Raw genomic sequence first — 72,089 nt, forward strand, 5'->3', positions numbered from 1 at the left:
TTTATAAGAGATACAAATAATTTTCCTGGCTTCACTGGAGATGTTGCAACAGCTTGGACAGGCATAATAGATGCTCTCTTTCCTCGCGTGAATTATGACCAAACTAAAGATCATGTAAAATTTGCGTAATTTGGTTGAAGTAATTATTATTGTAGAACTGAAAAATTATGGCAATTATTGGAGGGCTTGGAGTCATAGAATTATGTGTGAAATATGTCACAATAGGCCTAAATCATTTTCTTCCCATGTCTATGTTAAGATGTCATTTGAAAAAGGAAATGTGTTTCCTTGCCACCGAGAAAGGAAAGTGCCCGAGGGAAATACAGTACACACATTTTAAGTTGTTCTTCTCGTAGTATGTCAGAACAAGTCGGAACATTTTGTATCGATAAACCTCTTTTTCCCGTTGTCGTTGATGCTGTGTCGTGGTGTATTTCCTTGCGTTGATAATTTAAATTGTAGCGAAATGAGCGATTAATAGCTAATGATAAAAGTGTGTTTATCCAAAACTATCTGACACGACCTAAAATGCTCAATACGTTTTCGAAATGTCGTTTTCCGCTACTAATAGTTTAGTGCTACAACACCTTTAAAACGGTTCCATTTTCCTTTATATGTGCGAGTAACGCATTTGAAGATGAGCGTCTCCCTGCATAATGCCCAATCACGCATCTCAAAAATGGTTCAAATGGCTCTGAGCACTATGGGACTTAACATCTTAGGTCATCAGTCCCCTAGAACTTAGAACTACTTAAACCTAACTAACCTAAGGACATCACACACATCCATGCCCGAGGCAGAATTCGAACCTGCGCGGTTCCGGACTGCAGCGCCTAGAACCGCACGGCCACCGCGGCCGGCCCCAATCACGCATCTACACACATCAAAAAAAGTTTTGTATCACCCTAGTTCCCAGAACTCCTGAAGATAGACGTTGATTGTAGATACTGTATCTCACACACACAGTCCCTTTGACTGTTCAGAGATGTCACTAAACCAGACCAAAAGTATAAACAACCATGCAAGAGCAACGTCTACTAGACGGAGGGGGTCCGACAGCCGATGAGTTAGTCATTCCACCAGGAAGTAGGTACACGGCTCGTGTTGTCTGTAGTTCAACCATGCCTATACGGTCTATACCGCGATTCAATCGCGACCGCATTGTTACTTTGTGCCAGGATGGGCTCTCAACAAGGGAAGTGTCCAGGAGTCTCGGAGTGAACCAAAACGATGTTGTTCCGATATGGAGGAGATACAGAGAGAGGAACTGTCGATGTCATGCCTCGGCCAGGCCGTCCAAGGGCTACTATTGCAGTGGATGACGGCTACCTATGGATTATGGCTCGGAGGAACCCTGACAGCAACGCCACCATGTTGAATAATTCTTTTCCTGCAGCCACATGCAGTAGGCTGCATGATGCTCAACGTCACTCCCGATGTCCAGGACGAGGTCCATCTTTGCAACCACGACACCATGCAGCGCGGTACTCATGGGCCCAACAACATGCCGAATGGACCGCTCAGAGTTGGCATCACGTTCTCTTCACCGATGAGTGTCACATATGCCTTCAACCAGACAATCGTTGGAGACGTGTTTGGAGGCAACCCGGTGAAGATGAACGCCTTAGACACAATGTCCAGCGACTATAGCAAGGTGGATGTTCTCTGCTGTTTTGGGGTGGCATTATGTGGCGCCGAAGCACGCCGCTGCTGGTCATGGAAGGTGCTGTAACGGCTGTACGATACGTGAATACCATCCTCCGACCGATAGTGCAACCATATCGGCAGTATATTGGCGAGGCATTCGTCTTCATGGACGATAATTCGCGCCGCCATTGTGCACATCTTGTGAATGACTTCTTTCAGGATAACGACATCGCTCGACTAGAGTGGCCAGCATGTTCTCCAGACATGAACCCTATCTAACATGCCTGGGATGGATTGAAAAGGGCTGTTTATAGACTACGCGACCCGCCCACCACTCTGAGGGATCTACGCCGAATCGCCTTTGAGGAGTGGGACAGTCTGGACCAACAGAGACTTGATGAACTTGTGGATAGTATGCCACGACGAATACAGGCATGCATCAATGCAAGAGGACGTGCTACTGGGTATTACTCTCATTATATGGTGGTACAACATGCAATATGTGGTTTTCATGATCAATAAAAAGGATGGGAAATGATATTTCTGTTGATCTCTATTCCAATTTTCCGTACAGGTGATGGAAAACTTTTTTTATGTGTGTATGTTTCTTCCGCGTCAAATATATATCACTGCATCTGTTTGGTACGATGGGCGTGAACTCGTCTGTTGGCAGCTCCGAACCGGAGACAGACAAACGTTCTCCCTCTACGTCATTCCTCATCGCGCGAGATGCCTTTAATAGGTTCCACAACGAAACATTGTCTCGAAATTTGGTAGAAAATCCGAAGAAATTCTGGTCGTATGTAAAGTACACAAGCGGCAAGACGCAGTCAATACCTTCGCTGTGCAGTGCCGATGGTACTGTTACCGACGACTGTGCCGCTAACGCGGAGTTATTGAACGCAGTTTTCCGAAATTCCTTCACCAGGGAAGATGAATTGAAACACGAACAGCTGCTAGCATGAGTTTCTTAGAAGTAGATACCTTAGGGGTTGCGAAGCAACTCAAATCGTTTGATACGGGCAAGTCTTCAGGTCCAGATTGTATACCGATTAGGTTCCTTTCAGATTACGCTGATACAATAGCTCCCTACTTAGCACTCATATACAACCGCTCGCTCACCGATAGATCTGTACCTACAGATTGGAAAATTGCGCAGGTCGCAGCAGTGTTTAAGAAGGGTAGTAGGAGTAATCCATCTAACTACAGACCTATATCATTGACGTCGGTTTGCAGTAGGGTTTTCGAGCATATACTGTATTCAAACATTATAAATCACCTCGAAGGGAACGATCTATTGATACGTAATCAGCATGGTTTCAGAAAACATCGATCTTGTGCAACGCAGCTATCTCTTTATTCGCACGAAGTAATGGCCGCTATCGACAGGCTATCTCAAGTTGATTCCGTATTTCTAGATTTCCGGAAAGCTTTTGACACCGTTCCTCACAAGCGACTTCTAATCAAGCTGCGGGCCTATGGGGTATCGTCTCAGTTGTGCGACTGGATTCGTGATTTCCTGTCAGGAAGGTCGCAGTTCGTAGTAGTAGAGGGCAAATCATCGAGTAAAACTGAAGTGATATCAGGTGTTCCCCAGGGAAGCGTCCTGGGACCTCTGCTGTTCCCGATCTATATAAATGACCTGGGTGACAATCTGAGCAGTTCTCTTAGGTTGTTCGCAGATGATGCTGTAATTTACCGACTAGTAAGGTCATCCGAAGACCTGTATCAGTTGCAAAGCGATTTAGAAAAGATTGCTGTATGGTGTGGCAGGTGGCAGTTGACGCTAAATAACGAAAAGTGTGAGGTGATCCACATGAGTTCCAAAAGAAATCCGTTGGAATTCGATTACTCGATAAATAGTACAATTCTCAAGGCTGTCAATTCAACTAAGTACCTGGGTGTTAAAATTACGAACAACTTCAGTTGGAAAGACCACGTGGATAATATTGTGGGGAAGGCGAGCCAAAGGTTGCGTTTCATTGGCAGGACACTTAGAAGATGCAACAAGTCCACTAAAGAGACAGCTTACACTACACTCGTTCGTCCTCTGTTAGAATATTGCTGCGCGGTGTGGGATCCTTACCAGGTGGGATTGACGGAGGACATCGAAAGGGTGCAAAAAAGGGCAGCTCGTTTTGTATTATCACGTAGTAGGGGAGAGAGTGTGGCAGATATGATACGCGAATTGGGATGGAAGTCATTACAGCAAAGACGTTTTTCGTCGCGGCGAGATCTATTTACGAAATTTCAGTCACCAACTTTCTCTTCCGAATGCGAAAATATTTTGTTGAGCCCAACCAACATAGGTAGGAGTGATCATCAAAATAAAATAAGAGAAATCAGAGCTCGAACAGAAAGGTTTAGGTATTCGTTTTTCCCGCGCGCTGTTCGGGAGCGGAATGGTAGAGAGATAGTATGATTGTGGTTCGACGAACCCTCTGCCAAGCACTTAAATGTGAATTGCAGAGTAGTCATGTAGATGTAGATGCAGCGACACTGGCACTCTCTCGCTCTCCCCGCTTGCACGCCCTTGAGATAAAACAGTACCTTCAAATGTTACGCAATGTAACACATACTCTTCCGTTCATAATCCAATGAAAGTGTGACCATGTAGATCTGTGATATGTGAAGTGTACTTCTAATACTTACCAGTATTGCAAGATGAAACCTTGTCGCAAAATGAAATGAGGAATCAATTTTTAAGAACGGACATTGTTGTTGTCATTGTAGTATGTGCAGTTTCGGTTAGAGACTTCTCTCAAAGGCGCAGTGTACGTACATTTTGAAGAGGGACGGGCCGTCAACTCTCCCACCAAGCAATGCTCCAGGAGTTATTCTTACGTCTGACGACTTCGTCTGGATAAGAAGACAATATTGAGATCCGTGTGTTAAAAAGTGCTTAGTACTATCACAGAGCTGTTCCGATATTCAGTGAATGTTGCAAAGCTTAGTAACGAAATTCTAAGTAAAATAAGACGAAAAAAACAGTTTCTAGCGATTATTGTACGTAATGTATGAGCTCTTCGTTTTTTTGTCCCTTACCGTATCCCTTGCGGCTTACTGTCATACCTCCATTCCAAAAGGTGGGGGCATCACTCTCAGTTGGATAAGAAATTTTCTGGAAGCGCAATGTTTTGTATTTATGAACCTGTTCAGTTTCGCTGTAGTTTGGGTTCCTTGTTCAGTGGATGGACTTAGATCAGAAGAAGTCAAGGGAATACCACTTCCACCAAGATCCTGTCTAGTGAAGCACTGTGGACTTCAAACCAACCTTCTAGATGAAGAAAGACTTAGTTTTAATGTACTCCACATTGCAAGCCGAGACAGCATTCACGTTGTGCTTCGCTCAAAACAAGAAGCGGACGTGACTACCCCATCATACTTAGAAAGTTTTCTCTTATTGCTTGAGGAAATATCCCCATCTGTCATTTATTACGTCGGCGTGGAAGCTTGACCAGCTAAGTAATTCAGTATCGGTGATTGGCGTTGACCCAATAAACCAGAATGTGACATATCTGGGCTTCATATAGTCACAATCTGTGGCAAGGCAAGGAAGGAATGCTTTCTTAAATAAAAATGACTTTATTGTAATACAACAAAAACATGCAGCAATAACAAAAGCTGGCTTCTTTATGTAAATAAATCAACAACAATTTCATAAAATTATGTTGAGTCAGTTGGTATCGTTGTCCCTGGAAGATATCGCACATCGTCAGTAGGTAAGAAGAAATGTCTGAAACCCTCTGTTATTGACCTGAAACATATTCGAGCAAATTTCAAATATTATTTCAGTACTAACGTTTATTAAATTAAGGTTTTAAGTGGCTACACATTTGTATAACAACGCAGGGTGAATATTGCTGACACGAAGTAAGCCTACTTAGAGAAACCATTACTTACAATCACTCACATAAATTTTATAATTCAGATACACTATAACTTGGTGAAGGTATTTGTCTCCATTTACAAACATTGACATATATTATCTGTGAAATGACGGGTAACACCTATCTTCTACCTCTTCATCCGTGCAATTAAAGATTCTAATTTTTATTAAAATGTAATTGCTCATGTTACTGTCTCTACTCAATCAGCTACAATGCATTTTCTAATATAGGCCTGGCAGGTACTTTTCTTGTAAAATAAATTTGAAGATCTCCTGTTTAGATACACATTTTCCTGCGTGATGCGTAAATTACTTTTGGTATTACCGGGTTAAGAATGGATTAGAAAAAAATACTTAGATTTCGGCCACCTATGGGCCACATGAGGTAGCTCCTTCATGATGTTTTTCTTCTTTCCTGATTTTTCGGTCTTTCCCGTACATCTTCAGTCTGTCACGGTTTTTTCCCTTCTTTCATTTGTCCATACAGTGATGCACTTTCTGACCTTTTCCTGAAAACCTTCGAACTTCTTAATCACGTCTTGAAAGCTTGCTTTGTCTAGAAATCTGCTTTCGTAATGTTAATTTCTGCTAAGTCCATTTTCACTTCCCTAAACCAACTGATATGCGCTTTGGGATTTTTGTCGAAACTGTCAAATATTTTTAGTGGATTTCTCCGGGTACATCCGAACCAAGTGGCCATAAAACGAAATTCTCCTTTTTCTGAGATCAGATAATTTTTACAGATTTGGTGTAGATTTTTTCTTAGTTCTTCTCATCCACGTGCTCGCAACTTTTCTGTGTCCCTTTCTATTCTGGTACTGAAATTACAAGGTGTGTTCAATAAGATTGCAACACATTTTTTTCTGAAAGTAAGTTGGTTCTATTCAGGACTCCAATAAACCATATTATTCCCCACCCTTTTAGCTACGAAATCCTGTTTTCAATATAATCTCCGTTCAATGCAAACGGCCTTCTGCCACCTTACTCGGCGGGTCTGTATGTCGGCATGGTACCGCTCGACTGGTCGACGTCGAAGCCAACGTATTGCTGTGTCAATAACACCCCCCCCCCCCCCCCCCCCAATCAACTACGTACGTACTGCTTCCCGCGGAATGCATCCTTTGTTGGGCCAAACAGAAGGGAGTCGGAAGGTGTGAGAGCTGTGCTAAAGGATGGACAAGGAAGAACAGTCCAATGAAGTTTTGTGAGCTACTCTCGGGTGCGCAGACTTGTGTGAGGCCTTGAGTTGTCACGGAGAAGTTCATTCTATCGCCTCTAATGTTAGTGGCCGCACGTTCCAACATTGGAGGAGTCACAGCTGTGTGCGGCCGGCCGGCAAGTGGGGGATCTCGACAGGTTATCGCGACCTTGTTGTTGCAATGATGACAGACGTCTCGCCCAACGTCTCACTGTGCCTTTGTTCAATGCCAGATCTCCAAAGACATTCCACAAGTGCCTATGAATATCTGCGATACTCTTGTTTTCCGTCAAAAGAAACTCAGTGCAGCTCTCTGCCTGGAACACACCTTCGTTGCAGACTCCATTTTGAAGGCCAGGTATAGCGCCGCCACCAGTGGAAATTCATGAAACTACAGGGACTGAAGCAGGAACATTCCACTATGTCCAACAACAAATTTAGCATTTTTGAAGTCATTCGTATAAGATTCTGATAACGAAAGTCTGGGTCACCAAAGCGGAACTTCATGTAATTTCCAAGTTTGTTCTGTTACTGAAATTCTAAGAAAAGCAATAAATAACCCTCCATATCCACATTTAAGACATTGTTGGTTTATTTATTCACATTTTCGGCTTCGAGATATCCAATCTCATTATCAAACGATTTATGGGTAATCCTGTCGGATGGAGACGAAACTAAGAGTAACTTTAGTGTCCAATTTACAGAACACATCGACATTTTCCGATACAACAAAACCTGACGGATCAGCAGTAGCAACAGATATCAAAGACACACGACATGGTCGGCCGCTGTGATCGAACCGTTCCAGGCGCATCAGTCCGGAACCGCGCTGCTGCTACGGTCGCAGGTTCGAATCCTGCCTCGGGCATGGATGTGTGTGATTTCCTTAGGTTCGTTAGGGTTAAGTAGTTCTAAGTCTAGGGGACTGATGATCTCAGATGTTAAGTCCCCTAGTGAGCGCCATTCAGCAGTCAGTGTTAAGGCCAAACGTTTCAATTAATTTGAAAAGTGTGTTAAAGTAAAGCATTTTTGAACACACGACATGAATTTGAAAGCTTGAACAACAATCTAAAAATAGCGCATAAATTATAGAGAGGCTATAAGATAGAGCCGTATAAAGAAGTTGAGGTTTTCTTATACAACCAGCAGATCGCACAACTACTACTGAATCAAAAAGCCGAACACAAATCAATTTCTTTAAAACATTTTCGAATATGTTTATGTTATACCAGCAAAATGTAAACAACAGTTACGTAAACTACCTCTACTTTTAATTTTTACTTCATAATGTTTGTAAATACATTGAGGTGACATAATTTTAATGGCTCCAAGCACTATGGGACTTAACATCTGAGGTCATAAGTCCCCTAGACTTAGTACTGCTTAAAGCTAACTAACCATAGGGAAATCATACACATCCATGCCCGAGGCAGGATTCGAACCTGCGACCGTAGCAGCAGCGCGGTTCCGGACTGAAGCGCCTAGAACCGCTCGGCCACAACGGCCGGCCGGTGGCATAATTCGTGGCATACTTCCTAATATCGTGTCGGACATCATTTTGGCCGTTGTAGTGCAGCAAATCGACATGGCAGGGACTCCACAAGTCGTTGGAAGTCCCCTGCAGAAATATTGAGCCATGCTGCCTCTACAGCTGTCCATAACTCAGAAAGTGCTGGCGGTGCAGGATTGTATGCACGAACTGATCTCTCGTTTATGTCCCATAAATGTTCGATGGGATTCCAGTGGGGCGACCTGGGTGGCCAAATCATTCGCTCGAACTGTCCAGAATGTTTCTCAAACCGATCACGAACAACTGTGGCCCGGTGACACGATGCATTGTCATCCATAAAAATTCCATCGTTGTTTGGGAACACGAAGTCCAAGAATGTGTGCAAATGGACTCCAAGTAGCGGAACATAGCCATTTTCAGTCAATGATTGGTTCAGTAGAATCAGAGTCAATTCCATATAAACACAGTCCACACCATTTGGAGCCTCCACCAGCTGACACAGCGCCTTTTTGACAACCGGAGTCATGGCTTCGTGAGGTCTGCACCACACTCAGAACCTACGATCAGATGTTACCAACTGAAATCGGGACTCATCTGACCAGGCCACGATTTTTCAGTCGTCTAGGGGCAAACAGATATGCCAAGAGCCCAGGAGAGGCGATGCAGTCGATGTCGTGCTGGTAGCAAGTGTACTCGCGTCGATCGTTTGCCGGCATAGCCCATTAACGCCAAATTTCATCGCACTGCTCTAACGGATAAGTTCGTCGTACGTCCCACATTGATTTCTGTGGTTATTTCATGCAGTGCTGATTTCTACTGACACAGAACACTCTAAGCCAGGGCTTCACAACATACGTGCTGGCGGAGCAAGCTGTGAGCAGCAAGGTGCGAGCACGGAGCAGCGCGAGCACGCTACCCCCACTACCGGACCAGAGTGGAGAGTGGGGAAAGTCACGTGGGGCACACAACAGCTGCCGCCAGTCAATGTAAATCCGCGGCCACCTGCAGGGATATCACTCACGAATTATTACTGCGACAAATGAAACAAATAAAGGAGAATGTACACATGCCACATAATTTTATTAGCTTAGTGTATGCCTCTACATTCGCATTAATTTGTGAACTGTTACAAAATAAAAGGTGTCACTGAAGTGTGGGATTCTCGGTTATCTTGTACTTTTTGCCCTTTACAATTGCGTCTATGTTCGGAGTAATTGTTCTTGTGCATTTTAGGCGCAGCGTGCAGTTTAAATTTCGATCAGACAATGCGTTTCTCAGCGCGTCTTGTTACATTTCATTGCAGAGAACAGTTGTTCACAAACATACGTGGAACCGAACATTGATATTATTGTAGCCGCCAGTTTGTGCAAACGAGGAAATCTGTCCTGAGGGAAGTGTCTCTAGAATTCCAAAATGTTTTTCTTGTTCTGATATTTGTCTATGTATTCTCTGTCACACTGCAGGTCAATAATTTCCTGCTGCAGCTCAGGACGAATCTCTTAAATATTCGCTGAATATGGAGAGAACAGATCAAAATCACTGTCTAGTGCTGTCAGATCTTGAAAGCGCTGGTCAACTAAACTATGTGAATAACGTTCACAGTCTTTGTGAACATCTTGCATGGATGATAATTTAGGAAAATGAGCTAGGTTTCCTGTTTCCAGCTGACTCACCGAAAGTGTCAATTTCTTTTTAAAAGCTCGTATTCGATCTATGAAATGAGTAATTAGCAGATCTTTACCTTGTAGTAAAATGTTCAAAGCATTCAGATGGCTAGTTAAATCTGCTAAGAACGCGAGATCACATTCAAACGTGCGCGCGCATTTCCCCTCCCTCCCCTCCCCCCTACTCCGCGACCTTGCACCTGCTCGCGAGCAGGTGCCTGAGCAGACGCGAGTACTCGCGCTCAAAACTGGCCAGTTGTTAAGCCCTGCTCTAAGCAAACGCCGCTGCTTTCGGTCGTTAAGTGAAGGCCGTCGGCCACTGCGTTGTCCGTGGTGAGAGGTAATGGCTGAAGTTTGGGACTGCCGGCACACTTTTGATGCTTTGGATCTCAGAATATTGAATTCCTCTAACGATTTCGGAAGTGGAATGCCCCATGCGTCTAGCTCTAAATACCATTGTGCGTTCAAAGTCTGCTAATTCCCGTCGAGTGATCAAAATCACATCGGAAACCTTTGCACAAGAATCATCTCAGTACAAATGTGCGCTCCGTCAATTCACTGCCCTTTTATACCTTGTGTACACAATGCTACCACCACATGCTTAGATGCATATGGGTGTTCCGTGACTTTTGTCGCCTCAGTGTCACATTGGTTACATGATGCAATAATATAAAATTGCCGAAGTGGGTGGATCCAAATGACAGATTTCCTGTAAGTTATCGTTTTTTAAATGAAAATAATTAATTCACATTGTTGTATTACCATGTAGAGATAAGAATACATAACATAAATATATCTTCATACCTTCGAAGTAACTGTTGCCCTATGATGAGAGTCTTGATGAAAGCTAACATAGAGTCTGTGAGACTTGTAAATATTGCTAGATTGGGAAGAGTATAGTGACAGGCACATGGAGTTCGCTATGGCAGCAAAAAACAAATATATTTTATAAGGTGCTGTAAATAACTCAAACTTTTATCTACCAGTGCACGATGGCACGCGACCTGCCTACCACAGCGCTGTTTGCCAAACAACACATGTGTCTGTTACAAACAAAAATAGCAATGTAAAAGTACCCTTAGCCACATATAGATGAGGGAATGATCGTCGAAAAGCATGCTAGTGGCAAAATAAAAATAAAAGTGACTGAAGGATTGTGCCAATTATTGCTAACTATCACGTGGTTTTTCCATTCCTCGACACTGACGTTGAGGAAAGGTTTAATTACCACTGGTCCAGTCTCGCATGAAACACAGAAAAACTGTCATAATGTCTTCGTAAGACAGATTTCCCGAATCTGTACAGTATCAATCTCGAATTTCGTGCCACTACTTTTTTACTCATTTCTCCAGTAAAAATCGATACGGAGTGCCAACACAGAACCGCTATCAACTTCCCTCATTTTTATGTCAACAAATTTCCAACCGCTTGAATAAAAAGTTTTATTATAGCACGACATTTTTCTTCATTCGTTTCTACGAAGCGCTGACACCTGTTTTTTACGACAGTCGCGAACAAATAACTCGGCGTTGCAACTTCGTAGTTTGAACGAAACGGCTGCAAGAATCACGCTTTCAGATAGTTATTGACCTCAACAAAATTTCTATTCCGTAGAAATTTACCAGACACATCAATTAGGTCCTCATATTTGCTACGCTGGTGTAAGATGGATGCAGGTGCAAACCTGGATCGTAATTACAAGTGAATGCTTTGACTGCATTACGCATTTTGTAAGATTTTTAGTTTATTTTTGGTATTCAAGGAAAGAGATGTGAGCTTTATATTTTCATTACATGTGTGATGTTTCATGTTTGTACTGCATACATTTTCTATAGAAGAACACTGTGATCATTGGTTGCAAGTAGGATTGTCGTTGCGGTACGACACAAACGTACAGAAGGATGAACTGTGAACTATGATTTCGTAAAGATTAATTAGAAAAGTGAAGATAATGAGGAAAAGTCAAATTTCTTACTTGTGTGTAGTTATGATGTTTGAGTAGTGGAAGGTTTTAGGGGAATTTTTCTTTATTGGTTTGGGTTAGTCAGCTTTATTGTTCCGACGTGAGCAACTAATCAGTTTACATGGCTTCCACTTAGAGGTTATATGTTATACTACTCGTTTACCATTTTCAGAAATTAATTATTTGGGAGAGTAAAATTTGTAATAAAGGATAAATTGTGTAAAGATGATTGTAATAGTCAGACAATGAGTTTGCTTTTGCTATACAGGTTTTTAAAGGTCAGTTACTTTGAATCATTTCGCGAATTCATATTCCACCACCGTCTCCTCACGAAGGAATTTTCACATTTTCTGGTTATGTGTGTCACTGCAATGCACAGAGGGGAACACAGTTTCTTAAAAAGTGCAGCATGATTCTTCAGAACAGTTGCATGTTCTCGCATTGCACTGGGCAAGCTGTCTTACTTCTTATTTAGCTTGCTTGCTGCTGCCCTGCATATTTTATGTTCGTCACTTCGAACAGTACTGAGTTTCCATTGCTACAGTTAAGCCATAATTTGTTAGAGCCAGTTTTACAGAACAGACAGATTACGGTTGGGACCTTCATAGTTAGCTTTTTTGGTTCAGATTTCATTTCATATACAGACAGTCTTATTCTCACAGTGCAGTATTATATTTGCATGTGTACCATTGAGTGTTTTCTTCAGTCAGGGTGCGTACGTAAATTGACAGCTGATTTTAAAGAAATATTTTGTTGCTCATTCTTTCAACATTCAGTTATTAATTTTATGTAGAATTTTCATTTTCTTGACTTTTATGTTGGAATCGCAAGTCACGTATTGTGACGTCAGGGTTGTAGCACTCTTCACTCCTGCACAATACGTGGTTTCACAGGAAAGCTTATTTAGTTTACAGTTTGATTTTCTAATTACTTAAGCACAGTTACTTCAAAATACAGTTACACAGTTTCAGTTTCCGTAACTGCACAACTAGCATTGTTCGGAACACAGAGACCCGATTTTTAAAGATTGGTAGTTTCAGTTCAAGAGATTAAACACAGAAAAGCCAAAAAACTCACATCACCTTTCTTGAATACCAGAAATGAACTAGAAATCTTACACTTTATTACGGCTGTTTGCTCGAACTGTCGGCGACTGATTTAGACATCAGAGGCGATCCGCATACGCAGTGTAACCTGAGAGACACCGGTGGAGCGGGTGGTTCTGTCGGCAGAGAGCAGTCCGTAACACCTGCGTCTAACCGCTTGCTGTCTGCGACGCCTCGCACCTTCAGTGCCGAAATCCTGCGCTATCTCACTTCGGACACGAGACAGCTCTCCCTATCAGCTCCGGGCCACTCGATAGCGGCTTCGGATCAATGAGTGTGAGGCGTGCGCTTGTTGACACTCAGTATGGACGAGAGGTGTGAACGGGCTCGTGTCCCACCGGACTGGTGCTGTCGCTAAGTGCAGAGACTGCACGACACACGGCTGCATTATCGGTAGCTGAGGCGTGCTTTACCTTTCGTTTGCTGAGAAGCCGGAGTAGAATTACAATATAACACATCTTCAGAGAAATCCTTTTCCCGTATATTTTTCATTAAAGTTGGAGTAATCATGTTTACGCAGACTGCGTTCGCGGCAGCATATTGAAATGCCAAACAAACACACATTTCCTAACGAGTCATAACTATAATATTTACTATAGCAACGCTTTCCGGTTGCTCCAGTTTCACGCAGTGTTTAGATCTGCAGCAATAATGTAGGAAAAGTGACTCTGTCGAATATTTGTAAAAATGATAGAAATTGATCTCTGTAAATTCAGCTGCGTTAGGTGGTTTAACCAAAGATTACGTTATTTTTTCGAACTGATTGGAGTTTCGTAGCCTCTTCGTATATGTGGTGCGTACTTTCTTTGACAGTTAATCTTTTCAATGACGAAAGATCGTTTTCCAACATTACAATGAATTGGGAATAGGAACGAATATATCTGCTCCATTTACAGTGTTTTCCTAGGTCTAACATGAGGTATAGGGGTGGTAAATATTCATATCAATGGATGAGGAGGAAAACGATTATAAATGACAATTCACGTTTTTTGCTGGTGGTATTAGTTACCAGGGTTACTAAAAGGATTGAACTTGATACTGTCTACAAATCTGTACCAATACATTACACGTTTCTTCCGTATTGTGATTTAAACAGATTCTTACGAAAATGAGTGGAAATCGCTTTTACATTGTTTCACTAATGTATGTTTGTGTATAATTGAGGCAAGTTCTTTGATTATTTATACAATTACATCTTACAAACCATTTTAAATACTGAAGAATTCAAAATAATATAGCGATTTCAAAAGGGGTATAAGTATTTAACGCATAGCGATACGTAGATAAAAATTACGGAGAACGTAAAATAAAGTTCACAATTTCGATGGTCGCGCATGCGCAGTCAATCTGAAGCAGGCGGATATGCGATGATGCGTACGATTCCGTTTCATAAGTGGAAGTGGCGGGGTCCCGAACAGAAGGCACTGTGCCTGTTCTAACTTAACAATTGTCATTGTGTCATCAGGTGCACTGAAGATTTAATCAGCGATACAATGAAGCACCTCCAAATTACAAAGACGTTTGCAACTGGCAAGTGTAGTTTGAAGAAGCAGGATGTTTATGCAAAGGTAAAAATACAAGCAGGCCTCCTGTATCACCACAAAACGCCGAAGCAGTCCACGGAAATCGCTCGAAGATAGCGAGGAGCTACAAACCCCCCATAGTTTCCTTCAATACTAAATTGGTGCTCCCTTGACGTCTCAGAATGTGTCCTACCATCCGTCCCGGAAGCGGTCGCGTTAATACGAGGACGTAACCGAGCGGATACGATTGTTTCAGCGCAGTTGATGGACAGACTTTGTCTAATACAAGGTTTCTAAATACGCCCAGTTGAATTCCGCGAGAACAACGCCGCCTTTCTTCAAAATGTTCCCATTTAAGTTTCCTGATCACCATTATTACACCAGCGCTTCTGAATACGTTCGATGGCTGTTGTCATGCCTGTGTTACAGGGACTCGGAACGCTGGAGCAGCACTCTAGTATCGGGCACGCCACCATCCTGTGACCGATTTTCTTTAAGGATACACTACGTTTTCTAGCCAAGACAATTCAAAGTCTTCAATTTGCCTCCGCTACAAGTGAGTTCGTCACATTTCATTTGGCCTCTTAGTATTACCCCGACATATTAAAACCTGTGAGGCGCCAAACGTTTCTCGCTGATTTGTTTCTATTATGAGCATTAGCTCGCATTTATCCACATTCTATCGGAATTTCTTAAATCATTTGGGGGGGGGGGGGGGGGGGGGAGTTGGGAAGTGGCAACAAAACTAATATTCACGTTGATGTGAAGCGTGCATGAGGCTGCCGACATACGTCAGACTTTCGGAAAAATATCATCGACACAATTCCGAAACTTGCAAGAGCCGACAAGTGCGAGACTAATCCCACAAGCAGCTTAAGAGCTCATGCACCCAAGTTGCTGACAAGAAAGACAAGAGACTATAAGAGTGGAAGACCAAAAACGAAGTGCTAGGGTTAAAGAGGGTGTAAAACCGGGATCCACTCTTTCGCCCCTAGAGTTCAATGTATACATCGAAGAATCAATGAGGGGAATAAAAGAAATGTCAAGGCTGGGTTCAAAATTCAGGGTGATAGGATATCAATGATAAGATTCGGTGATGACTTTGTTACCATCAGTGAAAGTGAAGAAGAATTAGAAGATTTGTTGACAGGAGTGACCAGTCTAATGAGCACAGAACGTGGATTGAGAGGAAACTGGAAAGAGACGAAAGTGATGTGAAGTAGCAGCAATGAGATCAGCGAGAAACTTAACCTCGGCACAGGTGACCACAAAGTAGACGAAGTTAGGGAGTTGTGTTACTTTATATGCGAATATTTGAGGTGACTGTTTCATTCGAGTTCTGCTAGCATGGAAGCAAATTAATTCATTACAGAGGGAGCAAAAAAATGTTCAAATGTGTGTGAAATCTTATGGAACTCAACTGCTAAGGTCAGCAGTCCCTAAGCTTACACACTACTTAATCTAAATTATCCTAAGGACAAACAGACACATCCATGCCCGAGGGAGGGCTCGAACCCTCGCCGGGACCAGCCGCACAGTCCATGACTGCAGCGCCCAAGACCGCTCGGCTAATCCCGCGCGGCTTACAGAGGAACCGATGAGGACATAAATAGCACTAGCACTGACAGAGGGGTAGTTCCTGGCCAAAAGAAGACTACTGGTATCGAACGTAGGCCATAATTTGGGGAAGAATTTCTGAAAATGTACATTTAGGGCACAGCTTTGCATGGTAGTGAAACATGGACTGTGGGAAAACCGAAACAGAAGAGACTCGAAGCGTTTGAGATTGGTGCTACACACGAATTTTGAGCCGGCCATAGTGACCGAGCGGTTCTAGGCGCTACAGTCTGGAACCGCGCGACCGCTACGGTCGCAGGTTCGAATCCTGCCTCGGGCATGGATCTGTGTGATGTCCTTAGGTTAGTTAGGTTTTAAGTAGTTATAAGTCTAGGGGACTGATGACCTCAGATGTTAAGTCCCATAGTGCTCAGAGCCATTTGAACCATTTTTGAACGAATTTTGAAAATCAGGGTGACTGATAAGGTAAGGCATGGGGAGACCCTGCGCACAATCGGTGAGGAAAGGAATATATGGAAAACACTGACAAGAAGCAGGGGCAGGATGATATGACATCTGTTAAGACACCAGGGAATAGCTTCTATGGTAACAGAAGGAACTGTAGAGGGCGAAGACTGTAGCAAAGAGCGAGACTGCAATACATCCAGAAAATAACTGAGGATGTATGGTGGAAATGATGTTTGAGAAGACGTGGTTGGCGCAGGAGAGGAATTGGTGGCGGGACGCGTCAGGCCATTCAGAAGACTGACGACCCAGCTGGACGCAGGAGAGTCGTTGGGTCGGCGACTGGCTGGCGCCGTACCCACCGTGTCACTTGCCGTAGACCTCGACCAGGTGCTTGATGCCGTGCCCGCGCTGGGACTTGAAGCGCAGCGACACCCTGGGCATCCCGACTCCGCCCGACGTGAGGTTGACGAAGGCGCCGTGGCCGTCCTTCTTGAGGTCGATGGCGTAGACGGCGGTGATGTTGGCCGGCCTGGGGTAGGAGTGCGGCGGCGGGTACGAGAACTCGGCCGTGACGACGCCGAAGAAGCGCGAGCCCTTGTGCACCGTCTGGCGCAGCAGCAGCCGGTCCCCGTACTGGCGCCAGCCCAGCACCAGGTTGTGCGAGCTGTTGCGCAGCGACCCCAGCTGTACCGGCAGACACACAGGCAACACGGTCAACCGAGACACCACTAAACCGTAAAAGTTCACTAGAACAGCAATACCAATGGTCTACCACAGCTGTGGCTACCACTGCAACAGTATGTACAGGTGATACATAGGAGGTTACAGAATGATGTTTTAAAAATTTGGCAGAGCTCAGATCTACTTCTACATCCATACTCCGCAAGCCACCTGACGGTGTGTGGCGGAGGGTACTTTGAGTACCTCTATCGGTTCTCCCTTCTGTTCCAGTCTCGTGGAAAGAAAGATTGTCGGTATGCCTCCGTGTCGCCTCTAATCTCTCTGAGTTTATCCTCACGGTCTCTTCGCGAGATATACGTAGGAGGCAGCAATATACTGCTTGACTCCTCGGTGAAGGCATGTTTTCGAAACTTCAACAAAAGCACGTACCGAGCTACTGAGCGTCTCCCTTGCAGATTCTTCCACTGGAGTTTATTTATCATCTCCGTAACGCTTTCGCGATTACTAAATGATCCTGTAAAGAAGCGCGCTGCTCTCCGTTGGATCTTCTCTATCTCTTCTATCAACCCTATCTGGTACGGATCACATACTGGTGAGCAATATTGAATTACTGGGCGAACAAGTGTACTGTAACCTACTTACTTTGCTTTCGGATTGCATTTCCTTAGGATTCTTCCAATGAATCTCAGTCTGGCATCTGCTTTACCGACGATCAACTTTATATGATCGTTCCATTTTAAATCACTCCTAATGCCTACTCCTAGATAATTTATGGAATTAACTGCTTCCAGTTGCTGACCTGCTATATTGTAGCTAAATGATAAAGGATCTTTCTTTCTATGTATTCACAGCACATTACACTTGTCTACATTGAGATTCAATTGCCATTCCCTGCACCATGCGTCAATTCGCTGCAGATCCTCCTGCATTTCAGTACAATTTTCCATTGTTACAACCTCTCGATACACCACAGCATCATCTGCAAAAAGCCTCAGTGAACTTCCGATGTCATCCACCAGGTCATTTATGTATATTGTGAACAGCAACGGGCCTATGACACTCCCCTGCGGCACACCTGAAATCACTCTTACTTCGGAAGACTTCTCTCCATTGAGAATGACATGCTGCGTTCTGTTATCTAGGAACTCTTCAATCCAATCACACAATTGGTCTGATAGTCCATATGCACTTACTTTGTTCATTAAACGACTGTGGGGAACTGTATCGAACGCCTTGCGGAAGTCAAGAAACACGGCATCTACCTGTGAACCCGTGTCTATGGCCCTCTGAGTCTCGTGGACGAATAGCGCGAGCTGGGTTTCACACGATCGTCTTTTTCGAAACTCATGCTGATTCCTACAGAGTAGATTTCTAGTCCCCAGAAAAGTCATTATACTCGAATACGTGTTCCAAAATTCTACAACTGATTGACATTAGAGATATAGGTCTATAGTTCTGCACATCTGTTCGACGTCCCTTCTTGAAAACGGAGAAGACCTGTGCCCTTTTCCAATCCTTTGGAACGCCACGCTCTTCTAGAGACCTACGGTACACCGCTGCAAGAAGGGGGGCAAGTTCCTTCGAGTACTCTGTGTAAAATCGATCTGGTATCCCATCAGGTCCAGCGGCCTTTTCTCTTTTGAGCGATTTTAATTGTTTTTATATCCCTCTGTCACCTATTTCGATATCTACCATTCTGTCATCTGTGCGACAATCTAGAGAAGGAACTACAGTGCAGTCTTCCTCTATGAAACAGCTTTGGAAAAATAATGATGATCTTTGGTTTGTGGGGCGCTCAACTGCGTGGTTATCAGCGCCCGTATAAACTCACAATCTGTACACAGTCCAATCTCGCCACGTCCACGAATGATGATGAAATGATGAGGACAACTCAGACACCCAGTCCCCAGGCAGAGAAAATCCCCAACCCGGCCGGGAAGCAAACCTGGGACCCCGTGATCCAGAGGCAGCAACGTTAGCCACTCGTCCAGAAGCTGCAGACGCAGAGTTCGGAGGATGAGACTGAAAACATTTTGCAATAAGGAACCTACGGCCGGAAATATGAAATAAAGTTTCTGCAGCACTAAGTTCTTTGTCTGCATTCAGTAGGCTAAATAAAAAACAATACTACTGTAAACATCTTGAAGCTTTTAGCTCATCAGTCCATGTTTGCTTACAAATAAATTTGTTTATAGAAGGGATCTGCCTTGAGCAAAACAATGTTTTTTTTTTCTTTTCTTCTATTATCCAGGCATGTTTCGCTTTAGTTTCAGCATCATGAATGGGAAAATGCTCTTGACTACTTGTACACATAGGAGTTTTTAAGAAACTATTTTACATTTGAGAAATAGACAAGTTTTGTGTATAGAATTTTTACCACACATGTGGTTTTGCAGTTGCTTTTCTTTCACAATTAATCATCTGCAGCCATATAGAACATATGTAGAAAGCTTATTTGCCTTGAAATTTTACGACTGGGAATATTCTAGTGAGGCCTAACATTAATTGATACTGTCTGGAAGATTAAGTGTGTGTGTGTGTGTGTGTGTGTGTGTGTGTGTGTGTGTGTGTGTGTGTGTCTGTATGCAGTACGTTTCACTTTTTCTGGTTTCCTCAATCAAGAAAAAAATGTTTCAAATGGCTCTGAGCACTATGGGACTTAACTTCTGAGGTCATCAGTCCCCTAGAACTTAGAACTAGTTAAACCTAACTAACCTAAGGACATCACACACATCCATGCCCGAGGCAGGATTCGAACCTGTGACCGTAGCGGTCGCGCAGCTCCAGACTGTAGCGCCTAGAACCGCTCGGCCAATCCGGCCGGCGGTTTCCTCAATACCTTGACTATGAAAAACAGCACTATTTAAACTTTCACTGTTACTGTTTGCAGACTACGTAAAAGATAGCAGGCAGCTGAACATTTGAATGTGTTCTGGGCGGGAGTTTTGAATCTGTGTGTGTGTTTGTGTGTGTGTGTGTGTTGTGTGTGTATGTGTGTGTGTGTAAGTAGGCGAAGGTTTGTGGCTTTCGTTTTTTTTTTAAATTTACTTATTTAGTTACTTTTGTGTCTGTGTGTAAGTGGGTGAGTGTGTGCGCGCACGCCTTTGTATGGGATGAGTCTTATCCGATAGCTCCTTGAGAATAGAGAATAGAGTTCTGTTGCAGAGAGATGTGTCTTGGTTTATTATTTCTTTTCTCTCGACTATATCTACATCTACATCTACATTTATACTCCGCAAGCCACCCAACGGTGTGTGGCGGAGGGCACTTTACGTGCCACTGTCATTACCTCCCTTTTCTGTTCCAGTCGCGTATGTTTCGCGGGAAGAACGACTGTCTGAAAGCCTCCGTGCGCGCTCGAATCTCTCTAATTTTACATTCTTGATCACCTCGGGAGGTATAAGTAGGGGGAAGCAATATATTCGATACCTCATCCAGAAACGCACCCTCTCGAGACCTGGCGATCAAGCTACACCGCGATGCATAGCGCCTCTTGCAGAATCTGCCACTTGAGTTTGCTAAACATCTTCGTAACGCTATCACGGTTACCAAATAACTCTGTGACGAAACGCGTCGCTCTTCTTTGGATCTTCTCTATCTCCTCCGTCAACCCGATCTGGTACGGATCCCACACTGATGAGCAATACTCAAGTATAGGTCGAACGAGTGTTTTGTAAGCCACCTCCTTTGTTGATGGACTACATTTTCTAAGGATTCTCCCAATGAATCTCAAGCTGGCATCCGCCTTACCAACAATTAACCTTATATGATCATTCCACTTCAAATCGTTCTGCACGCTTACTCCCAGTTTTTTTGCAGAAGTAACTGCTACCAGTGTTTGTTCCGCTATCATATAATCATACAATAAAGGATCCTTCTTTCTATGTATTCGCAATACGTTACATTTGTCTATGTTAAGGGTCAGTTTCCACTCCTTGCACCAAGTGCCTATCCGCTGCAGATCTTCCTGCATTTCGCTACAATTTTCTAATGCTGCAACTTCTCTGTATACTACAGCATCATCCGCGAAAAGCCGCATGGAACTTCCGATACTATCTACTAGGTCATTTATATATATTGTGAAAAGCTATGGTCCCATAACACTCCCCTGTGGCACGCCAGAGGTTACTTTAACGTCTGTAGACGTCTCTCCTTTTGGACTTTGCACTTTTCCTCCAATAGATACCAACACACCCCAACAGACATCAGGTGCCCAAAAAAATTAACAATTCAGGAAAACTACCAAACAGAACTACAACAAACAATAAATGAATACACAGCTCTCTGCAACGGTACTCTATACTCTGCCCTCAAAGACTATCACAAACACCAACCCATAAACACACTCACATTCACTCTCTCTACTTCTTGAAATTTTCTAAAGCTACACTTATTCTAGGAACTAGTCTCGTGAAAATGACAAGCTGAAAATTTTGTTTATTAAAGTTAAATAATTTTAGTAAATACTACAGTATTATGATTAATTTAGCGACATTCACTCGAAATTGCTTCGACATTTCTTTTGAAGTTTGTTATAGTTTATCTCATTCCACAACTCTTAATCAAAAGACATGGGTACATTGGAGACAGTGTAAGATAACAGCTGCTTTACATGTAACTTACTTGTAAACAGAATTTAACTTTCAAATTAAGTTTAATTTTCAGTAATGAACATTTATTCATGTGTGTTATTTAGGAATTAATAACATATACTTCCCATACACCGGCACGTATTATTTCTCTATGCTACGTGCTAATATCGGCCGCAGATACCGCATCAACAGTGACCTGAGGTTGATCCGTGTTGCCGAAAACAAGTCGCACAAAAAATAAAAACGAAGAAAGAATATAAGAGAGGGCTGGTTGCGCTCTCCTTCAACAATTATTAACTGAATAACAATCACGGAATTCAACGACATCCGGCATGGATAAAATTACACAGAAAGAAAAGATAAGGGGCAATGATACTTCGTTATTGGACCTCAGTTGGCTGTTTTTGTAGACTGCAGAATTCTGTTTATTTGACAAACTTCCTGTTGGCTTCTGTCGCGGGTTCTTCAGCAGACTTTTGTTTGGTGATTTTTCTGACGTTTCGCCAGTACGAGTGGCTGGCATTGTCAGAGCTTCACTCCCCGCGACGTCCAGTCCACCACCAGCAGTGGAGGTTGAAGCTCTGACGGTGTCAGTCAGTCGTGCTGGTGAAACGTCAGAAAAATCACCAAACAAAAGTCTGCTGAAGAACGAGGGTCAGAAGCCAAAGGCAGTCTGTCAACAAGTGTCCATGAAAATTTTAACAAGTTTGTGCTGTTTATGTACTAAGAGTGAACACTGAGAGTACTCACGATACTTATGACGTCAGCGTTCGTCACTATCTCCATCTAAGGATTCAGAATGACGTATAGCATTTATGGCCTTCCTGTTGAGGTCGCGACCAGAGATCAGACTCCCAACTGTGACGGTAGATGGCCTCAGCTACATCGACTGAATGTAGTCTCTCGATGGTCCTCGAACTTTAAGGCCGCCTAATGTGTTAATGAGGGCTAACTTCAGCACCTCTCCGCCCGTGGCATTATTAGTAGTGGTTAGAACCATTACGTTCTAGTCCAGCAGTCGGAGAAGAGAAGCGTTTTTCAGAACTCAGACTTTAAGGCGGTAAGATCTGCTTTACCTACTCACCTTAGTAGCGCATTTGAACTGCCCTAATTTTTTCAAGTTGTTGGTGTCACAAGTTTCACCTGCCCGGTTTTTGGTGTCACAAGTTTCACCTGCCCGGAAAGCCGTGCGTCTTAAAGGGCAGCTTCCTGGACGGCGGACCCAGATCGAATTCATTTGGCCGATTAACGACAAAGGTCGGTGTGCAGGCCAGCGTGGGTGTGTGTTTTAGGCGGTTTCCCACATCCTACAAGGTAAATAGCGGGCTAGTGTCCATGTACCAACTGAATTACACGATTTGCAAACATTTAGATAAGCTTACCTAATTTTCACATGAATAACACTAAACGCAGACAGTTGAAAGGAAGGAGGAAAGATAGGGTTTAACGTTCCGTCGACGTCGAGGTCATTAGAGACGGAGAAAATGCACGGATTGTGTCAAGGATGGGGAAGGAAACCGGCCATGCCCTTTCAAAGGAATCTACCCAGCATTTGCCTGGAGCGAGTTAGGAAAATCACGGAAAACCTAAATCTGAATGTCTGGACGCCGGCTTGAACCGTCGTCCTCCCGAAAGCGAGTCCAGTGCAGTCAGTCGGAACACACGTATTCCGTCCCAGGAGGTAACGAGGTGGCGATAGGAGAGGCATTCGGCCACGCCTTAACACGTTCGCTGCCACTGTAATTGGCCTTGCGTTGCCACGTAACCAATTATTCTTTTAATAGAATATCAAACTGTATTGCTAAAATTAATATAAAATGTATTTATTAGTATTTATTATATAAGTAAAAGATGAGATTTACTCTCGTGAATCAAATTTTTTTTATTTTTTATTTTTTAGTTTTTTGAGGCGCACTAAGGCGTCAGTGGCACATCAGGCCACATTCTGTAGCGGATGGCAATGGACGCGCTAGCTTGTCTCGTTTGTTTTTCCTGAAAATTGTGGCAGTTTAGAGTACTACATTTTTATTTTATATTCAAAAATAAAACGAAACATCCTACTGACAAACGACATATTTATTGAACAAAAATATAGTAGAAACAGCATCCAAAACCAAACACAAGATCTTGAAGAAATTTCTGAAATACAATGTATGTCAAATCTCAGAAAGATATAATCAAGAACTTTACCGATTACACTCAAGCAAATAAATATTAGAAGAAAACCATTTCGTGAAATATTACCGGCAATTCCTTTCACGTGAAATAAAGGGTCCTTTTCCCAACAGTCCTGCAACTTCCTCATCGTTATATTTCCCATGTGCAGGAAAACGCCCAAGGATGCTAACAATTCGCCAACCGTCACATCTTTCCAACAATTTATTCGTGATAGTTCTTTAGTTCCCACAGGAAGGAATAATTCAATTGCGTTTCGATTTGTTCCTTCTACAACTTTCAATAGAAATTCGTCCGTCAGTGCAAGATGAAAATAATCTAAGGGAGTGTTTCCCGTTGGTTGAATTATCAGTCCCTCATTTCTTATAAACGGGCAGTTTGGCATTCCAACTGGCTCTCTTTCCAATGCAATACTTGTATCAGCTACGTTACCACATGTTACCACTCCTTCTGCCCTTTCCCTGTCGCTTGGATTCACGGCCATTTCTACAGTCTCATCTAAAGCAAACTCGGCTCCATCAGACTCTTCACTGGATTCCCAGCCGTCCTCCCCACTGGCCAATTCCGTTTACGAATCGCTTTCTTCTAATATTCGTAATAATTCCGCATCCGTTAGTTTTTGTACTTTGTTGTGTCCCGTATTTTATGTTTCTTAGGTTCTGAAGGGCCCGCCGTGTCACTATTGTTTCCCATTTTCAGTCCCACAACAGAGAAAAACTGTAGGGAAAAAACGCGAACCGCACCCGTAAAAATTGAAAACAATACGTTATTAGAGTGCCTACACTGTGAACGACACCGAATGGCTGTGCCAGACTGAACTGTGGTCCCTCGCAACAGCTGAGTCTCTCCCGGCGCAGGCGCGTCCACGGCATGTGCACCAGTATCGGCCGGGCGCGCTGGTGCGCCGATGGCAGCGAACGTGTTAAACTGGCTGTGCCAAATCCATTAGTAACCACGCCGACCCCGCGCCGATGCGGGACAAAGGCACAAGAAACAGAAGAAGAAGAAAAAAAGGTGTCGCAAGTTTCGCTTTTGATGTGTTCTTACCTCGCTAGATACGTTAACTGAAGGGGTGAAAGACATTCCTCCACCTTACCCTTTTCCTTTTTCTTTTTTAAGACCTTCTGACAACCATGACACACTACTGGAAAAACTAGGTACAAAGGATGCGTTTGGTCGCCGCGGCATTGTTAAAGACATATCTCATACCTATTCTGAAAACACGTTATGTGTACTATGTATATATCGCGTAATGGGCACATTGATAGTTATCATACGGAGAGAGGGAGAGAGAGGGAGGGGGGGCGGGGAATATGGAGGGAGGAGAGAGAGAAAATGCTGAAGCGTACGATGTACAATGACACAAGCTGCTGTCATTGGATTGTGAGATAGAAGTATAGCTGTAACAATAGTCGCACTGATCATACTTAACCTAACCATTCGATTGCCAGGTACTTCGCAACTGTTATCGTTCACTGCAATTTTATTAATGCGTATCACCGAGCAATGTTAGACGTGAAGTGCACAGTTAAGCACAAACGAAGAGTGATGTGACGAGTCCGGTGGAAAACAGTCTTACGTCATTCATGAGTGTGGAACCGTTTAGTACGTCTTCAGACACTAAATTGAATAAATTTGTCGTAAATTCCAGACTAGATATTGTCACAAGTGCGAGTACGGCGTTGTGTTTTGTATTGTTTTGGATGAGTGTTAAACTCGGCGCTGTCTCATAGCATAATACGAAGGCAATGTGTGAAATACGTATATCAGCTGTAGTGAGTAATTTCTTCAGTTCTCGCGATAAAGCCAAGTAGTGTAGTCACAGAAAGTGTGTAAAAATATTGGATTTAAAATAGACGTGAAATTGTGCAAGTGACGCAGAAATTAGGTAGAACAACTTGGACATGTGTGATAAAATGTTATTTCTGAATTATTGGAGGCTCTATCAGCAGTATCTGACTGTTTTTGTGATTTAAAAGGTCTCAAAATTTTTACTAGTACGTCCATTTACTTGACCTTGTCAGTGGTAAAAGTATGCTAGGGTTCTGTTGGATAACTTGATTCCAGCAGAACATAATGGATCTTTGCTCCTTGTTCCCAGCGAAACATACGAGATTTATTTCAAAATAGTGTACTTTAAAAAATGGCGTTACTTCATTCGTTCATTATCGAAATCAAATATAATTTTATAATACTGACTTAAAGCTGCGTTTTGGGTAGAACCGATGCAATTTACCGTTGATTTAATTTATTTCGTTAAAAAGTATGACTACAGTAATATTCTGCATGGTAGATTCTTTACGCAAGACTGAAAACAATACAATAATATTTATGTGAATTTAAATTCCGAATAAGAAAATAGAATATATACAAAAAACTATATCCTCAACTGGAGTTTTCTTGAACCGTCGATTTTCCTGACAGGAGCATTCAACTGTGCAGCCAGGAATTATTTGAATACAAAAGGTGTAGCTTTTGTAAATATTTCGCTGGTTGCAACGATGAAATAACTATAAAAATTTTTACAAGAAAATTTAAAAAAGACAATGGGTAAATCGTTTTTCTTGTTCAGATAATCTTGAAGTTGCCTGAGAAAGTTTCGACATTTACTCTTTTCCATTTCACTGTCTCTCACAATATGAGAACTTTACCTATTAGAAAAGATACCCGACGGGATAACGCGAAACAAGTTTGTACCGACGTGCAAAATACAGGCAATGAAACACGTCAGTGATATGGCCACAGAAATTTGTGTATGGAATCGAATCCTGATGATGTTGGCAGATCGTACACTGGTTTGTTAACAAGCAAGTAGACTGTTTAGAGCCATCTGTCGACAAAAGCTGGACCTGGGCTTTGTTAAAGGCGAACTGGAAGTGTCAACGTAAGATAACCTCTTGACAGAAACGCCATAGTTTCACACCTTTACTCACTGGTCCTTGCTAAGGACCAAGTCACAGACTACATATATTTCTGTTAATAAAATAATAAGAAACTTTGGATTTCGATAACGCGGCCGTTCGCTGTTGAGCGTCGAGGTCATCACATAACTTCCAAAAAAATGAATGAAATACTTTGTTCTGCCAGAAACCACAGATTCTACAAGCTGGACCAGGAAAGGGCAAAATCATTTATAAGCCGTAGTCGCTAATGCGGAGTTGCCTGATTAGAACGGTGATAAAAAGTTTTAACAATAGCTTTCACAGTGCAACAAATAATAGTTTATATTGCATCAAAAAAACTACCGAAAACAGTATGAAGGTGAAACAAACTCTGAAGTATGCACAAGCACAAAACAAGCTAAATAAATTGGTCAGCCATTTGTAATCTGGGAGAGAGCGTGTTTTTACAGTTTTAAATACAATTATTAGGATTAAATGTAAACATATCTGACGCCACTGGAAATTTCTCACAATGAAGCAAACGCGAAATGCGTCTAATGCATTGTTAATCGAGATTATATCGTTGTCAGCAACCAAGGAATCGAACAAACAGATTTCACATGCTTACTGTCCCCAGTCCGTTATTTTCGATGCTCAGCCTCTACAGACGAAACTATTCGTGGAGCAATAGATATCGGTCACATACATCTCTAGCGATTAAAATAAATACGATGTGGAGATTCTATCTGATCCTGGCATAAACCATTCGCTATTTTATCATTTTCATCGGTATTAGTCCACAAAGTGAAGTGTGGTTTCTAGAGGAGAACTAATCCGTTGTCCCGCTCCCGTGATGACGGTAACGCTAATCGGATATGAATGGTACGTGTAACGGCAGAGCCATTCATAACGAGAGGATCTATGACGCAACGAAAGTCAGCTGCAGTCGGCGAAAACAGGGCGCCTGCAACCGGTTCCTTGACGATGTCGCCTCGGGGTCACTGCACTGTGTTGTGACCAGAGGCCACCGAGGTTCCCCGTCCGAAAAAGGCCGACTCGGAGAGGTCAAGTTCTGGGCCGCCTCTCGGATCAGCTCCTACCGCACGGCTGGCTAGCGTGTCACCGTTCTCCTTCATTCGGTTTTCATTCTCTCGCCTTCTTTCCTGTTTATAATTACTGGTTGCACGCCTTTTGGATTTCAAGGTGGTCCGTTGCTTTTATGGAATAAGTTAGCAATGCTAGTGTAATCTGTAGACACTGACAGAAAAAACTTCGTTAACACAAAGAGGGTGTTGTGCGACACGAACGGAAGTTAGTAGGGGACGCATAACTTTCGCGCTAGTAGCGCCCCTATGACGATGCATATCAGGTCTGCTTTACCCCACAGAGTAAATACACTCAGTCGCAAAAGTATTCGGACAGTGGGAAGTTTCACAATGAGTACTCGAGAAACACTGACTATGAAACCCAAACATATTTATTAACAATATATATGCGTAACAACATTAATTACAAATGAATTATGGTATTATTTCGTTTCCAAAATATAAATAACAGAAAAATTAACAACAAAAATGAAACATCCTGCACGCCCTGCTGCTACAAAAGTATTCGGACACTGTCCAATAAATGTTCATAAGTTGTACGACGAAAATGTCAATACCAAGTGGGTCCACCTTTCGTTTTCAGTACCTCCTTCAATCTGCTAGGCATACTTTCCACGAGTTTTTTCGTGAAATCTGGGCCTACATTTGCCCATTCTTGGTGCAGTTTCTCTTTCAAGGTCTCCTTCGTATAGATGTTGTGCGCGCGGAGGGTCCGTTACAGTTTATCCCACAAATGTTCGATTGGGTTAAGGTCTGGTGACTGGGGAGGGGGGTGCAATATTTTCGGGCAATTGAAGAGCAACCGCATTTGCACAATATGCGTGGTATGCTGTGGATCATTATCCTGATAAAAATGAAAGCTGTTCGCAATACCTAGATGTCGTGCACTCTGCTTCAAATGTCCTCGCAGTATATTCAAATACGCTTCCTTGTTCATCGTATCATCAATGAACACTAAATCACCCACACCATTTCCGGACATGCATCTCCACACCATGATGCTCCCACCTTCAAACTTTACTGTTGGTTTGAGGTTCCCGCGATTCAGCTCTTCATTGGTCTTTCGCCACACGTCTGCCTTTCCGTCGCTTTGCCATAATGTAAATTTACATTCGTCGCAAAATATCACCCAATTCCACCGAGCCTGATCGTATTCGGCGTATTCCCTCGCAAATTGCATACGTTTCTTCTGGTTCACTGCATTTATGAATGGCTTTCGCCGTGCCACTCGACCATGGTACTGCGATCGTCGTAGTACTCTCCGCACGGTTTCGGGATGAACTTTTATACGAAGGTCTCCCTTCACCTCACTTGCAATTCGTGTGGCAAATGTTTTCGGATTCTGTTGTACCTTTCGCACAATCACACGTTCATCTCTCTGTGAAAATGTCCGTGGCCGTCCTGTACTGCAACGGAATTCCAATCGATCTTCTTTCTCGAACCGTTTAATAATGTCGTGAACTGTACTTTTCTTCATGTTCACTATTGTGGCAATTTACCTGCAGGTTTTCCCCTTCGCGTGATGATAAACGACAAGTTGCCTTTGCTCGAACGTAGAACACTTTCCTCTGCGTCCCATCGTCAATCTGCACAGGCTCGCGATACGTGTTTACTGATCATCGCTATCGTCTCGCGGAAATGTCGGACACACTGCAGTGGCTTCACCCTCTGTGCGTCTCGGAATGATCTATTCTCTCACGGTGTCCGCCTTTGTCCGAATACTTTTGTTGCACCTTCCCATGCCGTTTTTAGGAAATATTACGTAACAGACACATGTCCAACAACAATTATTCGTATTTGACGCGTGTTTCACGTTGCGACATCATACCCAGAGTCCCAAATACATTAAAAAGTGCAATTTCTGTTTTTGTTCATGCGGCAAACTGCAAAATTATGCGCCGTTATGTGCTGTCAGAATACTTTTGCGACTGAGTGTATCTCTGGAGTGAGCATTGTGTTCTGCGCATCTTGTCAACATTAAACCAGGACTGTCACGTGTTTTCGGGACTTCGCGATGCGTGTGTGCTTTCTATAGCGTTTGAGGTTTATAATATCAAGCGTTTTTGTTGTGTTTCACCGTTTGTTGATAGTGTAATAGCGATGGTGAATTACTGTTGTTGCTACGGATGCAAAGAAAAATATGTGAATGGAGGGGTAGTAACTTTTCATGGGTACATACCATGTAGCTCTAATTATAGTTATCATATTAGTAAGAGACACTGTATATTTTTAAAAATTTCGAGACGCATTATAATTAAGGCTTGATTCTGTAGACCTATTTTTCTACGATTTTATGACAATATAATAGATATTACGTTCGTACAAAAGCTTACAAACAATCGCTTCCTCTTGTTAATTTGCTAGTGGAACAGGAAAGGGAATGGTTAGTTGTTTCAGCAAATACTATCCTGCATGCATTTATCAATGACTTATCGATTATGTTTATAGATTACTCAGTCTACTCTTTATTTAATAAACTGGGAGCAAGTACGTACAATGCGTTAAATAAATACTTCAAAGTGTCACCAGTAAGATAAATTGTGCTTTAGGTCGCAAAAACGAGAAAATAAATTCGCAGAAATAGCAGAAAAAAGGACGAATTAGCAGGGATATAATCGCTAATGTGTGGCAAAGTCGGTGTTTTTCGGACACTTGCAAAAGTACTAGCGTATTGTCAAATCGTTTTGCAAGACTATCACTGCAAAAACATACGTCAGGCTCTGTAATACTACAAAGTGCCGCATCATACCGAAAACTACCAAAAATCGAGTGCATCTGAACTGTGACACCTATCGCAAAGAAGCAGAATGTAATATCACATACCCTTAAAAGTTACGTAGCTGGTTTATTCCCAGTATCAAATGGATACTGTTAAAATGTCTACGCAACATTTATAAATAATCCACGACACGTACGAAAAGAATTCGTCTGTATTAGGGATGTAGTGACATTCTAAATATACAGGGCGCTATACGGATAAACACACGACGTCCCGAGATCACGTGACCAGGCCGGCAATGTATGTTGACCACACAAAATCTGTCCTGCGCATGTGAATGCTCACTCCAGAGATATTTACTCTATGCTTGACCCACACGCTGTAACGGTCGTGGGTGTTAGTTACCTTTGGGGGTGGTGCGTTGATGGTATTCAAGAATACCTTTAAAGCCCCGAATGACACCTCACTGAGTTTGAACGAGGTCGTGGCTACGAGAAGCTGGATGCCCTTTTGCTATACTGCAGAAATACTGGGCAGGAATGTAGCCACTGTGCATGACTGCTGGCAGCTGTGGTCACGGGAAGGTGTGGTCGCATGAAGAAAAGGCTTCGGATGGCCACGTGGCTCTACCGAGAGGGGAGACCATTGTGTTCGGTGTTGGAAAATTGCGCAGGCCGCACCAGTGTTTAAGAAGGGTAGTAGGAGTAATCCACAGAACTACAGACCTATATCACTGACGTCGGTTTGCAGTAGGGTTTTGGAGCATATACTGTATTCAAACATTATGAATCACCTCGAAGGGAACGATCTATTGATACGTAATCAGCTTGGTTTCAGAAAGCATCGTTCTCGTGCAACGCTGCTAGCTCTTTATTCACACGAAGTAATGGCCGCTATCGACAGGGGATCTCAAGTTGATTCCGTATTTCCGGAAAGGTTTTGATACCGTTCCTCACAAGCGACTTCTAATCAGACTGCGGGCCTATGGGGTATCGTCTCAGTTGTGCGACTGGATTCGTGATTTCCTGTCAGGAAGGTCGCAGTTCGTAGTAATAGAGGGCAAACCATCGAGTAAAACTGAAGTGATATCAGGTGTTCCCCAGGGAAGCGTCCTGGGACCTCTGCTGTTCCTGATCTATATAAATGACCTGGGTGACAATCTGAGCAGTTCTCTTAGGTTGTTCGCAGATGATGCTGTAATTTACCGTCTAGTAAGGTCATCCGAAGACCAGTATCAGTTGCAAAGCGATTTAGAAAAGATTGCTGTATGGTGTGGCAGGTGGCAGTTGACGCTAAATAACGAAAAGTGTGAGGTGATCCACATGAGTTCCAAAAGAAATCCGTTGGAATTCGATTACTCGATAAATAGTACAATTCTCAAGGCTGTCAATTCAACTAAGTACCTGGGTGTTAAAATTCCGAACAACTTCAGTTGGAAAGACCACATAGATAATATTGTGGGGAAGGCGAGCCAAAGGTTGCGTTTCATTGGCAGGGCACTTAGAAGATGCAACAAGTCCACTAAAGAGAGAGCTTACACTACACTCGTTCGTCCTCTGTTAGAATATTGCTGCGCGGTGTGGTATCCGTACCAGGTGGGATTGACGGAGGACATCGAAAGGGTGCAAAAAAGGGCAGCTCGTTTTTTATTATCACGTAATAGGGGAGAGAGTGTGGCAGATATGATACGCGAGTTGGGATGGAAGTCATTAAAGCAAAGACGTGTTTCGTTGCGGCGAGATCCATTTACGAAATTTCAGTCACCAACTTTCTCTTCCGAATGCGAAAATATTTTGTTGAGCCCAACCTACATGTGTAGGAATGATCGTCAAAATAAAATAAGAGAAATCAGAGCTCGAACAGAAAGGTTTAGGTGTTCGTTTTTCCCGCGCGCTGTTCGGGAGCGGAATGGTAGAGAGATAGTATGATTGTGGTTCGATGAACCCTCTGACAAGCACTTAAATGTGAATTGCAGAGTAATCACGTAGATGTAGATGACTATGGTGCTTCGTACTGCATCTGCAGCAGTTGGCACCACAGTGACACGAAGAATTGTTACAAATTGGTTACTTCAAGGACAGCTTCGAGACAGTCCCCTTGTAGCGTGCATTCCTCCGACCTCAAAGCAACGCCATTTGCGACTTCAGTGGTGTCAAGTGAGAGCTCATTGGAGGGGAGCGTAGGGGTCTGTTGTGTTTTCTGGTGATAGCTGTTTCCGCCTCTGTGCCAGCGATGGCCGTGTTTTGGTTAAAATGAGGCCAGTTGAGGGCTGCGACCAACCCGTGTGCGTGCTGGACTCGACGGACCTGCGCCTGGAGTTATGGTCTGGGATGGATGACAGCAGAAGCACCCTCGTGGTTATCCCACGCACCCCCAGTGCAAAACTGTACGTCACTCTAGTGAAGCGACTTCTTTTGCTACCATTCATGAACAGCATTCCAGAGTGTGTTTTTCAACAGGACAACTCTCGTCCACATACCACTGTTGTAACTCAACATGCTCTGCAGAATGTCGACATGTTGCCTTGCCCTGCTCGGTCACTAGATCTCTCTCCAGTCGAGCACATATTAGGACATACCTGACGTCAACTTCAGCGTCATCCACAGAGTTAAACGTCCCTGTATTGACCGACCAATTGTAGCAGGCATGGAACTCCAGCCCACAGACTGACATCCGGCATCTGTACAACGCAATGGATGCACGTTTGCATGCTTGAATTCAACTGTCTGGCGGTTATAACAGTTATTGCTGTAGCATCATTGCACATTTGCAATGACTTATCTCGCACCTACATTAACCTGTGACCTTGTAGTGTTAATCACTCGTAGTGCGTTGGGTAATCTTTTCAGCAGTTGATGCCGCACAGCTTACGTATCGAAAACCATGTCGCTCACCGTCAGATACTTTGAAGTACTTATTTTAGCTAGCGTTTCGATTTTTATTAGTAATCAACAGGAAAAAGAAGTTTTCCCCATTACAGCATCAATGTGAATACATACACGAGAGCGCATTGGAACGCCGTGTATATGTACATACAGAGACTGTAACTGAAAAAAAAAAGCCTTCTTGTGCCTGATGGTCATTAGTAGAAATCGAAACTCGCTTATCTAATAAAGATTTTCATAGTAATTGACCGTGAGCAATAAGATTTTTCGACAAACATTATGCAGTCACTAAGACTTTCGCGGCCATGCTTGATCTGTTGCCTGGAGGCGTCACGTTTCGGTTCTTCGGACGACGAACGTCGTGTTTAAATGATAACCATACTCCATTCAAGCAATGAATAGTAATTCTTTGAGAAAGCATGCTGGCGGAACGTCAGCTTTTCAATCAAACAACTGCCGATAAAAAAATAATGGTCTGTATCGGTCGGTATGCAGTTAATGCAATAGCAACAGGTTACCTGTAATGTCAGTGTGGTACCGTGTACGACTTTATTTAACATCAGTCATAATGTGACTTTGATATAATTGCGCTGAACATAGCTACATAATACATAATAGTTGAAATCGATATGCAGCACACAGATTAAAAATTCACGACCGATGCTGCCCTTCGTCCTATCTTGGATCTCATTAACACGGTCGTGGAGAACACCGTTCCTGATGGAAACAAACCTGAAGTTAATAAAATATTTAGTAGAGAGGAAATTAAGATGTAGAAGTCCAAAAAATGGTTCAAACGGCTCTGAGCACTATTGGACTTAACATCTGTGGTCATCAGTCCCCTATAACTTAGAACTACTTAAACCTAACTAACCTAAGGACATCACACACATCCATGCCCGAGGCAGGATTCGAACCTGCGACCGTAGCGGTCACGCGGTTCCAAACTGAAGCGCCTAGAACCGCACGGCCACACCGGCCGGCTAAGGTCCACTTATTGACATATCGTATTAAAAAAAAGAGTTATCATGTTACTGTTTTTACACTTTGAACTGTCCCCTTAAAACGTGAAAAGTTTCATTACAATCGATGAAATCAGTGGTAGTGAACGAGCAGTTTACTTCGGGTGTGTTCTCGTGTTCCACCTGAAGGCAGCAAGTGACGGAGCTCCGAAGCTACCTGGCGGGTGGCGTCAGGCAGAAATGTTATGAGTAGTGGACGGAGAAAGTGCAGACGTGTGTGGATTCAAATACGCCCTACTGTAGTACTGTACAAGCTGCTACGGCCGGCACTTGTGAGAATCGAAGCGGCGCTCTCCAAGTCGGACACCACCATTTAACCACGATTTACGACGGCTATCTAGAAAGTAACAGACTCTTCGAAATAAAAAATTATCAATATGGAAAAGTTACCATATACATTTTAAGGGTTCACTCCTAAGCTACTTTTTACATAATTACCATTCAATTTGAGGCACTTATCATAATGTGGCACAAGTTTTTCTATACCGTTTCTGAAGAAATTTTGTGCCTGCCATTTCAATGCCAACTGGTTTATACCGGCACACAGTTCAGCGTCAGTATCAAAGCGTTGTGCACCCAGCCATGTCTTCTTTGTCGGGAAAAGGTGGTAGTTGCTAGGCGCCAAATCTGGGCTGTATAGTGGATGATCAAACACCTCCCATTAAAAATCCCGTGGGAGCTACCGGGGTACGATTGGCCGTGTGTGGTACGTACGTTGATGTGAAAACAGGACTTTTCCGCTAAGTTTTCCCCGACGCTCGTATTGTATCGCACGCCGTAACTGTTGTCAGTGTTTGAGAAATTACAACTGGTTTGAAGTTTTACGGCAACAAAAATCTAATCACAGAACGCGAGATTTTCTATTGCAGCTCACATTTTAACACGTAATAGCAGGCGAACTGACGGAGATGGAGACCTCACGCTACCGCCGCTGCATGTGTACTGACAAGGGAACCTCCCCATCGCACCCCCCTCAGATTTAGTTATAAGTTGGCACAGTGGATAGGCCTTGAAAAACTGAACACTGATCGATCGAGAAAACAGGAAGAAGTTGTGTGGAACTATGAAAAAATAAGCAAAATATACAAACTGAGTAGTCCATGTGAAAGATATGCAATATCAAGGACAGTGCAAGCTCAGGAGCGCCGTGGTCCCGTGGTTAGCGTAACGAGCTGCGGAATGAAAGGTCCTTGGTTCAAGTCTTCCCTCGAATGAAAAATTTAACTTTTTGTTTTCAGTTTATGTGACAAACTCTTATGTTTTCATCACTTTTTTGGGAGTGATTATCACATCCACAAGAAAACCTCAATCGGGCAAGGTAGAAGAATCATTTTACCCATTCGCCAAGTGTACTAGTTAGGTGGGTGGACAACATATTCCTGTCATGTGACGCACATGCTGTCACCAGTGTCGTATAGAATGTATCAAACGTGTTTTCCTGTGGAGGAATCGGTTGACCTATGACCTTGCGATCAAATGTTTCCGGTTCCCATTGGAGAGGCACGTCCTTTTGTCAACTAATCGCACGGTTTTGCGATGCGGTCGCAAAATACAGACACTAAACTTATTACAGTGAACAGAGACGTCAATGAACGAACGGACAGATCATAACTTTGCGAAAATAAAGAAAGTAAAATTTTCAGTCGAGGGAAGATTTGAACCAAATACATCTCGTTCCGCAGCTGCTCACGCTAACCACGGGACCACGGCGCCCCTGAGCTCACACTGTCCTTAATATTGCCTATCTTAAGCATGAACTACTCAGTATGTATATTTTGTTTATTTTTTCATAGTTCCACAGAACTTCTTCCTGTTTTCTCGATTGATCTGTGTTCAGTTTTTCAAGGCCTATCCACTGTGCCAACTTATAACTAAATCTGAGGGGGGTGCGATGGGGATGTTCCCTTGTGAGTGTAGGAACGTTATGGCATCAAGATGGCGGCTGTAACCCTCCCAGTGCCGCGGTAGACCAAAACACTTCCTGGACAGCCCTCGTAGCAATGTGGCTCGCGGAGATGTCGATGCAGAAGATACAACGAGAAGATTTTGCGTTCAGTGACAATGATCACGAAAGGCTACAGACTTTACAGCTGGTGCTGCTATCGATCGACACACCGTGTGGGCTGTTCATACGATCATTCTCATCTGAGCACCCATTCACGAACGCAGAACATCGCTACAAAATCGTTACACACGTTTGCTCTTCTGAGTAGCACTCTGTAACCCTACCTGCCTTCATTAGATTTGCCTAATCAGTTAACGACAGCTTATGTAGTGCAGATGACTGCAGGAAAAACAAGTGAGTCACATTTAACGAGGATGTTACCAACCGCCGGCTAATGGCCGAGACACCGACGGAAGACAACGGCGCAACCTTGCCGCTACGTTAGCGCCTTCGACTGTTCCTCGCGACGTAACGCGCCGACATGCACTGCCTTACCTACATTAATTACGTCGTCTTTTCCTTTAGTCTTCATTCATACCAATCACTCTCATTAAGAGTCAGTATCTATAACGAGCCAGTGACCTTCCGATGATAATTCACGACAAAGTTGGTTTACCAACAGTCAAATGTTCTCACAGTAATCAATAATAATAATTATGCTCACTGATATATTACATTGTACTTCCCTTGGTTTTGAACTAGTGGCTCTAAACGAAATCAGCATATCACGCCACATGATGTTACGACGTGTAAGAAGAGAGCTAGTTTTCTCTTCAGCTGAATAGGCACCCAGAAGAACAGTCTGCGTCGTAAATTAATATTTGTGTCTGCTTTATACTGCCCGTTACTACACTGTTGCTGAAACACATTACTGAAAACTGTTAACGAAATTTTTAGAGCCACTGCAGACACACTCTTACTCTCCCGATACTTTACCCATTGTAGTCATTCTTCCGGCTCCAGAACGCAGGAACGCCCTCTCCTCTGATTGGCTGAGATAAACTGTGGCCAAAGTCGTTTTACAAGGTTGGACAAAAATATGAAAACACTGCGAGAGATGTATGCTGGAACATAAATGCAGACGCTGCCTAAGACTGCAGGTTGCACTTTTGTATCTCATACGAATGGCACACGTTCAAATGGTTCAAATGGCTCTGAGCACTATGCGACTTAACTTCTGAGGTCATCAGTCGCCTAGAACTTAGAACTAATTAACTCTAACTAACCTAAGGACATCACACACATCCATGCCAGAGGCAGGATTCGAACCTGCGACCGTAGCGGTCGCTCGGCTCCAGACTGTAGCGCCTAGAACCGCGCGGCCACTCTGGCCGCCCGTGGCACACGTGCAATGCACTCTACACGATGTAAGTATCAGTCGCGGTCAGAACACTTTGGCTGTTAGTCCATTACTCCAGGCCTAAGTTAATTCAACGTGGCCAGACTGTTGGTGCCCGTGTGTTAAGTCTTCTGTAACCAAGGGAGCCAAAGTTTTCGGCGTTTCAATAGGCGCCGTATCGAAGATTTTTGCTGGGCAGACGGAAAGTGGGAAAACATTATCCGCTAAGTCAAAACGTGGACGAAAGTGTGTATTGAGTGTCGTTAGAGACGTTCACTGAAAAATATTACGACGAACGGTGAGAGAATGACGGCTGCAAAATTCAGTACAGAAGGTGCCGAAGCCATGAGGCCTGGACTATGGAACAACGGAAGAAAGTCATTTGGTCCGATGAGTTTTATTTCACACTGTTTTACAGTTGAAGGGTTTGGTGCAAGAAGGAGGCAGCTCCACTTTTTCCAGTTTGTAGCAAATTAAAAAAAAAGGTTTTAAAAATTCAGTTTTCACCAAAACGAAAAAGTTGTCAGCCTTGTTTTAGGCTATGGGGTATCTAATACTACTGACGAGAATACACATAAACGCATGCACTCAGGTACGTGCAATAGTTTTGAATTTTGGAGCTGCCTCCGTTTTGCTCCAAAGTGAATGAAAAACTCTTTGTAGGACGATTTTCTTCATAATTAACCATATTTCCGTTTAAAAAACATTTATTAATAAAGAAAGTACAACATTATTGGCATAATACGAGTACATTAATTCTAAAGTTCTTCTTCAGTCTTCTAGTTCCCCATGAGTTATCTCAGGATCGTTTGAAGCATCTGACGTCAACTGGTCGTAAAACCGCATTTCGTTTTGCCCAACATACTTTCTGGCCAGCTCTTTGACATCTTTAAACTTCTGGCCTTCAAGCGGGAGGAGACAATTATAAGCTTGATGAAGGTGGTCCATTGTTATGAGACTCGCAGGTCCTTGGTTGCAAATTTGCGCATTATCGAAGACAGTCAAAAATGGTTCAAATGGCTCTGAGAACTATGGGACTTAACTTCTAAGGTCATCAGTCCCCTAGAACTTAGAACTACTTAAACCTAACTAACCTAAGGACATCACACACATCCATGCCCGAGGCAGGATTCGAACCTGCGACTGTAGCGGCCGCGCGGTTCCAGACTGTAGCGCCTTTAAGAAGACAGTCATCCCAACGGTCGCACTGCATTGAATAATCCCATTACCGATGTATGGCTGTTCATAGAAGAATATTTTGTACTTGGTGTTTAAATATTAAAGTGGAAAATAGATGTCTGGTCCACTTCAGTGACATGAATCGCGCGATGTTTACACCGGTGTGCTGAAAAACACTTAACACAACCTCCTTCCTGCTATTGTTTGGGGGTAGCACGAGGCAGCTCCCAGAGCTGCCTGTTTTCTTGCAAACTCGGAGTACAGGCAGCTCCAACTGTTGGATTTCTCTGGGACTAGTGGGTGGAGCTGCCTCTTTCCTGGCCGGCCGATGTGGCCGAGCGGTTCTAGGCGCTTCAGTCGGGAACCGCGCGACCGCTACGGTCGCAGGTTCGAGTCCTGCCTCGGGCATGGATGTGTGTGATGTCCTTAGGTTAGTTAGGTTTAAGTAGTTCGAAGTTCTAGGGGACTGATGACCTCAGATGTTAAGTCCCATAGTGCTCAGAGTCATTTGAACCTCTTTCTTGCATAAACGAAGGGGCTTTTTTTTTTTTTTGTATGACAGAATGTTCAACTCAACGGAGACAAAAAGTGGAGCTGCCTCCTTCTTGCACCAAAGCCCTCAATTTCTGGTCGAGTTTACGTCCCAAGAGCGAAATGTGGCGCCGGTTGGGTGATGTTTTGGGCAGCCATATCGTGGTATTCCATGGGCATCATGGGTACTGTGCAAGGTCACATTACTGCCGAGGATTATGTGACCAGTTTCCTCGTCAGCTGCACCCCACGGTACAATATTCACTCCCCAATGTTGATGGTGTCTTCCAAGACGGCAGCGCCCCTGTTCACACAGCTTGCGCCGTCCAGACTGGTTTTGTGAGCACAAGAATGAAGTGTCGTATCTCCCTTAGCCACAAAAGTCACCAGATATCAATATTATTGAGCCTTTGTGGTCTACTTTGGAGAGAAGGGAGCGTGATCACTGCCTCCCTCATCGTTACCTGAATTTCCCACTATTTTCAAGGCAGAATGGTATAAGATTCTCCTGGCAAGTATACGGGACTTGTATTTACCCATTACGAGCCCACTGGAAGCTGTTTTGAATGCCAACAGTTTTCCTACACATTACTACGCATGGTAATGTGTTGCGAATTTGATATTTCCATATTTATACGTCCTGTAAACGTGAATGACCTGTGGACATTTCTATTTTTTGATAAGAATAAGTGGGACGAAGGCGCTGTGTGTTTTGGACAACAGTGTGCATGTTCCGACAACTCGTATTTGAAGCTCCTCAATTTTCCTATTAGCAGGGCGTCTGCAGGGTGTGTGGGATCCTTCGTGACAGGACAAACGAAGAGGGGGCGTGGGTGTCGGTGGCTCGTTGACAGTTGCGGGAAGACTGTCACATACAGGCCGACCAGTCTGTCACCTGATTTCTGCGTGGCTGCCAGGCAGGCAGCGAAATGCGGAAGTTTTCCTGTGGACGTATCAGCGGCCGCGGGAGTCAAAAACGCAGATCTGGTTTGCTGTCTGTCAGACACGTTTCATTCTCAACGACAGTCTCACATCGCCGTTCCATCCGGTGTTGACGGAAACCATCTTCCACAAGATGGCCCGCTGTTATATACGGAATTCGTGTTTAGAAAAAATTTTAATCTTTAGTAGAGACGGTAGTAGCAGAATTACGGGGTGTTTCGGCCGTTATGTTCAGTATTATACAGATGGGTGGGAGTCCTAAGCTGAGTAGTTTCAAATAGGAATTCAGTGGTCGGGAGTGATTAAATTAGTTAGTTTTTATTGCAATGAACGTCTTACTCTGTCCAGCAATAATGTAAGCTCCTATCAATTGTTCAACATGACGAACGCCCGTCTCAATGAAAACATCAAAACGGCTCATAAAACATTTCACTAACAGAACTGAAAACTGTGTTAAAAACTATTTGGCTCTATGCCTTGCACGCGATGTTTTTGGTAGCGCTGTAACAGCAGCCCCATCGGTACTCTCAAAAAAAAAAAAAAAAAAAGTTCAAATGGCTCTAAGCACTATGGGACTTAACATCTGAGATCATCAGTCCCCTAGAACTTAGAACTACTTAAACCTAACTAACCTAAGGACATCACACACGCCCACGCCCGAGGCAGGATTCGAACCTGCGACCGTAGCGGTCGCGCGGTTCCCGACTGAAGCGCCTAGAACCGCTCAGCCACCGCGGCCGGCTCGATACTCTCTTCAACGTTTTCTTGGAAGAGAGGATTTCACTGTAGAGTTGACGAGGAATGTTGAATCTTGACCAGCATGAGCCAACGTCACATCCTCAAATACTCCTGTGCCTATAGTTCTTCGTAGCTCTTCGCAGTACTCTATACGTTCGTTCGTTGTTCCCCGCACCGCACTCGGCAAGTTGCTGAGACAGATAGTATTCCATCTTCGAGAACCAGCTATCAGCTCTAGGATCGTTGATATTTTTAACAATATCGGGAGTCCGATATATCGATATTTGAAAGTTTATCTTAATCAGCTCATGCTGTATCCAAAGTAGCATCGATAAATCGATATATCGACGGAAAAAATATGGTCTCGCTTGGCTGTACAAATATCGGCTGCACATTGTAAATGTACTGCCCGTTTTAGAGCTGTATATTTAAGTACTGATTAATTATTAGATATTCTGTGCATCAACAAACTAGCAGCCTATCTATACCGCTTACAGCAAGAATTGAAAGGACAACGATGCACTTTCACTCTTGACGATAACCACTTTGCTAACAATGGTAACTGCATGTAAGTGGCGCAATAAAAGGTGTCCGATGGGTCCGTCGTTCGGTTTCGTCACACATCGGAGTTGTCCGGAACACTTCGTGTCGACTTCCCTGTTTCTTCATTTCTGCCAACGCCAGCGACCTAGCAGTTGTAGTGTCAAAATTGCGTGGTGGAGCCAAGCGTTGCAGTTTCAGCTGGTGGCGCCGGGCGCCGATTACGTCAGCATTTCCCCTCATACGTCACCGCCCACCGCAAAGACCAGTCTCGTCATTTAGATTTTTGTTCATCGTTTTCAGGCAAGTCTTTTTGAAGTATTCCGATGTTCTTTAAGGCAACTGGTATGCTATTTCTTCATACTGAAAATTGTTGTGTTGGCAGAAGTGCCAACACCGTGTTACTAGAGGAGGCCGAAATGCACGCGTTTTAGCTCACGCAGGCTGGCGTGAAGAGAGAAGAACTATACTGACGTGAGGTCTGGAACATGACAAGGAATTAGAATTCAGAAAGCGGACGTAATTAGTTTGATGCTTAACTTTAATCCATTAATGATGAACGTCTCTCTTGACGGTACATGAGTCACAATATTAACTGTTCAGAAGACATAGTAACTGAATATGGCGCCTTGCTAGGTCGTAGCAAATGACGTAGCTGAAGGCTATGCTAAACTGTCGTCTCTGCAAATGAGAGCGTAGGTAGTCAGTGAACCATCGCTAGCAAAGTCGGCTGTACAACTGGGGCGAGTGCAAGGGAGTCTCTCTCTAGACTAGACCTGCCGTGTGGCGGCGCTCGGTCTGCAATCACTGATAGTGGCGACACGCGGGTCCGACGTATACTAACGGACCGCGTCCGATTTAAAGGCTACCACCTAGCAAGTGGGGTGTCTGGCGGTGACACCACAAAAATCATGTTATTCCATTCACCCCGCCACCACCGAGTGCAATCGGACTACTTTTGCGCCACATATAGTTGCTTCACATAGTCGAAGAGAAAGGTTGGGCATAATGAAAGGTAAAAGAGTAGAAAGACTCCTTCACACAGTGAAAGTAAAATTACGTTGTGCTACAATTTGCGGGACGGAGTGGCCGAGCGGTTCTAGGCGCTACAGTCTGGAACCGCGCGACGGCTACGGTCCCAGGTTCGAATCCTGCCTCGGGCATGGATGTGTGTTATGTCCTTAGGTTAGGTAGGTTTAAGTAGTTCTAAGTTCTAGGGGACTGATGACCTCAGAACCCGCATCTCGTGGTCGTGCGGTAGCGTTCTCGCTTCCCACGCCCGGGTTCCCGGGTTCGATTCCCGGCGGGGTCAGGGATTTTCTCTGCCTCGTGATGGCTGGGTGTTGTGTGCTGTCCTTAGGTTAGTTAGGTTTAAGTAGTTCTAAGTTCTAGGGGACTTATGACCACAGCAGTTGAGTCCCATAGTGCTCAGAGCCATTTTTGACCTCAGAAGTTAAGTCCCATAGTGCTCAGAGCCATTCGACCCCTTTTTCTACTACAACTTCAAATGAACAACATCAAATATTTATCGAAAATTGTGAAAAAATATTACAAGAAATAAAAGCGGAATTTTATGTGCCCATCGATAGAGGGATTAGTCAAGGGCTGTATTCGTTTTATCGACGTACATTAACGGGGACAGTGAAACACAGAGGGTAAACAGCGACCTAGCAGCGAAAGCACCGCCTTGGCCTGCGTTGGCTGCTACAGCCGTGCAGTAGCGCTGCTCAGTCGCTGCTGGCGTTCTGCTTATTCTTTGCGTTTTACTGTCCCCATTAATACACGTGGATAAAACGAATACAGCACTTGACTAACCTGGAATCGCTCTATCGAATGGAAACGATAAATTCCGCTTTAAAAGTAATTTTGTTTGTAACGGGAAAGAAACCTCCGGTAAAGCATACCTACTTGGGGACTCATGACATACTACTGAAGTGAGTTAGCAATTATTAATAAAGTTGGTACATTTGCGGTGCGAGGCGCCACTACACAACGTCAGTTTTGGCTCTGACGGCCACTTGCCTGCAAGATGCCGTACTCGGCTGGCGACGGTCCGTAGTCGAAAGGTGAGGCGGCGCTGGAGCAGACCAGCAGAGCTGCGACCGCGGCGGCCGCCACCGCCAGAAGCGTCGTGGAGTGTGCCATCTCTGTTTGCGCTCCTCTGTGTTGTCGCCGGCTTTAAATGTGGCGAAACGGTGCGCAGCCGGTGTCTATATACGCACGCACGGCCGCCTCCCCCACTCCCGGTTCGGCGGCTGCGACACGGTGGCGCGTGAGAGCCCCTTTTCCTGCTATCGGGAAGATGACGAGACTGCGCTTCCGAGAAGGCGCTTGCCCAACAGGGGCTCGTTACGCCTTATCAGCTGCTGCCTGCCCCGGCTGTCAGTCGCGCCTCTCCGCGAACAGAGCAGGGGAACCGTAAAGGCGTCGCCCACCTGCGACAGATCCCCGTGCAAACAGTCAGCTGTGTGCGGCTTGACACCTTCGTAAGACTGCGCTGAAGTGTCTGCAGCCGCTGACGTCCGCCTTGGGAGAGGTGTGCGCACGCGCCAACATCTTGCCGCCCCTGCTGTGATCGGCTCGCCGTCGACCGGCGCTTCCGTTCCAGCTGAGCGCCAGCGCAAGAGAGCTTCTCACAGTTGCTGCACCGTTTGCATAACGTAATCTGTACGTTTCGATCTATAGTGACGTACTAAGTACTCACAGGCTGGATCGCTCTATGTAATAACATCAGATACTTCCGGAACCGTAAAAGATGTCGTTATTCCGTTTTCAATCGGATGAAGTACAAGAAATGTGATGATGATGTGATGGAGAGAGGGTAGGGCACACGACGGCAAGGTCTTCAGCACCCGCTCAGTGACAGATTGAGACGGGTGTCAAGAAAAGACTCAGAACAATAAGATTAAACAGAACGTGAGACACAGGAAACAAGTTTGGAAAACTATGTGCCTACCCACACCGAAGCGTGGGACGAAGCATGCCGCCAGTAGTAAAACATGGACAACTCAGGAAGAAAGTGCTAGAGGGAGCTAAAGCAATATAGCAGATGGTAGTGGCTGGCTGACCGCAAGGAAAAGAGGGAGGAGTCAGCCACTGTGCAGTACACTAAAACCTCCAGCCTGAAAGTTTAGGCCAGAGTCCAGACACATCACAAAACTTTAAAACCCTAGACACACACGTCTCATCATTAGCTAAAACACAGGGCAGATCCCCATCAACTCGTGCTTCTGCCCTTGCATCACGGTATAAAATGCAGTCTGTTAAAATGTGCCGGACACAGATGTGCACACCACAAGCTTAACACGCTGGAATTTAGAGGTTTCGACAATAATACGTCTTTAATAGTGCCGTGAAATCGTCTTGTGAGGTTTTCTTGGATGAAGTACAAGAAAACCTCACAAGACGATGTACGTTCCATTTCACGCCACTATTAAAGACGTATCATCGTCGCAACCTCTAAATGCCAGCGTGTTAAAAAGCCTGTATAACTTTGCATTTTTCGATTTGCTGTTTTTGTTATGAAAACAACGTCCATTGCTGACCTTCCTTCTCGAAAACCCATGTATCCCTCGATAAGCAAACCGAATCCAATTCGGCAGGACGGCGATTCAAGCACCATAAATTCATACAAATTCAGCTTTTTCGTCGCTCCCATAATCGCTAAAGGTATAGGTTGGAATATTGCCTTTGAAAAGAGACACAGACGATTTCCTTCCGATTCCTTCCGCAATCCAAGCTTGTGCTCCATCTGCAATGATCATCGATGGACGGAATCTTTGTCCCTTCATTGATTAACAGGCTTTCAGATATTACTTTTACTCACTCCTTCAGATTTCTGACGCATACATTATGTGCTACATCTTAAACTCTGATTCCCTCTATAAATTCCACACTCGTTGGGACTGGCTGTATTAAAGTAGATATTAAAGATAAGTAAATGAATACGAAAAAATATTGTAAAAGATCCGACATGAAAAAATTGGAAATTTGTAGGCAGCTCCTATGGGACCAAACTGCTGACGTCATCGGTCCCTAGACTTACACACTACTTAATCTAACTTAAACTAACTTACGCTAAGCAGAACACACACACCCAGGCCCGAGGGAGCTCTCGAACCTCCGACATGAAAAAAACTGTTGTGAGTGATCAATTATAATATTTTAATTACTTACGTTTGGGCACTACCTACGACAACCGATATGAATTTAGATAAAAAGTTATCAAATTTTCTGGAATGTGAGTTAATTGGAAAAATAGAAACGTAATAAAAACACAGGAGCATACTAGGATATCACTTTACAAAACAGTTATGTGGTAGCGAATTATAAGTCACAAGCAGACAACAATATAGCTACAGCCAAGGACCAGACATGTTGTTTCTCATAACGGTAGGAAGGTGTAAAAGATTCGAAGAACAGGAACAATAGCATTAGGAAAGACCTTAATATCTGTAGCCTTAGAAAAAAATTAAACATAATAGAAGATATCTCAACAAACTAATAAAGTGAATGAACTACGAAAGAGGACTTCTCGAAACTAGAAACTACAAATCATGACTACGAAGAACAATTCGCAAATCGATAGAGTACGCAGCAGGCATGCGTTTGTCGCAGAAAATACGTCATATGGCATTGCGTCACCTGCTTATAGAATGGATAGCGTCTTAGATCTTCGTAGTTGACTGTTTACACAAATTAGAAAAAGAGCCATCTTTCTCAAAGACGAAACCTCCGTGTGGACAGCGGCTTTCCTATTGCCTAATACACGGGGTACACACGATATGAAAAGTAGGGTTGGGATCATATTATTCTGCTCAGTAACATCACTCATCACATTCCCTCCCGATCGGCTCGGGGCTGTCACTTAACCACATGTCGCAACTAAAGTAGCAGAACTCGCGCAATATTGAACACTGAACGTTCGCTAAAACCATGAATTAGACGTTATATGAAACGGGAAGTAGCAAATTTCTTTCAAGAGATAAAAAACTGAAAATACAGTAGTTGGAATTCGGTGTGCATCCGAAATCGTTTCGCTTTGGTCGCTTATTAAGAACCTGTGTTCGATCTGTAAAACAGTCAACAGGCTAAGAAACAGAAAGATGTAAGTAATTTATGTTAACTGAATCTTGAGTCGGTTCTTGGTAGAACAATATTACAATAAATGAAAAGCGCTAATTTGCTTTTCTTCTACAGTATTACTTTTATTGTGTTAATCGGTTTTCTGCTTACAAGACCATCTTCACACATTTACTGACTATTGTCACCAAAGATGTTAAAACATTGAAAGAGAAGTTACACTTCTAGATTGAAGGAGAAATGTACATTAAATAACATGCTGATAATAAAATGTAAAAAGTAAAAAAATTTAACAGTAAAAAAATAAAAACGGTGTAAACAGGAAAAAGCTTTAACGCAAAACACGAACAGTAAACCTACATAAAGGTTTATATTAATAAACAAAAACAATAAAATAAAATAAAATTAGTACTTGACAACGGTACTTCAGGAACGCGATACTCAAACCAATTAAAATACTTTGTATTTTTTACATTGTATTACCACCACACTGTGAAAGATGTTATTTACTGTACATTTCTGCTTCAATTTGGATGTGTAACTTCTCTTCCAATGTTGTTTACAAACACTGTAACGTCTTTGGCGACAACAGACTGTAAATATCTGAAGATGGCCTTGTAAGCCGAAAACCGGTTAACACAATAAAAGTAATACTGTAGAACAAAAGCAAGCTAGCGCTTTTCATTTACTAAGTAATTTAGTTTATATTCGACGAACTTTCTGTACTGTGTTAACATATTTTCATCGTTCCAAAATAGACTTACATAATTACACTTTAAGAAGTAGCGAACGAAACAAAATTTCTTACGGAACTATTGTAGAAGTCTCCACTGGAATAAATAGGTCAGGAATCGACCAAATATTGAAGTCCTTAGATTTGTTGACTGCTGATTGAGAAATCCGTGGTCATGACGCAACTGACGATTCGGATACTGGTAGAGATAACAAGAAAACGAAGGCCAAATTACGAGCAACCGGTAGTCTCGTATCGACGATAGGAATCCGTCACCAGCAGGCTGTACTGGCAACACAGGTACAGCTTCCATTACTTAAACTTGAAGCGCGTTAGAATACAACTGGCGTTTGTGACGGCTGCTGATTGGCAATGGGCAGTATTTCCCCGCAATTCCACTTCAACCTTTCCTCCAGCGAATGCAGCATTTGTATTAGGTACTATAACAGTAACTGGAATTGGCAACACACGATGTTGAACGGCAGTAGCGACAAATGCCATGTGGCTGAAGGTTTGCGGCGCTTTTAAGTACAATATGAAGGTTTCGGAGTCCTGGGTACTCTCTACGCTCACGGTAACTGTAAATGAAATACACCAACCCAAATACGCGCGTGCACACACACACACACACACACACACACACACACACAACTACGCACCAAGAATTATCTGAATGGGACTGAAATCGGCAGATGTGATGTACGTATAAAGACAAACTAATGATTACAGTTTCAAAAATAGGATGACTCGTTCAAGAGAAAGAGCTTCATAAACTGAGCAAGTCAGTAACACGTTAGTCCCCTTCGGGCCCTTATGCAAGCACTTATTAGGTGATGGCGATCACTGATGGCGTTTCAGGATGTCCTCCTGAGGGGTGTCGTGTCAAATTCTGTCCAATTGGCGCATTAGATCGTCAAAATCCCAAGCCAGTTGGAGGGCCCTGCCCATGAAGCTCCAAACGTTCTCAGTTGGGGAGAGCTTCTGTGAGTATGGTTTATTAAGCAAGAAGGCAAGCAGAAAAACTCTCGCCGTAGGCGGGCGGGAATTATCTTGCTGAAATTTAAGCTCAGGATGGCTTGCCATGAAGGGCAACAAACCGCTGGCCTATGGCGGCCGAATGTGAAGTTCGTATCCCACCGCTGTCCAAAACATCTCTAGACACGTCTTCGTTGGTCATCGGGGCTCATCACTAAAGACAATTCTACTCCAGTGGATGATGATGATGATGATGATGTTTGGTTAATGGGGCGCTCAACTGCGCGGTTATCAGCAAACGTACAAATTTCCAACCTTTGCTCAGTCCAATCTCGCCACTTTCAGGAATAACACAAACACCCATTCATCTCGAGGCAGGATAAATTCCTGACCGCGCCGGTAATCGAACCCGGGGCCCAGTGCTCGGGAAGCGAGAACGCGACCGCGAGACCACGAGCTGTGGACTCCAGTGAATGTGATCCGAGGCCGAAGACGTGTGTCGACCGCCACGGACAGGAGTCGGATACCAACTTGGGACTCGCCCGCCACAAGACCATACAGTCCGGACTGACGATCTGGCGTGCCATTTCATTTTATAGGGCATTTCATAGGGGGGGAGTCCTTCGGTTGTCATCCGCGTCGCCCTTACAGTACAGCGGTATGTCGACGATATTCTACACTCCGTTTTGTTCCCCTTCATGGCAAGCCATCCTGAGCTTACATTTCAGCAAGATAATGCCTACCCATACACAGCCACAGTTTCTACTGTTTGTCTTCCTTCTTTCCATACCGTATCTTGACCAGCTTGGTCACCGGATCTCTCCCTAATTGACAATGTTTGGAGCACTGTGGGCAGGGCCCTCAAACCAGCTCGGGATTTTGACATCTAATGCACCAACTGGACAGAATTTGGCGTAATATTTCTCAGGAGGAGATCCAATAACTCTGCAAATCAATGTCAAGTCGAACAAATGTTTGCATAAGGGCCAGACGTGGGCCAGCGGGTTACTCTTGCCTTGGAAGGACCAACGGTACCGATCGGTCGCCGTGTCATCCTCTGCCCAGAGGCGTCAAATGGTTCAAATGGCTCTGAGCACTATGGGACTCAACTGCTGTGGTTATCAGTCCCCTAGAACTTAGAACTACTTAAACCTAACTAACCTAAGGACATCACACACATCCAAGCCCGAGGCAGGATTCGAACCTGCGACCGTAGCAGTCCCACGGTTCCGGACTGCGCGGCTAGAACCGCGAGACCACCGCGGCCGGCTCTAGAGGCGTCACTGGATGCGGATATGAAGGGGCATGTCGTTAGCACACCGCTCTCCCAGCCGTTTCGTCAGTTTACGAGACCGGAGCCGCTACTTCTCAGTCAAGTAGTTCCTCAGTTTGCCTCACAAGGGCTGAGAGCACCCCGCTTGCCAACAGCGCTCGGCAGACCGGATGGTCACCGATCCAAGTGCTAGCCCAGACCGATAGCGCTTAACTTCGGTGATCTGACGGGAATCGGTGTCACCACTGCGGAAAGGCCTTTGGCCAACGGGTTACTGACTTACTCAATTTATGAAGCTCTTTCTCTTGAATAAATAATCCCTTTTTTCTGAGATTTTAATCATTTTTGTCTGTACATGTACATCACATCTACCGATTTCCGTCCCATTCAGGTAGTTCCTTCGTTATGCATCTTTCTTTTCTTTTTTCTTAGAATGTACTTCAGCAAGACAATACCCGGCCATACTTGTCTAGGATTGTGCAACCCTTCGTCGAACAACGAGGTTAGCATTGATTTTCTGGTGCGCTCGTTCGCCTATCAAGTCTCCCATCAAACGTGAGATTCTCTACCGAGCGAAGAGCTGGGTCACTGATCACCACAATGGACTCGCATCCGGGAAGGCAGCGATTTGAATCCCCGTTTGGATCCTTATTCAGGTTTTCTGTGCTACCTGCAAGTCACTGGTATCTCTGGACAGGTCATGGCCGATTTCCTTCTCCACCCTTCCCCAATCTATGCGTGTACTCAGTCTCTTAGGGCCTCATCGTCGAAATGAAACCGTAACGTTCCTTTCTTCATTCTTTCTGAGGTACACTCGCTCGGCGATTCGTCCGTCACGATCCTGTAGTGACCATCGTTCAGGGTTATGTGGGCTCAGGTAAAAGCGAAAGGAGTGCCATTTTCTACTCAGCGACAATTATTGAGTGTCCCGTAAACGGCGCCCAAAGAAAATTGCGCTCACAAAAGATCGAGGAAAAGTCCACTAATTATCCTGCCCTAACTCCGCAGCTTGTCCGACAGAGAGAACAGAGGACTCTTACGTGTTGTTTTACTTTATAGCCACTACTGATGGTTAAAGAGCACTGGAAATACTCGAACAAGGACAGTAGTGCCAATATTTTTGCAATAGACAGTGATCATAATGTCTCGTACCCTCTTCGTTTCATAATTCAGAGTGTTATGTGCTTGTAAGCAAGTGTCGTGTGATGCTGCACTTTGATGATCGTCTAATCTAAGCAGCTTAAAAATGGTTCAAATGGCTCTGAGCACTATGGGACTCAACTGCTGAGGTCATAAGTCCCCTAGAACTTAGAACTACGTAAACCTAACTAACCTAAGGACAACACACACATCCATGCCCGAGGCAGGATTCGAACCTGCGACCGTAGCGGTCGCGCGGTTCCAGACTGTAGCGCCAGAACCGCTCGGCCACCAGCGGCCGGCTTAAGCAGCTTAAGTGTGGTCTTAAGCATCCCTCGGCGATCGCTGATTTCTATTTCGAACAACGCCAAATCACGGTTTTGTTTACTTTGGTTCTCTTTAAGACATATGAGTAAACTTCAGAGCGGCCGTCTGAATTGACGCGAATGTTCGTTGACACTTCCATATCGAACGTATAAGCACACAAAGCGTACGAACTGAAGACTACGGTAATTTAAGCGTAATTATTCAAGTCGCCATCCACTGGAGAGCAGTTAGTCCGTGAGTTTGTGAGCAGATAGTTTCCAGAAATACAGGTCTCAAATTTGAGATTTTTGTATGGGCGCAGATTTCACTCGGAAAAGTTTATATTTTTCATGCGATGGCGTTCATAGTCTCCTGTTTCATACTGAATTATCAAGAGTCAGAACCCTTCAAAAATTCTCTTAATCTTCAAAAGTGTTACATTGTCATGTACCTAACCTGTGGTTAAAAGTGCACTTCGCCACATCTGTCCTTTTTGGGATTGCAAGTTCCACAAAAGGTGATATATGTTGAGGCTATGAGCAGCATAGTACTAACCGTGTAGCTCCACAGAGAACCCGACAAGAACGAGTACGCAATGGTTTGCGCACAGTCGTAGATGCTGAAGCTTTTCCTGAAAGGATAAATGTAAGGACAGACAATAACTCTTGTACACCATCACGACACACGTTTCAGAGTAGAAATGCTGTTAATATTATCCTTGCAACACGAAAGTAAGCAACAGCAATACAGTTTTGTCCACCCATCAATTCGACATTTATCAGATCAAATCAAATTTACAGCGATGACACGTACCATGCCTTTGACCAACTGCTCATATTTGACACTAGTGTTGTTACATTCATGTTATGTTAGTGCTAACGAGGATATTTCGGATATATTTTTTTGTCCCAAGTTTAAAAGGCGTTGAGTTATAACCTTGTCTCCTGTGGAAAGACTTATGCTAATATAATGAAATGAATTGTTGTTTAGCAAGTTCCAGAAATTTTTAGCATCTTGGTAGCAGCTAACTGTAAAGACAATAAAACTAGAGCTGAATATGGAGAAATTAATATCAATTGTACAACATATTTTGTTTAGCAAGTCTGTCAAAGGAAAAGTAATTTTTAAATAATCTGGTTGACAGAAAACGTGAAATTTTCTCTCACGTTGGCTATCATCAGCTGAGAAGATTATTGTTATCTGCCCCATCAAAGTTCAGTTCGTCAGTCTGTTCAACAAATAGACGTGAAGAGATAAAGTATTGCATCGGCGTTCGCAAGGTTACGTGGCTTAATGAGTGCACTGCATATCAAGGGAGTTACTCTTTAAGAATGCAGGCGAAGGTTCATTGCCTGCTCTTGTCCTTCCAGAATAATATTAGCGCTTTCGAATTTAAATACTGTAATCAAAAATTCGTGATCGATGAACGTTTGTTTACTAGTATCTTATAAGCGAATTTAAACACTCGGTTTGCGAAGTGACTAGACCGGTTTTCGTGTCGCGATGCACTTGAATGGATCGCTGCGCAGGGACGAGCCGTTGGACGGACTTTTCCGACAGTGGCGGACACAGCAGAAGCGAGGTGCCTGCCCGGATTCGAGGTATCTGACGCAGACTGTCAGTAACTGTTTAGAGGCACACGTTGAGACGAAAGTATGTGCGGAAAATAGTCTGCGGAATTACCTGTACCTAGATGCAGCCGCAGAATGTATGACACCAGAATTTCCCGGAGCAGTATCACGTTTGGTACCACAATATTTGTACATTTACATTTTTTAAAAAAAATTGCTATTGACTCATAATGATTTTATGATTTACTGCAGATTTTTACTAGGAAGGATTTAGCCCGTAGCGAAAAATGTTCTAATATAAATGTCTACTGAGTTAGTTTTGATGGGTACGTTGCCGCTTCGGGTTCCATATAGGTTGGCCCAGACTGTCTGGTAATTTTGTCACTATAGCACTTCGCGATCATGAGAATGTACGAGCATAAGAAAGCGCACTGGATTAAAAAAAAATCAGTCTTTCCAGGAGACATCGCGCTAATACCGTGTAACACGACTCGTATCTGGTCAGTTGCCTCAGAACGATCGTGGCAAGCTGAATGAGTGGGAGCAAGTCATTCCGCAATAAACATCCTCCAAAACATCACCTCGGGTCTGAACTAAACCCTCTACACACTACAGATTAAGAGCCTCATTGGGCCTTAAAAGAAAAAAAGACAATATCGCGGTTAGTCGGATGATGCTATCCACCTACAATCGTTTCCAGTCTGTGTTGTTTGGCACATCTAACACGTGTAGCTGTGAGTAATAGCCTTCTGCGAGGTACCCACATCAGCTGTCCACAGCGTCCAGTTTCCTTCCCAACGTTTGCTCGGAAACTGGTGATCATCGACCTCCATACACTGACAGCAGTAAGTACTGCTAGGTTTGAAACCGAATGTTATTTTTTCGACGTGACATTATATCCAATCCCTGCCATTTATCATTTTCAAACGCTCACCGTTCCTATGCCTTGTTCCGTAGCTGCGTGCGGTGCACCATTTCTTTTAGACATCTCGAACAGTCCTCGCCGACACACCAACAAATCGGTCAAGTTAATTGACGGTGTGGTCACTGCCACGTCCAAAGATAATAGCTCCTTTCTGATATTCTGTCATGTCTCCTAGGCGAGCCATCTTATTGCGCTGATTCCATACAACCGCAGTGCCATGACGTCCATCAGTGGCAGAGTATCACATGCCCGCTTCATGGAAGTGCTGTGCCGTAAACAGCGTACCAGAGCGACCAACGTGCTTATTTTATTGTTTGTCGGGTGACCTTAACTGCATGAGTAAACTGTTACCTCCACCAGCATGAGACTGTCGACGACTACTTACGCGTGCTACATTCGAGCCAACAGTTCGAAATCTATTAGGATTATCTAGATCTATGGTTTCACAGTCTGAAAAGCGATTTGCCGTAGTAGTTGAGGCACTGGACTAGTATTCGTTAGGAGCAGAGTCCTGCCATCTAGGTTTTTGTCAAGTTTCCTTAAATCCACTAGGGTAAATACCTGGACGGTTCTATTAAAAAGGACATAATCGAGTTCTGACATCATCTTTCAAGTAAATCAGCTTGTTTTCCGTCTCTAACCACCACATAATCGACGTGACGCGAAAGCCCTGTCTTCATTTTTCGTATTTAATGTGATGACGGCTGCAACACCAGAGAGAAAACGTGATCCACTTACCACAGTAATTCGAAAACAAAGTTTCTGAGTACGACTTTTCTGAGACGTTTAAGAATATTGTGCATAAACCATACATGTATGGGGAGGAGCACACTGAGGTGGGAAACGTCGTGGGATACCTCCTGATATCGTATCTGGTCTCCCTCTGCCCTGCGTGGTATAGCAACTCGACGCGGCATGGACTCAACAAGTCGTTGAAAATCCCCTGTAGAAATACTGGTCCATGTTGCCTCTCTATGCATCCATAATTGCGAAGGTGTCGCCGGTGCAAGATTTTGTGCACAAACTGACCTCTGGATTATGTCCCATTATTGTTCGATGGCATTTATGTCGGGCGATCTGGGTGACCAAATCATTCGCTCGAATTGTCCAGAATGTTCTTCAAACAAATCGTGAACAGTTGTCATTCAATAAAATCCATCGTTGTTTGGGAACATGAAGTCCATAACTAGCTGAAAATGGTCTTCAAGTAGCCGATCGTACCAACATAACCATTTCCAGTCAATCATCGGTTAACTTGGACCGGGGATCATGTAACTCTATGTAAACACAGCCCACACCATTATGGAGCCACCACCAGCTTGCACAGTACCTTGTTGACAACTTGGGTCCATGGCTTTGTGGGGTCTGCGCCACCGTCGAACCCTACCATCGGTTTTTACTAACTGAAATTGGGACCTGACAAGGTTACGGTTTTGCAGTCGTCTAGGGTACAATCGATATGGTCAACCCAGGAGAGGCGTTACAGGTGATGTGCTGTCAACAAAGGTACTTGCGTCGGTCGTCTGCTACCGTAGGCCATTACCGCGAAATTTTATCGCAGTGTCCTAATCTATTCGTTCGTCGTAGGTCCCACATTGATTTCTGTGGTTATTTCACCCAGAGTTGCTGTCTGTTAGCACTGACAACTCTACGCAAACGCTACTGCTCCCGGTCGTTAAATGAAGGCCGCCGGCCACTGCGTTATCCGTGGTGAGACCTCATGCCTGAAATTTGGTACTCTTGGCACAATCTTGACATTATGGCTCTCGGAATACTGAATTCCCTAAAGATGTCCGAAAGGGAATGTCCCATGCGTCTTGCTCAAACTACCATTCTGCGTTCAAAGTCTGAACTCCCGTTTCACATAAATCACCTGAGTAAAAATGGCAGCTCCGCTAAAGCACTGCCTCCTGTACGCGAGACTGCCGCCATATGTGTGTGTACATATTACGTCACCTCAGTGTAATGGAATGTAGCGATTCCTTACGTGCAGTTTACTGTAGTTCAGAGAGTATTGCTGGCACATGATGGTCCATCTGAAGTTCCAGATAAGATTCTCTCGAAAACTATACATCCGGTAAAAATAGTGGGTAAGATAGGTATCGTGCTTAGCATCACTTAGAAGATGCTTCCATAATAAATCTTTCTCTCTGAAGTGGAGGACACGCTGTTGTCAAGTGACCATACGGGTTATATATTATTCATTTCTCTTGTAGTTTTCTTCATTGTTTTCTGCTTTTGTGATCTTCCACGTGTCATCACATAAAGCTGTCGAACATAAGAATAAACATTACATAACTGATAACGCGCCAAATTAAAAAAGTTTGTCTTTATCTCACCTGGCCTATGTGTTTGAATATGTTTGTCCGTGGTTGACAATATTAAGAGATATCCAATAGTATTTCTATCAGTTATGTCATGTCGTCTAGAATGGTGTGCTCATCACATCAGTACATAATTCGAACAGTTCTGTGAAAAGTTACTTATACAGGGTGGTCCATCTGAAGTTTCGGATGAGATTTTCTCGAAAACTATACATCGGGTAAAAATAGTGGGTAAGACAAGTTCGTAAGCTCAAAAGGGGAACATCAAATGATACTACACGTGATCTCCAGCCCCCGCCCCCTTGGTTGGGGCGGGGACAGTGTTTAAATCTTAAATGGAAACGCCCATTTTTTTTTATTACAGATCAAGTTTTGTCTGAAACATTTTTTAAACCATTGACAGATGACGCTGAAATCGAGAGAAAAGTAAAATTGGGGAAGAACTCCGATTTACTTAGAATTACCCGAGAAAGACGCAGCAAATAGATAAAAAATGTGCACCAATTCTTTCGTTACGCCAAAATAAGCTATTTTTGTACAAAATGTATTGTATCCTACTTTTAGCGTTACCCAGGAACAACGACATGGACGCAGTAGAATGATGTTCCCATGGGGCGCTTCATTAGCGTGAGTTCCCTCGCCTCTCACAATTTGGGATGCTTAATTATTGAAATTAGCCACGAAGAAATTGTTCAAAATTATCCCCATTTGCTTCAATTCATAAAGTCAATCGTCTGCGAAAGTTGTTCACAATTTTGAGCAGCACATCCCGTGGTATGGCTGCTCACGCTCTTCGAATGCGTTGCTCCATATCGTTTCGGGTTGTAGGCTGTCTGTCATAAACAATATTTTTTAAATAACCCCACAAGAAAAAATCAGGAGATGGTCTGGTGAACGTGGAGGCCACTGAATTGACCCGCCCAAGGGGGCGGGGGCTGGGGGTCACATGTAGTATCATTTGATGTCCCCCTTTTGAGCTTACGAACTTGCCTTACCCACTATTTTTACCCGATGTATAGTTTTCGATAAAATCTCATCCGAAACTTCAGATGGACCACCCTGTATAAGTAACTTTTCACAGAACTGTTCGAATTATGTACTGATGTGATGAGCACACCATTCTAGACGACATGACATAACTGATAGAAATACTATTGGATATCTCTTAATATTGTCAACCACGGACAAACATATTCAAACACATCGGCCAGGTGAGATAAAGACAAACTTTTTTAATTTGGCGCGTTATCAGTTATGTAATGTTTATTCTTATATTCGACAGCTTTATGTGATGGCACGTGGAAGATCACAAAAGCAGAAAACAATGACGAAAACGACAAGAGAAATGAATAATATTCAACCCGTATGGTCACTTGACAACAGCGTGTCCTCCACTTCAGAGAGAAAGATTTATTATGGAAGCATCTTCTAAGTGATGCTAAGCACGATACCCTTTCTGCCAGGTGTGCTAGTCCAGCAAGGAATGAATGAAAGCTTACGTGGTGTTTCTCAGCTATGGGCAGAGGTACTGGCACACTGTACCTACCGAGATGTGTTGTGCATGGACAGATCTGTAGGTTAACAGCATCTATAGGATGTCCCATAAACGTTGCGACAAACTTCGAGGGGTTGTAGAGGATATATCGAGGAAAAAATCGATGATAGGAAGCCGTGTCGAGAAACTTCATCCAGCGACGCTACAGAGCAGTGAAGTTGTCGGCACCGAAGCAACTAGGCCACCCCTTCGGCAGCAAACGTGATTTTATACGCTGACGGACCGTACTCGGAACATTTCACAGTGTTGTCTGTCATGCAGTAATGACTGATTGCCGCGATCGCCAGTGGGGAAGATGGAGCTAGCTGCTCCGCAAAGAGGCCTTGTCTCCTGTGAATGCAAAGCTCTGTGCACCCAGTGGATGACGGTCTCAGTCACAACTTTCCATCCACGGTTTGTTTTTCTTCTGGATCCCTCTAAAATATCCAACGTTTTTCCATATACAGGAGAAAACCAAACAGCAGATGGCAACCCATATCCGAAACCGTCATCCACGAAGGCAACAGAGCATTGCATTCATAGGAGACAAGGCTTTTCTACTTAGTAGCTGGTTCGATCTTTTCCAGTGACGATCGTGGCAATCAGTCGCAATCACTGACTCACAGCCAACATTGTGAAAAGTTCCGCCTACCTTCCGTCAACGTACGAAGTCACTTTTGCTGCCGAAGGTGGACCTCGGTGCAGTCGACAGCACCTAGAACTTCGACATGTCGTTGCACTGCACCGGGTTACTGTCCTCAGTTTGTTCCACGAGACACCCCTACAACCCCTCGAAGATTCACGCAACATTTCTGGAACCACCTGTATATTGCTAAACGGCTACAACTGTCACCGCCGGCCGCGGTGGCCGAGCGATTCTGGCGCTGCAGTCCGGAACCGCGGGACTGCTACGGTCGCAGGTTCGAATCCTGCCTCGGGCATGGGTGTGTGTGATGTCCTTAGGTTAGTTAGGTTTAAGTAGTTGTAAGTTCTAGGGGACTGATGACCTAAGATGTTGAGTCCCATAGTGCTCAGAGCCATTTGAACCATTTGAACCAACTGTCACCCTTCCAGGAGCAACAAAAATTTCATTTCCAGTATTCTGCACAATTACTGGCCAATTTCAAAAATTTTAAATGCTCTCACAATCTGTTCATTAAGAGGAATAAACTAATATTAAATTAACACAGTAAGAGAAATATTAAAGTCAGAAAGTGCGTAGTTGTCTTGAGGTATTGTAGCTCTGAGGTGTAAATTGCTTACACTATATTCATCCAATATTTGACAATTAGCGACTTCCAAAACAATTTACGTATAGTTTATAATTTCAAACCTATTTCTCCGTGATCCCCTCCCCATCCCCTCCCACAAACACACACACACACGCATACACAAAATAATGAAAGGAAAGAAAATTTATGGTTTATACTACATTTTTGATGTTCATGCAGTAAAGCTTCAGAAACAGACATGATTTAATTTGTGACTTTTTTATTACTAAATCTATTCGCAACGCATTTAGCAGATAATGCCCAGAAGTGTTAGTGAAAGTACCTGCAAAGTTGTATCACCGTACGACACATAGTTCAAGAGGTGTGACTTCATAAACATGAGTGTAATACTAACTTAAGACATTAAGTTATTTCTAAAGTAATCAGACGTTTGACTTATTTGTATAAGGGAGTTCGATTCCTTAAAGAATTTTGGGAGGTGGGAGGGGGGGGGGTGCGTTAATGGTTGTCGGCTAAATTTCAAGTGTCTGCGTTCCAGTCCCGCTCAGGTACACAAATTTAATGTCTCAGGAAGTTGAATAACAGCATACTATTAGCTGCATGGTGAAAGATGGATTCATGTGTGGGTGTAACTCTGCGTCAGTGCAAGAAGGGGACTTGTCTTGGATTTGGCGAATTTGTAAGTAGCTGACAAGAAAGATTGCAGAATGTCGTCAATTGGACTGATTATCAAGTCTACGTACGTAGCTATGAGGTTTAAGTTGTCGCCTCGGAGTAGTGGCAAGTTTAACCTGCTTGAGGGTCAAAGCGAGGCTGGCGACCCTTATTTATACTGATTTAATGATGCAGCAGTGCAGAGGAATAATGTGGCTCCGTCATAGAGCATTTCAAAGTAAACACACGGAACAACACATCACGTAATTCATATCCCGCGCCGCGCATCGCTAAGAGTGCGTCGATTCTGGTCGCAGCCGGGACGGGCCCTGCGGGGGACGCTTATTAAATAAGCCAAAACTTGACATCGTGAGACCACGCACATTTGTTATGAAGTAATTAATGTTAAGTGCAGCTTGGGAACCTATTCTACATGCTGATGAAGTGATATACTGTCTGTTTGTGGATGTCCACAATGCTTCATATGGCTCTGAGCACTATGGGACTCAACATCTGAGGTCATCAGTCCCCTAGACTTAGAACTACTTAAATCTAACTAACCTAAGGACATCACACACATCCATGCCCGAGGCAGGATTCGAACCTGCGACCGTAGTAGCAGCGCTGTTCCGGACTGACGCGTCTACAACCGCTCGGCCACACCGGCCGGCTTGCGGATGTTAATTTACGTGTATTAATTATAAACAATGCACTGAAGTACGACATTTGGAACCAATAAAAAAATAGATTAGCTGCACCAACATATTACAATTCCTTTTATTCATACAAGAAGTTAACTATTTTGTACCACAGCTAAATTCAGTGTACATAGCTTTTGCGAGATAGTTAATAACTTATTCGGAAACGATTAACATATTTCCATAAGATGTTAAGGTTTTAAAGTGAAAACAGTCATATGTAGTAATTACTGATGAGTCTTCCGGGCTGTATGGCTGTGGCCGAAGAAACTTTTCACGTTTCATCCAGTGCTGCACTGGACTTCTTCGGAGGTTCACCTGGCAATGCTGAGTCAAGACTCGTCCAGGGCTCTGATGGACATCTTCAGAGGTGCTCGTGGCGACTCTGGATCAGGACTCGTCCAGAGCTGCGCTGAACAACTTCGGAGGTGCTCCTTGAGATACTGAGTCAAGCATGTTCAGCGCTGCGCCGTGACTCAGCGTCGCCAGGAGCACCTCCGAAGACATTCAGCGCAGCTCTGGACGAGCCTGTCCATGTCCATGTAGCCTGGAAGACTGATCAGCAATTATGACATCCGGTTGTGAAAGCCTTCATTGTATGATTAATCACATATCTATTCTCTTAATGATAAACTCAGTGTCATGTACCACCGTATGAACTTTTATTTTGACACAATTGAACATACGCAGGCATTCTCTTACTGAAATACTTTAATGTGAAGTTATTATCAGTTACTGCGTGGGCTGTGTGCAGTGCTGAGCAGCTCACTCTGCGGCACGAGAGGGGAGCACAGCAAGGCGCTGGGTGACACTTATCTGGGGGCAGCTCGGCAAGGCTGGGACACACGTTTGGTAGCCTTGATTAAGGCTGGGATAGAAGTCTAGTGCACTTGAGGAAAATTTGATACTGAGTTGCCTCACATCTGACATATGAGCAAAGTGTGCCACAGTAGGATCCTGGTGTTCCCCAAAATTTACCACTAGTGTATCCTTTGTTTGATTGGTGGACCTCAGATTCTCTGTCTCGTGAGTCCTATTATTTGTTGGCAACGTTCGTTGCTGTTACATAGGGCAGTCTTTCCCCAAGCTAAATGACACACACACACACCTACCCTCCACCCCACCTACCACAAAAATTTTCGAAGTATTTCTAATAATCTCTTCATGATATCTCCCAGAATCAGTAGACACCTTGTCCTGTTTGGTCATAGATTTACTGTTCCTTGGCCTATATTCTCCACTGTATATAATCAGGCTGACCTGGGGGTCAACCAGCTCTCTCGAACAGCTACTATAGAGTTGCTGTATGAGTCACATCTGGGGCGACATTGACCGACGTGCAGCTTCCTTTCCTGTGTGTATGCGTCCACTCTCAGACAGACACTCCACAACGTAGGTACATTTCAGGTAATTTGCCGAGTCTCCTATCGGATGTCAGCAAATTTTTCCCAGTGTCCCATGGTGAAATTTGATGAACCAAACGCAGACATCATTTTCACTCAATACTAATGTGCTATGGCTGGAAGTGAGAGAGGAACAATTTTATTTGGCTCATGTTAATGTTGTAACATAGCTAATTAATGTGATATTTAGGCGCATGCGTCGAGTTCATGCTTGATGCAGCTCTCCATGCTACTCTATCCTGGACAAGCCTCTCTTCATTTCTGGATAACTGCTGTAACCTACAGCCATCTGAATTTGTTGCCTACTGCATTCTTAACCCCCCCTCCCCCTCCGCTTCCCTCCAATATTGAATTAATGATTACTTGATGTCTCAGAATGTGTCGTATCAATCGATACCTTTTTCTAGTCAGGTTGTGCCTCCAATTTCAGCATTCTTCTGTAGCACCATATTTCAAAATCCGCTGTTCTCTACTTGTCTAACCTATGTAGCGTCCATATTTCACTTCCATAAATCTCTACACTATATAAAATACTTACAGAAAAGGCTTTCTAACACTTTACATTCGATGTTAACAAATTTATCTCCTTCAGAAATGCTTTTCTAGCCATTCCCAGTCTATATCTCATATCCGCCCTATATCAGTTATTTTGCTCCGCATATAGCAAAACTCATCTATTACTTCAAGCATCTCATTTCCTAATCAATTTCCCCAACGTCATCTAATTTAATTCAACTACATCCTATCATCCTTACTTTGCCTCTGTTGATGTTCATCTTATATCCTGCTTTCAGGCCACTGTCCACTCCATTCAACTGCTCTTCCAAGTTCTTTGCTGTCTCCAACAGAATTACAATGTCATCGCAGATATTAAAGTTTTCATTTCTTCTCCCAGGATTTTAATTCCTACTACGAATTTTTCTTTGGTTTCACTTACTGCTTGGTCAATGTACAGACTGAATAACGTCGGGGATGTAGTACAATCCTGTCCCTTCCTTCTCAACCAGTGCTTCCCTTTCATACCCGTCGATTCTTATAATTGCCGTCTGGTTTCTACACAAGTTGCAAATAACCTTTCGGTCTCTGTATTTGACCCCTGCCACCTCCAGAATTTGAGAGAGAGTATTCCAGTCAACATTGTCAAAAGCTTTCTCTAAGTCTACAAATGCTAGAAACGTAGGTTTGCCTTTCCTTAATCTATCTTCTAAGATAAGTAGTAGGGTCTGTGTTGCCTCACGTGTTCCACCATTTCTACGGAATCCAAACTGATCTTCCTAAAGGTCGGCTTCTACCAGTTTTTCCATTCTACTCTAAAAAATTCGTGTTAGCATTTTGCAGCCTTGGCTTACTAAACGGAATTTCCACACCTGTCAACAGCTACTTTCTTTGGAATTGAAATTGTTATATTCTTTTTGAAGTCTGATGGTATTTCGCCTGTGTCATACATCACACACACCCAATGGTAGAGTTTTGTCATGGCTGTCCATACCAAGGTTATCAGTAGTTGTGACGGAATGTCTTCTATTCTCGGCGCCTAGTCTCAACTTAGGTCTCTCAGTGCTCTGTCGAATTCTTCTCGCAGTATCGTATCTCCCATTTAATCTTCGTTTACGTCCTCTACCATTTCTAAACTGGTGTCCAAAATGAAAGCAACAAACCGCTATTTCCCCGTCCTGTGTCTAATTCACGATATAGTCGTACAAACTGTCGACATATGTCCGTAGGATCGTGTGCTGCACGGAAGATGGCGTTTCGATCAGTGGACAACCACGCTAACAATGACGTCAGAGCACCTATCAAATGAGGTAGTGGTTGCCGGTTAGACCCACAACCACAATCGCCGTGTGCTCTGTCACAGGCGGTGCAATATGGCACAGTGAAGATGCCTACCAGTCACTCTGCAGTGGACGGCTGTAGGACGAATGGAAGCAGGAAGTAGCAAAATGATGTGGCCCGATGGCTTAATGTGACTCTTTCTGCTGCTTCTCTGATGTTGCGACTGCTTATGGAGACCGAAATGTATTCCGAAGACCAGGGCATGGCCGACCACGTGTGACATCAGAGAGGACCGTTATTTGGCTGGAAGGGTACGACGTACCGCCTTAGTACTGCACTGCAACTGCCATGTGACCTCGCAGCACCCACTGGACGTGTTGTATCCAGGCAAAAGGTGTACAGAAGGATTCGGCATAGCGGCCTTTATTGTGGGAGACCTGCTGTATGTTTACCTGTGACGCGTTTTCACAGGAGGGAACGTCTGGAGTGGACTCGTCAACACGCCACCTTGAAAGTCGAGCAGAGGGCCAATGTCCGTTTTACAGATGAGTGCCGAGATGGTGTGCAGAGTGATTCTCGGCGGATTCGCATCTGGAGGGCACTTAGAACACGATTTCGGGACCGAAACGTTATGGAAAGAGACCTATATCGAGGAGGATCCCTAATGGCGTGGGCAGGGATTATGTTGACCACCCTGACACCTCTTTATGAAACTGTACGGGTGAATCGGCAAGGTTTAACTGCTGTCAGGAATCGTGACGAGATCTTGGAATCTCATGTACGATTGTTGCGACGTGCTGCGGGCTGAGACTTCGTATTCAAGGACGATAATGCTCGACCACACAGAGCATGGGTGACTGATGTTTTCTTGGAAACGGAAAATATTCCACGCCTGGCGTGGCCTGCTCGCTCTCACATAGAGAATGTCTGGGATGCACTAGGAAGACGGGTTGTACCACGTCAGCATCCACCAACCACTCTCCAAGACGTGTGAGCAGCTCTGCAAGAAGAATGGGCGGTATTGCCTCAAAATGAGACTGATGACATCATTCACAGCACTCCCCGCCGTTGTCAAGCTTGTATTGCTGCTAGAGGTGGTCACACCCCATACTGAACACATTAACCAGTTGTCGAAACGTGTGCGCAAACCTGTTGAAATGTGAAAAACGAAGAAAATTATTTTCTACCGTTGTGTTTGTTATAGTTGTTTACGTTCTGCATTCTATACGTTGCTCCTATTTTACTATCACTTGTTTATAGTGTTTTGTGGCAAAATAAATGCAGTCCTGCAAAATTTCAACTTATTGCTTTAATTTTGGACAAAAGTGTGTAATATGGCCTTCAAGTACATCTCGATAGTATTTAGACCCTCTATATGTACCGTCTGCCTCTCAGCTTTCCTTCTTTGCTTAGGCCTGGTTTCCCATCCGAACTGTTGATAGTCATACAGCTGTTCTCGAGTTTGTATACGTCTGAAACACAGAAAATGTACTTAAGGCAACAATCTTATGAACAGTGTTACTACATCTATATTCCGCCAGCAATTTTACAGTGTGAGGCGGATGGTACTTTCTGTACCACTGTCCTTCCACCTTTCCGTGTCCAGTAGCAAGTGGTTCGCGGGAAGAACGATTGTTGGTAAGACTTCGTGTGAGCTCTAATCTCTGTAATTTTAACTTCACGGTGTTTTCACTAGATATAAGTAGGAGGAAGCAATATACTGGTTCACAGTTCTTGGGACGTGCACGTGGTGATGCAGAACGCCTCTCTTGCACGCCTGCCACTAGAGAACGCTGAGCACCTCCGTGACCCTTTCGCGCCCACTAAACGAACCTGTAAAGGAAAGAGCTGCTCTTCTTTGAATCTGCTCTGCTTTCTATACGACTCCTATCTCGTACAGTCTCCAAACTGACGAGCAATATTTAGATATTAATCAAATGAGGTTTCCGTATGTTACCTCCTTTCCCTGTGAATCTTCCAATGATTCTCACTCTGACACGTTCTAACATTCTGAGTGGTTCTGTTGTTCTGAATTGTGTCTCCCTACCACTTTCGCGCAACGACGGTCTGAGCGTATTTTTTAGGGAATTGACTAGTTTGAACCTGGGACCTGTTGCTGGTAAGGAGACGCCAGACCACACATGGCATGTAGAGTTCAGAAGAGTTCAGTGAGGCTAGCGATGATATAACCAAATACTTAATGATTTCAGCGTCAGCTCCACTGCACTCCCTGTAAAATAATCTTAATACTAACTAAATTTAGTGGAAGGGGTTCAAGGCTTTCCTATTATTAGTTAGCTGGTAAAATAACGTCGAAAAAGCAGTTAAGTTTACCATTGGAAATTTTATTCTACTCACAAAACATTGTTTATAAATTGCACTATTGATAAAAGGAAATGTTTTAATACAGGATGGTAAAAACCAACTGTGTTCAACAAAAATGTGAACGAATATTCCCTGAATGGGTTTCCAAGTTCTACAATGGATCGAAGGATGACCTATGCCATATCACATCTATAATCTAGGTTTAAATTAAGTTTCACAAAAGAGAAAACTATCAAAATGGTCTACAGTGACCCTCAGTTATCTTTAATTACTTATTTAACTTGTCGTAAATTACAGTGGCTGATGTGGCTTCTCAATAACTATATAACAGAAAAATCATCGCGTTTCAGATTTTTACTTCAAGTGGCAAATGTGAACACCATGAGCTTTAATTGACGATGGACACTAGTATTACGCAAAAAGGGGGTGTAACAGATGAGACTTCTGCAGTTCTGAGTGAAGCTTTATGCGCTGTTATGCGGCATCGCGTGCGTTCATTACCTTGTCGGTGTTCGTCAGGGGGCGGCGGACAGCACAGCTCCGCTCACCTCGCCGTCTCGGAAGCAACTCCTCCTAACTTCTCCTTACTACAATTTACCGAAGTTGGTTTAAAAAAACTATCTGGCTGTGTTTTCATCTGACCAATCAGGGTCTCAATGTTAACCTTAAGCTCCGCCTACAAAAATTCTGTCTATCCAATGAGAAACGTTATACTTTTCGTGGTGGGGCAATGTTTTTAAAGTTTACAACGTAACAGAGATGCGAAAAAGTCTCACACTAAAACTTGCAGCTGGTGTGATCCTTTTAGTGTTATCATAAGATCTATACTGTTCTTCTGGAGGGCTCTATCTTTTAACATGGGCTGGGGGATGGTCCTGACGTAACAGAGACGGGAAAAAGTCTCACGCTAAAACCTGCGGCTGGGGTAGCCCTTTTTGTGTTATCGTAAGATCTATACTGTTCTTCTGGAGGGCTCTAGCTTTTAACATGGGCTGGGGGGTGGTCCTAGCGGTTAGCTGGCGACGTGGGTGTCCGTCCCTTATCGTAGGGCCTTCTCGCTTAACACAGTTCTGCTCTCGGCTTCTGTTCTCGTTTCTCCCCTCTGAACTGCGTCTGTCTCACGGTGGGAAGGTAATGTCACGATTTATTCGGAGCTATGTGACATACTACTGGATTTGCTTATCATGTCATGGTTTTCATGAAAGGTGTTGGATTTGCCTGACACCTTACAACGTACCATAACTGGAATTATTGTTATGTGATGATTTCAGTTTAAATCGCTCCGTACACCCACTCCTAGACATTTGAAGGATGTGACTACTTGCAGTGATTGTTCTGTAATAGTTGGATCATACAATAATGGATCTTTCTCCCTATTTATGCGCAGTATCTTACACGTGTTTATGTTGAGGGTCAACCGCCAGTATTTCCACGAGGCTTCCATCTTCTGCTGACGTTCTTGCATTTCACTGCAGTTTTCCACCGTTGCGACTTCTCTGAATACAGTAGCATCATCCAGGAAGTACCTCATGGAACTTCCGACATTATCAACAAAGTCTTTTATATACTTTAAGCGGGAAAAAAATAACTACGCACCACGAAGGAATTATCCGAATAAGACGGCATTTGGGAAATGTGATGCACATATACAGACAAACAAATAATTAAATTTTCAGAAAAATTGAATGAGCTATTCAAGTGAAAGAGCTTTACAAATTGGTCAAGTCAATAACACCTTGGTCCATCTCTGGGTCTTATACAAGCAGTTATTCGGCTTGGCATTTATTGACAGAGTTGTTCGATGTCCTACTGATAGAAATTGTACAAAATTCTATCCAATTGGCGCGTTACACTGCGAAAATCCCGAGATAGTAGGAGGGTCCTGACCACAATGTTCTAAAGGTTCTCAATTCTCAATTTGGGAGAGATCCGGCGACGTTGCTGGGCAGGGTAGGTTTTGGCGGGCACGAAGACAAGCGGCTGTCGACCCGTCTGGCGGGCAACACTCAGCCATGTATCCCACACCTGTCCGGGGCGTGTCCAGACAAGTGTCCGCTGATCATCGAGGCTCAGATCGAAACTGGACTCAACACTGAATTTCTACTCCAGTCAATGAGATCCCGTGCGACTACGTGACATCCTGTCTGCTGCTTTCCAAACGACCGGACAGCCAGAAGTGACAGTCTGGGGCGCCACTTCTTTTCATAGCAGAACCCCTTTGCTTGCCATCCGCGGAGCCCTTAGAGTACGTCGACGATATTCTACGCCCCGTTTTGTTGCGCTACATGGCAATACATTCTGGGCTGGAATTTCGGCAAGATTCGTGATTTCCTGTCAGAGAGGTCACAGTTCGTAGTAATTGACGGAAAGTCATTGAGTAAAACAGAAGTGATTTCTGGCGTTACCCGAGGTAGTGATATACACCCTTTGCTGTTCCTTATCTATATAAACGATTTAGGAGACAATCGAAATGGCCGTCTTAGGTTGTTTGCAGATCATGCTGTCGTTTATGGACTAGTAAAGTTATTAGAAGATCAAAACAAATTGAAAAACGATATATTAAAAACATCTGCATGTTGTAAAAATTGGCAATTGACCCTAAATAACGAAAAGTGTGAGGTCGTCCACTTGAGTGCTAAAAAGAATCCGTTAAACGTCGGGTACACGATAAATCAGTCACATCTAAAGGCCCTAAATTCAACTAAATACCTTGGAATTACAGTTACAAACAACTTAAATTGGAAAGAATACATAGAAAATATTGTGGGGAAGGCAAACCAAAGGCTGCGTTTTATTGCTAAGACACTTAGAAAAAGTAACAGATCTAAAGAGACTACATGCACTACGCTTGTCCGTCTTCATTTGGAGTAGTGCTGCGCGACGGGGGATCCTTACCAGATAGGATTGACGCAGTACATCGAAAAAGTCCAAAGAAGGGCAGCAGATTCTGTATTATTGCGAAATAGGGGAGAGAGCGCCACTGAAATGATAGAGTACTTACCGTGGACTTCATTAAAAGAAAGGCGTTTTTCGTTGCGGCGGAATCTTCTCACCAAATTTCAGTCACCAAATTTCTCCTTAGAATCCGAAAATATTTTGTTGACGCCGACCTACACAAGGAGAAACGACGATCATAATAAAATGACGGAAATCAGAGTTCCCTCGGAAAACTACATGAGTTATGATTTGCAGAGTATCCATGTACATGTGGATGTAGATGTAGAAGATAATGTCCACCCGCACACGACGAGAGTTTCTGGTGGCTGTCTCCGTGCTTGCAGCAAGGCTGCCTGTTCTCTTCTCAGTTGAGAACGTCTGGAGCATTATAGGCAGGGCCCTACAACCATCTTGGGATTCTGACGATGTAATGCGCCAACTGGACAGAATTTGACTCGATATCCTTAAGATGACATCCAACAACTATCAATTAATGGCAAGCGGAATAAGTGCTTACATAAGGGCCAGAGGTGGAGAAACACGTTATTGACTTGCTCAATTTGTGAAGCTCTTTCTCTTGAATAAATTAGCCAGTTTTTCTGAAATTGTAGTCATTTGTTTCTAGTTATTTCATCGTTGCAACCAGCGAAATATTTACAAAAGCTACACCTTTTGTATTCAAATTATTCGTGACTGCACAGTTGAATGTTCCTGTCAGTAATATCGCCGGTTCAAGAAAACTCCAGTCGACGATATAGTTTTTTGTTTATCTTCTATTTTCTTATTCAGATTTTCAATGTACATATATATTATTTTATTGTTTTCAGTCTTGCGTAAACAATCAACCGTGCAGAATATTACTGTAGCCATACTCTTTAACGAAATAAATGAAATCACCTGTAAATTGCTCCCACCCCCAAAGTCCCCTTTACGCCCGAAGATTTATCGTCACAAAGAATGGCATGCTGTGTGCTGTTTACCAGAAACTCTTTAGTTCAGTCACACAACTGGTCAGATATTCCGTATGCTCTTATTTTGTTCATTAGGCGGAAGTGTGGAACTGTATCGAACGCCTTTCGAAAGTCAAGGAACACGACATCAACCTGGGCGCCAATACCTCACTACTGTAAGGGTCTCACGAACGAACAGAGAGCTAGGTGTGTTTCATGCGATAGTTTTTTTCGGAACCCATGTCGATTACTACAGAGTTTTATGGTCTCAAAAAATGTCGTAATACGCGAACATATAACGTGTTCCAAATTTCTGCAACAGACTGGCTTCAGAGATATAGGCCTTTAGATTTTGCGTCTGTTTGGGGACCCTCCTTGGAAACAGGATTCACCAGCGTTTTTTCCAGTCACTAGTAACGCTTCGTTCCTGCAGCGACTTGAGGTAGAGCGATGCTGGAAGAGCAACAAGTACTTTCACGTAGTCTACACAGAATCATACTAGCACTCCATCAGCTCCATCGATATGTCCGCCGCGCAGCGGTTTCAGTAGCTACTCTATCCCGTGGTCGCTTATTTCAAAAATATCTGCCATTTTGACGTTCTTGCGACTATTTAAAGGAGGAAGCTAATGGTCTGCCTTAGTTTTGGAAGAAGACGTTTAGTATTTCGTTTCACCCTTCTGTCTGTCATCCTCAGTTCTGATGCCATTATGGTAACAAAGTTTCTGGACAGATGACTTCGGTCCGTTTATTGATTTAAGACTAGAACTTCTTAGGATTTTCTGCCAGTTCGGTATATGGAATTTTACCTTCGAATTTGCTGAATGTTTGACGTGTGGCTCTCCACACGCTAATTTTGGTTTCGTTCAATTTTGTTTGTCTGTAATGGTTTGCCTATATTTAAATTAGCACTGAAGGTCTCTTTGCTTTCGGAGGAGCTTTCTAACACAGCTGTCGGAGGAAGACGGGTCTTTCCCATTCCTCACAACTAATCGCTGCACCTACCTGTCTCAGGTGTGGTGTATTGTAAAATACCCTTCAACTTTGTCCATCTGTGCTCTAAATTATCAGTCCTGGAGATGAGTGTTTCATGTTGACCGCTCGGGTAGCCTGAAATGTCATCTCTGTCTCACTTGCCAAACAGAAATATCTTCGTACTTTCCTTTACCTTCTTACTTACAGCTGTGTTCAGTGATTCTGTTCTACTGATCACTGATTCGCTGTTCTACGTTAATTGAAACGAGAGGTTCAGGCCTGTTGCTGACCAGTAGATCTGCTATTTTCGCGAGTCGGTTTCCTGATTAGCTGCTAAAGGCAATTTTCAAATGAGGTATTTAGAAAAATTTCATATGGCTTCCCGTCTCTACTACCTGCTTTAATCATTTGAATCTTCCAGTTTATAGTTCTTAAGTTGAAATATCCATCTATCATGACCGATAAATTCACGTGGAATCTCGAAGTTTCCCCACAAATGTTCCGCCATTACATCCTCCTGAGCCGGAGGGTCTAGAAAAGCAAGGAACGCCTACGTCTAATAAACATTTAATACTGTCTTCATCCATATTACATGACATTCGGTTTCTATAAAACTCCACTCGGTATTATCATTTTATAGGAAATGGAAATTTGTGGGAAGTTCTTATGGGACCAAACTGCTCAGGTCATCGGCCTCTAAGCCTAAACACTACTCAATCCAACGTAAACTAACTTACGCTATGGACAACACACACACCCATGCCCGAGGGAGGACTCGAACCTCCGACGAGGGAGCCGGACGTACTGTGACAGGGTGTCCTAGACCGCGCGGCTACCCCGCGCGGCATCATTTTATAGCTATAAAGACGTCCCCACCACCGGTGTTCGTCTTATCGTTGGGATATATATTCCAGTGGGAACTTAAAATTTCATTGCTATTAAATTCTGGTTTCAGCCAGCTTTCTGTCTCTCGTACTGTGTGGGCACTGTTATCACTTACAAGTGAGACTAGTACTTTCACAGATGCTCTTGCAGTTAAGTAATACTTATTAACATTTTCTTTCTCCAGTCTGTGATGACGAATATTATTGTCTTTAAGTAACAGGGATAGTATCTCTCCTATCTGAAATCGGACCCTATGTTATGGGTGCGTGGAGAGTTTATCCTACCTCAGAAACGTTCTCAGCTACCCAAGCAGCCGCTTCCTATATCTAGAGCATTATGGGAGATCCATATAATTCTCCACCCGAGAGAGAGATCGATAAATCTGCATCCAAGATCGTTACAAAATCGTCTGAGCCTCTGGTTTAAGCCTTCCACTCATATCTATACAAGAGAAACGCGGTCGATTCTGGGAACAAAATGAGCAGTGGATCTTCTTTGTTGAATCTATGACATAAAGAAAAAAATTCGCCTTCAATAAAGGTCTGAGGCTGTGGCTGATCCACTCTCCATCATATGTCTTTTCACAGAAAC

The 72,089-nt window shown here is 43.7% G+C and overlaps 1 protein-coding gene across 1 annotated transcript; it reads right to left on the reverse strand.

Moving 5' to 3' along the window:
- Positions 1-5,235: 5,235 nt before the first annotated feature.
- Positions 5,236-44,012, reverse strand: LOC126262662 (probable salivary secreted peptide). The gene is made up of 3 exons (XM_049959432.1): positions 43,824-44,012; positions 16,885-17,209; positions 5,236-5,404 (listed from the first exon to the last, which is right to left on the reverse strand). Exons 1-2 carry the CDS (start codon positions 43,944-43,946, stop codon positions 16,889-16,891), a joined length of 444 nt encoding a protein of 147 aa, XP_049815389.1. The 5' UTR covers positions 43,947-44,012; the 3' UTR covers positions 5,236-5,404; positions 16,885-16,888.
- Positions 44,013-72,089: the final 28,077 nt, after the last annotated feature.

The sequence above is a fragment of the Schistocerca nitens genome, chromosome 6 (assembly GCF_023898315.1).
Source record: "Schistocerca nitens isolate TAMUIC-IGC-003100 chromosome 6, iqSchNite1.1, whole genome shotgun sequence".
Classification (NCBI taxonomy): Eukaryota; Metazoa; Arthropoda; class Insecta; order Orthoptera; family Acrididae; genus Schistocerca; species Schistocerca nitens.

Coding starts and splice junctions, on each gene's coding strand:
- LOC126262662 (XM_049959432.1), bottom strand. CDS start 43,946: ATGGCACACTCCACGACGCTTCTGGCGGTGGCGGCCGCCGCGGTCGCA. Junction 17,210..43,823: donor CCGAGTACGGCATCTTGCAG/GCAAGTGGCCGT, acceptor CTGCCGGTACAG/CTGGGGTCGCTGCGCAACAG.